At 32.8% G+C, this 61,927-nt stretch overlaps 5 protein-coding genes across 5 annotated transcripts; 2 read left to right on the top strand and 3 right to left on the bottom strand.

Moving 5' to 3' along the window:
• Positions 1-11,936: 11,936 nt before the first annotated feature.
• Positions 11,937-12,464, top strand: HELRODRAFT_127849 (hypothetical protein; the record flags this gene model as incomplete). The annotated part of the gene is made up of 3 exons (XM_009014384.1): positions 11,937-12,044; positions 12,255-12,339; positions 12,412-12,464. Coding segments are annotated over 3 exons (246 nt in total), but the record flags the coding sequence as incomplete, so codon positions are not given.
• Positions 12,465-12,606: 142 nt separating this feature from the next.
• On the bottom strand, positions 12,607-17,508 carry HELRODRAFT_97629 (hypothetical protein). Its single transcript, XM_009014383.1, has 9 exons — positions 16,915-17,508; positions 16,431-16,590; positions 16,145-16,257; positions 15,560-15,697; positions 14,716-14,920; positions 14,323-14,467; positions 13,777-13,891; positions 12,773-13,596; positions 12,607-12,745 (listed from the first exon to the last, which is right to left on the bottom strand). The coding sequence occupies exons 1-8, from the start codon at positions 17,095-17,097 to the stop codon at positions 13,441-13,443; spliced, it is 1,215 nt and encodes a 404-aa protein (XP_009012631.1). The 5' UTR covers positions 17,098-17,508; the 3' UTR covers positions 12,607-12,745; positions 12,773-13,440.
• A 3,942-nt stretch (positions 17,509-21,450) lies between these two features.
• Positions 21,451-26,447, top strand: HELRODRAFT_109730 (hypothetical protein). The gene is made up of 13 exons (XM_009014382.1): positions 21,451-21,592; positions 21,679-21,836; positions 22,041-22,179; positions 22,409-22,566; positions 23,117-23,253; positions 23,372-23,500; positions 23,709-23,842; positions 24,163-24,280; positions 24,600-24,712; positions 24,875-24,926; positions 25,064-25,296; positions 25,470-25,570; positions 25,671-26,447. The coding sequence occupies exons 1-13, from the start codon at positions 21,551-21,553 to the stop codon at positions 26,026-26,028; spliced, it is 1,872 nt and encodes a 623-aa protein (XP_009012630.1). The 5' UTR covers positions 21,451-21,550; the 3' UTR covers positions 26,029-26,447.
• Positions 26,448-31,316: 4,869 nt separating this feature from the next.
• HELRODRAFT_168534 (hypothetical protein) lies at positions 31,317-34,104 on the bottom strand (the record flags this gene model as incomplete). Its single annotated transcript, XM_009014381.1, has 4 exons — positions 31,317-32,380; positions 32,457-33,321; positions 33,476-33,656; positions 33,968-34,104. 4 exons carry the CDS (start codon positions 34,102-34,104, stop codon positions 31,317-31,319), a joined length of 2,247 nt encoding a protein of 748 aa, XP_009012629.1.
• A 270-nt stretch (positions 34,105-34,374) lies between these two features.
• Positions 34,375-59,307, bottom strand: HELRODRAFT_73530 (hypothetical protein; the record flags this gene model as incomplete). Its single annotated transcript, XM_009014380.1, has 36 exons — positions 34,375-34,487; positions 34,646-34,750; positions 34,920-35,025; positions 35,362-35,458; positions 35,979-36,106; positions 36,721-36,874; positions 37,495-37,586; positions 37,829-37,894; positions 38,149-38,268; positions 38,563-38,652; positions 39,059-39,165; positions 39,371-39,539; positions 39,671-39,872; positions 40,215-40,364; positions 40,668-40,828; positions 41,126-41,228; positions 41,866-41,972; positions 42,323-42,512; positions 43,021-43,096; positions 43,373-43,489; positions 43,873-44,050; positions 44,216-44,316; positions 44,836-44,956; positions 45,427-45,499; positions 45,624-45,755; positions 47,515-47,627; positions 47,950-48,062; positions 48,473-48,600; positions 49,431-49,518; positions 50,476-50,577; positions 51,285-51,347; positions 52,586-52,701; positions 55,430-55,533; positions 55,784-55,862; positions 56,217-56,358; positions 59,157-59,307. Coding segments are annotated over 36 exons (4,257 nt in total), but the record flags the coding sequence as incomplete, so codon positions are not given.
• Positions 59,308-61,927: the final 2,620 nt, after the last annotated feature.

The following is a 61,927-nucleotide window of genomic DNA, read 5'->3' as shown; positions in this document are numbered from 1 at the left end:
CGCCATTGATGAGTTTACCAACGGTTTCTGAAAATCATTGTTTTTGGAGATCTTAAGAATCTACCCGCCACTGTTATTGGTGTTTTTTTGCACAGATCCATTAGATATTTCGGAGCCGAACCTTGCATACATCGTTTCATCATCACCAAAACTTTGAAAACGATTCTGCTTTCAATTGGCAGCCAATGTAATTCACGAAAAATTGGGGTCACATGGTCATATTTTTTTCCTTGTACTATAAGCTTCGCTGCCCTGTTTTGTATTGATTTTATCCCATATATTGTTGACTTCGGACATCCGCTCAGCAAACTGTTGCAATAATCAACCCGACTGACCACAAACGCATGGATCAGAGATTTTGTTGTATCCAGATCAAGAGAGGCTCTTATGCGGCCAAGCTGTCGAAGCTGAAATGAACAGTCCCTAACGAGATTATTCACATGCTGATGCATATTCAGTGTACTGTCCAACCAGAAACCCAAATTTTTCACCACACCAGTGAACGGCACCATCACAGACCCAAATCTTATGCTCTTTACATCAGTTTTCGAGAGCTGTTGTTTAGTTCCAATCAACATTACTTGTGTTTTTTCCTCATTTAATTTTAGTCTGTACGAACCCAACCAATTTTTTAGGCACATTATTTTCTCTGAGACAAGTTCAACCATTTCCCCCACCGACCCAACCCCAGCGCTGCTGCTGATCTGTATGTCATCTGCATATGCGTACACGCGCAGATCATTATGTTTCAACAATTTCGCTACTCCTGAAGTGTACAGGAGAAAAAGGAGTGGGCCTAACACTGAGCCCTGAGGAACCCCGTTCTTTATTTCCATGACTGTTGACGCTTGTAACCCGTAGACCACTTCATACGTAGTAGCTATGTTTGTATCTTTTGTACCAACAGTTTTGGGTTAAAATGATTCACGACAATTATTATTGATGTATAAAGATCATTTAACACCATGCCTGTTTTGTTAACATTTCAATTATTTTTGAAAGTTTTTTTAATAAATTCCATATTGAAATTTATTCCGTTTTTGAGTAAAAAATTGAAATAAAAATTTGTCACAGTGTGTTTGTGTGTGTGGAGCCTTATAATTTTAGAAATAAATGCGCAAACGTTATATTACACTCAAATAGCATTTCAGGAAATTTTCTAATTTGAAGTTTCGGTTCGATATCACAAAAGTAGATAGCCGGCGATAATGGTAAATTGTAATTTATGAAAATTTCATTTGAACATCAAAAATTTTAAATGAAAACTTTATTTACTTGGCGTTGGGCGACGAACTTCTGATCCGGCATCTCCACAAAGGAGAGGAATGGGATCTCCGCAATGGAGAGGAATGGGATCTCCGCAATGGAGAGGAATAGGATCTCCACAATGGAGGAAGCGTCCACAAGATCAACCAAATGAATCATATCGTGTTGCACGGCAGAGTACTTTAAATATGAACGCGAGCACCAGGTGACACTAATTGGAAAAATTTTAATATAAATCGATCGTTGTCATTAAATGCAATTTGACTTTAAAATACCGATATTTTCGTCATTTTTGCTAATTGTTCTACATCATCCTCAAATTGTTGGTACACCCAGTGGATACATGTTCTTCAATCCTGAGGTCACTTAGAACATGAGAACATTCATCGTAGGTGAAAATAACTGAAATCTTCCAACATACATGGTGTACGTGCACATATTTAACGCAAACACATACAACACACTACACTGAATAAAAATAAAATAGCATTTGCATGTATGCATGTATGTATGTATGTATGTATGTATGTATGTATGTATGTATGAATGTATGTATGTATGTATGTATGTATGCATGTATGAATGAATGCATGTATGTATGAATGAATGAATGCATGTATGTATGTATGTATATATGTATGTATCTATTTATAATACAAGTAGATGTATCTATGTACTTGTACGTGTTTGAATGAACAGTCAGATACAGAATTAATATGATACAAAGTATGATACGATGAATTTATTATGATGATGAGGATTAAACATTAGCGAGGATAACGTGATGAAATCTAACGAAAATATAAACCAAAACGAAAATATTAATAATAATAATAACAGTCATTACCACCATCATCATCACCGCCATCATCCTCATTTTTTAATATTTTAAATAATATCTTTATCGTCGTCATCGTTAACATCGTCATTATTGTTCATATTGCTCTTATTATTATTTCTATTATATTTACAATATTATTATTATCATTATTATTATTATTATTATTATTATCATCATCATCATTATTATTATTATTGTTGTTGTTATTATTATTATTATTGCTGATGTTATTGTTATTATTGTTACTATTTACTGCGTTTATTGGAAATTGTGAAGAAAAAATTGAGTGATTTCGTCTGCCATATGCTGCTTGGGCGAGCAAATCTTGTACTCGCTATTAGCAAGAAGAAAATGAACAAACAACAGCAACAACAACAACAGCAGCAGCAGAAGCAACAACAACAACAACAATATTAATGCTAATAACATCAATATTAACACCAACAAGAAATACGCGAGCGTCATTTCAAATTTACGTAACTAAAGAGCCAGCGTGGATGGTGATAAACATTGATGTATACTACTCAATTATTTGTAAACAATGCGTGCTTCAGCCCAGTTGTATGTTTGCATGTTTGTATGTGTGTACGCTTAATTGTTTGCATGTTAGTATATTTGTAAGTTTGTATGCTTAGTTGTTTGTATGCATGACCGTTTGTATGTTTATCTGCTAGTTTGTTTGAGTTCTTGTTTGTTTGTAAACTATGTGTTTACAATGTGTTTGATATATAAATAGTAGACATGCATGCATTTACAAATGCGTGTGCCTTTATATAAATATATTTTTCTGAATGTGTCTGTATGTATGCCTGTATGTTAGCCTGCGTACATTAGTTTCCTATGTAAATTTTAGTCTGTATGCCGTTATAAAATTTTATAATACAGTAAACGTTAAACTGGATGAATATGCAATTGTTATCACTTTAGTTTAGGATAAATGGCTATGAGAAGAGGCGTATTTGTGTATGTTTGTATTAGTGTATATATTTGTATGAGTGTGTATGTTTGTATGAGTGTGTATGTTTGTATGAATGTGTATGTTTGTATGAGTTAAGCGTGTATATATGTATGTGTGTGTATCTGTTAATTGTATTTATACAAAATTGTATACGTGGGTTAAGTATTTTATTTAAATAACTATACTCTTACATGTTAAATATACACTTACGTATAAATGTACGTACACACATGTGTATAACAAGCACATGAGTGAATATTTAACCATTGCATCTGAATTTTAGTTCATGTACATTCAACCAACAACCTTGCTTACGTAAAAAGTAGCTAATTTTAGTTTATGGTTTTTTGCATAATTGTTCAGTGAATGCTTTCTGATGTTAACTGCTGTCTACAGGTTGTACTCTATTAGGTACAGCGTGCTAAAATAATTCTAGCAGATTTAATTATTATAGAAAATGTATAAAAGAGAAATGCATTTAGAGAAAAATATTTTAAATTGGTTACTTAGTATAGTTATTTATATTCATCTGAGGAAAATATGTAATATGTGCCTACCTATTTGTAACGTGCCTGTGAAGTGCCATTCATACCTTCGCAAAAAAATTGTTTACAAAAAGAGGTGATAATTTTTTAATATTTCCAACAAACTGCAAAAATGTATATTTGAAAAATGGGGAAGAGAAATGATAGAGAGAGAAGAGAGAGAGAGAGAGAGAGAGAGAGAAGACTCGATGAAGAGAAAAAAAAATGAAAGATGAGAAGATTGACAGAAAGCAAAAAAATGAAAGAGAAAAGGATTGATAGAGATAAAGAAGAAAGTGTTCACTGGACTCATTCAATGCAACTTCAGCGCAACAACATCCAGGCAGACATAGGCTGATGATAATATAATAAGGCCAAATTGAGGTGATTTCATGCGTCTGAATCATCTATATTCAATATCATATGATGCTAAACGTCGACAGTATATATATATATATATATATATATATATATATATATATATATATATATATGTGTGTGTGTGTGTGTGTGTGTGAGCGTGTGTGAGTGTGTGTGGGTTCTGTGTTTGGTACATGCGAGAATCTGTACAATGTTTTGTTCGTTCCGTTAGTAGTTACCGATAGTGTTTAAGCATGTTTAAATACATAATTTTTATTATGAAACGTACAGCAATATTTTTTAAATCATTATCTTTGTACTGGCAAATATTTAGAAACATTGATAAGAATACAAGTTAGCAATAAAGTTGTGTACCGATGTTGTTGTTGTTTGAAGTTGTTATGCAAATTTATGGTTTTTCTGACAGGCATACATAGATAGGCATACATACATACATACATACATACATATATACATACATATATGCACACACACATACATACATACGTACATACAAAAATATTGTTATTATTAGATTTAAAATATTAGACATGTATATGCACATAAACATACATGCATCATTAGTGAAAACTTATTTGTACATAAGCATACACACACCACTCAAACACACACACATGAAGCAAACTCCGTGAGGTTGTGTACTGCGTAAATCAAGCACTTTACATTGTTAGACTGCTGTTTGGGACGGGATGGAAAAGCAATTACACCCGATATAACGAACGAAACACTTGTCTGCATTTCTGCATGTGAGAGCCTACCATGCCTCGATTATTATTTTTAATCTCTATCGGTCCGGCAAATAAAAAATTAAAAATAACTAAACTTTGTGAGCTAATTACAATCGCCTGTCATGTGCGTGCATATTACTATTAAAAACTTTTAAATTGTTATAAAAAAAACTGTTATATTACAGACTAGATCAAGTTAAAAAGTTGCAATTCACAAATTGTAACAACAACTGACAAATAGATCTTTAAAAAATTTTTGGGTTCAGAAATTTGCGAGAAAGTTTGCAGCGTGCAAGAAACATCGTTGGGCTTAATTAAACGCTGTCCGAGACGATAAAAAGGTGAAAATAAATTGCGCACCTTCCACGTTAGCAGGATTCTTTTTCTATTCCTGATTTTTTGGCTTTTACTTTTCATTGAAATTTGAATCCAGCCATACGATGATAAGAAATTAATTTTAAAATATCCAAACAAACAAGTTTAATTCCAGCAGCTTTTGGCTGTAAATAATTTTTTAGCAGAAAAATAATGTTTCTATTCAATTTATTAATATGAAAAATTGTAAAAATCAGAAAGCACGAACTAACAGTTTAATTGAAATTTATTTTTAGCATCCTCATCAAGGCGTCTGAACACGTCAAACACGTCAATGAAGTGGATTCAGTTCCCTACGTTACAAAATTTAACGTAATTTTTCATTATTTAGGAACAAAAATTAAATTTATTGTACGATCGCTATTAAAATCACATATTTTTTTATTGTTAATAATAAATTTATTCAGAAGTTATTGATGATTAATTATTTTTAAAATTTTTAAAAAACTAGTAAAAAGGTTCTAACACATTATAATAAATCATTTAGCTTAAGAAGCATATGCTTAGTTGAAAAGACGTTTAATATTATGAATAATAATAATAAATAAACATTGAACATTTAACCTCCTAACGATAATGTTACTAAACTAACGATGCAGCAAACTCTTCGCTCTTCTAGCTTAAGAAAAATTTACAGTTTACAATTACAATAGCAGAATAACATGGAAATGATTGATGCTAAAATTTTGCATTACCTTCTGCGCTTGTTCTCTATTCGCTCTTATCTCCATAATTGAACAATTTTTATGTTTTTGTAGTCCGTCTATAGACCAGTATGTTGCTGTTTCAATGTTCTTTTTTTGAATAGATCTACACATGTTGAAATTTTAAGTTTTTATAAACTATAGATAGTATATTGTTGTTGATGTCGTGTGTTGTTGTGGTTATCATTTTTATGAGCGAGTCTACAGGAAGATAAATTTTCAAGTCCAATTCCAATTCAGTATTTTGTTCTCCCATTATCTACAAAAAATTTCATTTTATAAAAGTGTTAGCTACGAGTTCTGTTACAATTCTTTAAAAGTCTCAACGAGATACACGCAGTCTCTACCATAGACTAACAACATCAGTGCAATATTTCCGTACCTTTTGATCAAACATTGAAATAAATTTAACTATTTCCTCAACAAAGACTAGACATAGGCGCGTGTACATTTTATATTGCATCGTATCGGCAAATCTAATTAACAGACAACCGAGAGTTAAATCGATGGCTGAAGATAATATTAATAGCAGTATTCATTCAGTAGTGATGTGTTCAGTATTCAGTTGCGTCGTGCTTTTTGAAATCTATTTAAATGATGCATATGTATCCCAAACAATATATCTATCTAACACATACCCTGATAGACTGATACACACTTATACAATCATAGGCTCGCACACACACATAGCGTAGCTTCGTAAATATTTTATCTAAATAATAATAATAATATTTCTTGTTCTTTTTAAATCTAAATATATAAATATTTATTTTTATAAGCACAGATCCTACTACACTTTACATCTACCCTGTAAAACATTATATATATATATATATTGGTGTGTGTGCGTGTGTGTGTGTAATTGGATTTGAGATAACTCGACTAGTAGAGGTGAGTTTTGTAAACAAATCACAAACCAATAACGCTGTTAGAAGTCCTGTCGAGCTAAAAAGCTGTGACATGAAGTATTGTAGGTTCCTTAGTAGATAGTAGGTGAGTATGCCGCGATGTAGTAATAATCACATTCAGTCATTAGAAAATGAGAAGAATCAAAAAAAAATTTCTAAAAGTTTTTTCCATTTTTAAATCAGACATCTGTTGAAGATGATGATGACTTTAAAATGAATTCGGCATTTTTTTGAGCAGCGTCGGAAAGCATGTAAATCATTTTGGATGCAATTAAATACAGATTGAAATGTCATCAGGTTAATTACATTTATAACGTAAATATGCATAACTAAAGCGATGAAAAATGTCAACGCCATCAAGCACCACAAGGGATGGCTACCCGTTATTGCATGGGTGAAAAAATCAAAAAGATAATAAGCATGAAATGATTACGTAATAACTTACGTTAACGTAAACAACTTTGCCCACTACTCATTATACACACGCACGCACACGATGCGTAGACAGCGCGGAACGTACACTGCAGCACATCCAAGTATAACGAATGTTTTGCTTTTCTATCGCATGTATACCTTAGACAAATATTCCGTATTATTAATCAGGAGTTGGGTATTTTCCAAGTGCCACATGCCTGCTACGTTTAACTTTTCTTTATTATCTAAATAGAGACCAGAGAATGTGATATGAAGCGCGTTCGTAAAAACAAATAAAAAAAAATGTCTCACCTACCTATGCACTGCAGGCTGCACACACACACACACACAGATCGGATGAATCATTTTATCTATGAATATAATTTGAGATAGCAGGTACTCGCTTCTAATGTGTACGTTCGTCTGCCTGCATCTGCACGCTCATGTAGACAGGCAACTATTTAAAATGAACAAATGTTCAGTCGGTTCTGCCTTTATTAGCAGCTTAATGGTTTGAAATTAATGATTTTAGCAATTAAGTTCATCACTTTTATCCATGTCGTCTGCATCTGCGGTGCTGTGATGAAAATTAAACACAGAGTGCACATTTTTTATATTAAAATGTACGATGACGAAATGAAGACCAGTTGTATTTCTTATCAATACTATATTCAACTACTAATGTAGTTTTTTCCACATATGCATCCAGTGGCGGATTCAGGAGAGACGGGACGGTAGAGCTATGGCTCACCCCCGTTGTGAGCATTGTTGTTATTAAAAGTCAGTAAAAATCAGTTTTTAGACAGGAATATTTATCATTTTTAGTTTTTAGTTAAATGATTGATTGATTGTTTGGTCAGTTGATTTGATTCAACGGTTGATTAATTGATTTATTTGTTGATTGACTGGTTAATTGATAGTACAGTATCAAACAGTATCTTATTGAACAAAGTAGTATCATAAAGTGTTATTCAAAAATTTTAAAAATTCTCAATTTGATTTCATTGCAATATTGACGATGATGATTGTAACTGTCTAATTAAAAAAAATCAAGTAAAACTTATAAAATAGGATAGGCAAATGACGTCATGTTAACATTTGGCATTACGTAGGTGGTGGGGTGGGTGCCGATTGGCTAATGAATTGGGCTCTTGAGTCTTCTAATTTTAGGTAAACTAGGGCTTAACTTTAATGAATAGGTAAGTTGAGGGTATGATAGCCGATAGACTCTGAATTTCAAAGTCCGTTGTCAGAGGTAAGCCTTGGTGGCCAGTGGTGTACCGGCAATGGTTTACTATCCGGACGGCAATGGTTTACTATCTGCACGGTATTTACTATGCGGCACGGCGATAGTTTACTATCCGCACCGGCTTCCGGACGGCAAATGGTTTACTATCGGGTGCCCTGGCTGTCGGTGAGCCTCTGTGCAAAAAGGAAGAATGAAGGGGAACTTTCGACTATCGTATCATTAACAATTTAATAGGTAATTGAATAGTTAGATAGGATTATTTTTATTAAGCATTTTGAGACGCAAGAATCGCTAAGCTTTCTGATGAGAATTTTCTCTTTCTCCATTCTACGGGCTGTGTTTCAACAACAATCTCGAGGAGGACTGGCACCAGTTTTGGAGGACAACGTAGGAACCGGAAGACATTCAACATTCTGCCTTAGTCGAATGAACGACGGTATGTTTTTTTTACATTTTACTCTATTTATTTGACATTATTTGACATTATCTTCATTTTTTAATTTTTTGCCTCTAAGTTTCTAACATTCAATTACCCTTATAAAAAAAATTTTGTCTACAGGGTTGTGGTGGGAGTCAGCACGTTTCAGATGGATGTCTCATGATGATTTACGTATGATGATTGTGGTTTAGGAAGAATCATCTCTTTGGCTGTTCGACTGACACTGCAGTTCGGATGACATCTTGTGTGCCGACCAGATGGTGGTGGTCGGTGCAATGGATTACATTAACGACGATTTTTGAAGTAAGGTTTAGTTTCTTTTTTTTTTTTTTTTTTTTCATGCATTCATTTGTTTATTTTATCCCTCAATCTTTCAAATCATTCTTGAATTAATTGATTCGTTAATTCTTTCATTGAATCATTGATTGATTAATTCATTCAATCATTCATTCAACCAATCATTCAATCATTCATTTAATCATTCATTAGTTCGTTCCTTTGTTCCTTGATTTACCAATTTGCTAATAAAAAAAAACTTGTCTACAGAATGATGAGGGGTGGGCTGTGGTGGGCGTCAGCACGTTTTCAGATGGTGGACTTACGATGATCGTTCCGATGACAATTCGAAGAAAACAACAATAATAAATATTGACGGAAATTTTTTGCCGTCGTACCATGAAAGTTCTCAAATTTGAACAAAGGATTGGAATGTTTTGGAGTGATTGGAGTGAATTGTTATCCCAATAAGGTAAGTTGCCTATTTCTTTTTTCCAATGGCTTGGTTTTTATTTTAGAAAATTAATTTTTTTTCAGATTTAGTGTTTTTCAGTATCCGGTCAAATTCACGATGCGTGTCAGATGATGGTCGGTATGATGGAGGTTGTCCGTATTGAAGAAGTTTTTGGAGAGTACAAACGCGCACAATTACGCACACACACATCAATACAACACACACAACATCCATTTTTCGGTGTTGTCGTTGTTATGTTTCTCTTCAACTTGCTATTTTCTTTACCGGACTTTAATTTTATTCGTAGGTAAGTTAGGGATTGAGATGAGTTAGACAATCGTAGGTAGGCTAGTGCTTAACATTAGTTGGAAGTTTCTAACAAAAAAAGTTTAAAAAAAATTTAATTATTCAAAAAATGCAAATTAAAAACGTTAAAATATGTAAAATACAATACCTGAAACATGTAAAAGTCCTAAAACTTAGAAATACAAAATTGTAAGCAGGTGAGATAAATTAATCATTAGAGGTAAGCTAGAGCCCTGGGAGTAATTTAATTGTAAGTAGGTGACTGACTACTATTCTTACGACTTTTCAGTATTTTTTTGTTACGTGTTTGTTTTTGCTTCACACCACACCAACAAAACATACTAAATTTTTTTTTCTCCGTCGCCTCCATAGTTCATAATTCAATATACGTTCATTTGGTTCACTCACTGGTTCATTCATTTAGTTCATTCAATTTGATTTATTGGTTAATTGATTGATTAATTGATTAGTCGATTGGTTGGTTGATTAGTTGATTGAATGAATGATTTATTGAACGGTTGGTTGGTTGCTTGTTTAATAAATGTTTGGATAGATGGGTGGTTATTAAACATTCGAATTTATTGGTTGTATGTTTGGTTGATTTGATCACGTCTCTACTCACAAGCATACATATATACATGTTTATGTAAATGTGTGTGCACATGTGTGTTATACAAAATGTATGTGTAAAGTGTATCTATCTTCGATACTTAACACAAGTGTTATTATAAACATATATACACATACACATATACGATACACACATACCTATATACAAATTAACATACAAATGTACGTATATATAGATTATATATTTTTGTACTAAATGAATTGCTTCTTCGAGTTCCTCATCGTCGTTCGCATTTTGTGCTTGTTGTTTTAGCCGATGTTATTTCAATTATTAAATTAGAAATTTTTTAAATTGAAAGACGCTTCTCAGAAGATTATCTGCTGTCTGATTATAATTATATTGTAAATAGATTGCCTTTCAGTGTTGCTACCTTCTAATTTTAAACATGAGATAAAGACGGACGATTTGGGTTGTCTTTTCGCGGGTGCGGTGCGGATATGGTGCGGATGCGGATAATGAGCAATGCAGATGCATGCGGTTGCTGACGTAAACTCTGCGGAGGTGGGTGGTTGCAGTTTAGAAAAATCTTCTCTGCTTGGGGCTCAACTAGATAAGTTCATGCTATGACTGATCTAAGGAGGACGGGGGCAAGTCAAGGTTCAACGTTGTGAGCAATATTTTTGTTAAAATTCAGTAACATTTAGTTTTTGGAGTAGTAATCAAATACTGGTTATTGGACTCCGACACCCAGATTCTTGTAAATTATCTATTAGTATTATAAGTCTAAGATCTATATTTATTAAATTGTTTAAACTAAAATTAACTTTTAACTACATTTATTCACTTTTAGTTATTATTTCCCGCTAAAAATTAATTTCCATCCTAAAAAAAACATTGACTTTTCTATAAAAAGTGATAAGTTTTTAGACAAACGGCAAGACAATAGCATTAGATGAATTGCAATAGAACTAACTAAAGAACAAAACAGTTTTTTTTAACCAAAACTAGGTTAGAGTTAATTTAATGTCTTTTTTAGCCTAGACTCTCTAAATGTCTTAACTAAACTTGCTAAAGCTAACTGCTAGACTTCTTGGACTTATAAGTCGTATAGATAGCTGATAGATAGATAGAGGCTTGCTAACTGGCTCAACAACTTATTTATATCTGTATGTTTTAGTAGACTTGTTGCACATTTGCTAATGGCACCAGAATAAATTATTTGTTATTATAAAATTATGCTAATTTTATATTTACATTTATGTTTTATAATATAATTTTTAGTATTTTATTCAATATTCTGTTTTATATAAATTAATTATATAATGAATGCATAAATTAATTAATAGAACAATGGAGGCAGATGAGAACAATGAAATTATTCCAGCTGAAAATTTCACACCACCAGAAAGTGGAGAACTTTTGAGTAATGAAAAAACTGTTAAAGAATTTAATATTCCATCTGATGATGATGATGAACTGGAGTTAGTTTCAGAAGATCAACCTAACCAAGAAACAATAGATTTGAAAAATCTGCCAAAGGCAGATAAAATCGTTCGACTGCCACTGACTAGGATAAAGACGATCATAAAGACAGATTCTGATGTCAACTTGGTCAGCCATGATGCTGTCCTGTTAATTACCAAAGCAACTGTTTGTTCATTAAAATTCTCTTTTATTCATATATATAACTATAATAAGTATATTAGAATTGTTTATACTTGCATGTGCTACTAGTATAATTGAAAAAGTGAAATAAGGATCTGGTATGGCTTGTTTTATATTAATGTTATAGACATTCTATATTTTTCGATATAAGCATTTAGTATTTTCAAAATTTTTTTACTTAATATTCATTTTCAGGAGCTTTTCATAGAAAGTCTGGCTGAACAGGCATATGAAAACACAGCTCAAGCCAAAAGAAAAACAGTGTATAAAAGAGACATAGGTAAATTCTTTTAATCTTTATGTTTATGTTAATCCATTTGATTTTAATTTGACTCAAATGATGCTATTCCAGACTTGGCCATCGAAAATATCGAATCTCTGGCTTTTTTAGAAGGAGTATTTGATTAGCTGATAATTTTTATTTTTTTCTTAAAGTATGTAAATTCAAAATTTTCAGTATTTTTTTATTTTTGAAAAGACAAAAATCCAAATAGCTGGTTAAATAATAATTATTTGCACACAACTCAAGCTGACTGTTTTGTAGTCAACATTTTATTAAAACATGCTAAATAATTAGTTATAAATAATAAAATGGATAAAATATTTTACCTATTTATTTTAAATGAATAATTTTGAGTTTATGGGATGAATATAATTAGCAAACAATGAAAAATTTAATAATAAAAAAGATCTTAATTTTTTCATAAATTTAGCAATATACTTTTTAAACAAAAACCTTTGTATGTACAGTGATAGATGGATGAATTTAACATAGCTTACATCCCTAAACGGCCACACATAGGCAACATACTGGAATAATTTACATTAAAATGCATTTTCATTTCAATTCATAACCAATATTTTTATACAGTTTTAATTACTAATACAATTAATTTTACCAAGATTGTGGTGGATTTATAAACCGCCTAGAACAATAATCTCAAGAGTTCAAATTGTGTTTTGGAACCGGATAAATTTGTATATAACATTATTGTGTTTATTTAAATCAACGATTGTAAAACAATTATTTATAAATGAAAGATACCATCAGCAATTTAAACACAATTCACTTAGCCTTTAAATGATGTATTTTAATATTTTTAAAAAATTAAAACGAACATTGCACCTGAATTCAGAAATCCGAATCAACTTAGTCTTTAAAGTCATATAACAAATCAGTTTTACTTGTTTGCGCAAATATACGTTCTAGCATCTCGAACATTTAACAAAATTCGTGAAGTGCTGAGTTTTTTTTCAAAAAACACTCAACTGGTCGTACTTTAAATACAGTTTATATATACAATACATTCTTCTATAATTAGACATTACACTAGCAGTCGAAGTAATGACAGTAAACAACGTCACCACAAACACGAATCCACTATAAGACTTGACTAGCAGCACTCTGGCTCTGGTATATGACGGCTCCAACAAAATTCATGGCAGCAGCAATCGTGAAGACCGGGAACCACCTGCCGTGACTCTGAACGACGAGGTGAGCCGTCAGTGGACCACACATAATTCCTGGGATGGTCGCCTGTCAAGTGAATTGGTCCAGTGAATGCGATGTCTACTCTTAATTTGTGATTTGTTTTAAACATAGAAATTTAGCTACAATAAATTGATAATGACTAAATTAAAATTAAAAACCAAATTACAAAAGACCAAATTAAAATTGTTCTAGAATCGGCAATTTTCAATAACGGCTTAAACTGACGATAATGTTGGAAACTGCAAACGTGATTCCCGCGTGGTTGGGTGCAATATCAACGTGGTTGCTCAGGTGACCCGACGAGTTACACGCACTCAAGCCCATTGACAATGATACGAAGCTGCATGGAAAAAAAACTTTCATAACAAACCAACCAACAAACAATTTAATTCTAGACATTGGTCTTTTGAAAGTGTGATATTTGTAAAGAAATCGGCCACGGCTGTTACAAATCATGCCTAATTTTTGTCAATGTAGAAAAATGTACTGAGGTAAGAAAATTATTTTAAACATTTAGTATAAGAAAATGTAAAAAATATGTCTTAGAGAAATGAACATATAGGTTATCCTAATTTTCTAACATTAAATTTGCATAATTCATGAAGACACCTGTACTTACACAAGCCTGTGTGAATTCATTTGGTCTTACCATTGTATAAAACTGATGAATAAATAATTATCATTTTATTACCAGCCGACTTGAACTACAGTGAGATGAATAACGTTAAAAATTATCAGTTTATAGACAAATCAAAACAACTTGAGACCTACATAACAGCTAGAACGAGATTGTTGACAGCACTGAAGAAGATGATGAAGACCCCAGGCCCGATGAGGCCGAGCACGGTCATCAACCTCCGTACCGACAACACCGTCCACTTCCTTAATATTAAGGCATCCGCAAAGTGACCTGCCACTAACAAATACCATGAAATATATTTAGATTGCATTATATACAGATGCAGTCAACACGTTTGAAATATTTATGCAAAAGAATAGATTTATGTATAGAATGAAAAATTCTTTGGCATAGTGCCATCAGAAAAATTGTTGCGTAATGATAAAAAATGGATGTGCATATTCATGGTTGAGTTTATTTAAATTTCGGTTATTAAATGAAAACAAATTAACTACAAAAACCAAAGAGTTGGGAGAAGGACTCACCGACACCGATGACAGAATTCATGAAGTATGGCAGTGCAGTGAACATGATCTCGTGCTTCTTGGCACTGAGACTCGTGGCCAGGTATGTGGGCAGCCACTGCATAATGATGTAGTTGGACCAGTTCATACTGAAGTGGGCAATGTAGATGGACCAGAGTGGCCAGTGGCAGATGAATTCTATCCAACGGGGACTGCTGTTTGGCAGCTTTCCATTTGATAAATTGTAGAAATTAAAATTTCTTTCTGAAAAATTATAACAAATATGTTGGAAACTTTTTGTAAAATTTTGCACGAAAATCGAGCAAAAAATGATGGGATATTTTACTAAATTATAAATCAAATGCAGATGTTCAATTTAAAGAAATGAAGATTGAAATATATATATCTGCATCAACATTGAACGAAAAAGACCACTACTATTAATGGAGCACATTTTTTGTTACTAACATTTTTTATAACTATAATAATTTGAATTAGCATAGCATATGCAAATCAGAAAGAAAATTATATTTTTGCCCTCAATTGATTCAGGTAGAGAGAAACATATGCAAAAACAACTAAATCAAGAAGCATCGCATAGGAGAATGGGCAATTTTGATTAGAATTTGCATATGCACAGGAGCCTGTGAATGAGGTATTTTTCTAATAAACAAAAATATTTTAGTGTTCTAAACCATCAACTCAGTGTCACAGATTTCTATTTCTATTTATTACATAGATGCATCTTATATATTAAAAATATTCAATGACATTTTGCATTTTGAAAACCATTTATTACATTGATTTTAATATTAAAAACTAGTTAAAAAATTGACAAACTGTGGATTAAATATGAGTAAAGAACCTTGGGTGGTTGGATGAACTCCTCTTCATAGAGGGGGCCCCTAGCTTCCCTGTACATGACCAACCAGAAGAAACACCAAATGAATCCCATCGACCCAAATGAATAAAACATCCATGGCCAATACAGGTGTGGACATATCTGTACCAAAAAGAGTATGTATATTAGTATATATGAGCATATATAAATGCATATGTAAGAGCATGTACAAAACATTTGAATCTATACAAAATTATTTAAAAAATTTCATGAAAAAATGCTTTGGTTTTAATAAACAATGTTAAAGTAACTCAAAAGTTTACAAAAATGTTTTGACTCTGCTTATTGTATGAAAAAATGTTTAGGTTTAATTTAAGTTATTTAGTCAAAGGCAAATGATTGTATAGTTAACATATCATATAATAGAATTAAACAGCATCTCTTAAAAAATAAAATAAATATTTTTTATGAGTAAACAGCAGAAACAATGAAATGTTTTTAATTGGAATTTCATTGATTTTACGAGCAAAATATCAGAATAACCAGAAACAAAGGAGCAACAAAGGGTAAGTAACCATAACCAAACATTGAAATGTGGCACAAACTGACCAGTGTAGCCATTGTCTGACCAATGGACCCGAGTGCTAGCAGGTAACCAAACCCTTTGGATCGTTCTTCTACGGGCAGCACATGGGCAAATATGTGAAAGATCGTTGGTAGCCCTGGCAAAAAATATTATCATTGAAATAAATTAACACTTTTTAGTTTACCTTAGTAATTATTAAATTCCAAATGTTTGAACAACACATAAATTTTAAAAAGTACATAGACTAGTATGAAACATTTGAAACATTATCATAATCGATAGAATATTGTTTGCTGGTAGGACACCAACCTAATCCTTCCCCAATCCCCAAGAGAACTCGAGTGAATACCAAAAAGTAAAACATGTGACTTATGAATGGTGTTATGAAAGTGCATAGGGACCAAATAAAAACTGCCAGACTCAACACCTTCTTGCCACTGTACTTTCTTGGGGCACTGCCTCCTACTAACTTTTATAAGAAAAACCAATTCATGTTATAATTCAGACAAATTCAATTCAATTTTAAAAAAGATTTTATTTGTCTGAAACAGAAGCAGGAGATCCAAAATAAGGTGATAATGTAGTATAATAGAATAAAATTTTTTAATTTAAATAACATGAAATGAACAAGATTTTCTTTATGAGTTTATATGACAAATTATTATTGAATTTATTGATTAGCAACCATTAAGTAGAATTAAATAAAAGTGTATTTATTATTAACAGTTACAGAAAAATAATATGGAATTGAAATAGGAACATAATTAAAATTAAAAATTAGTAAGAAGTTAACCATGCTACTCATGTATCCAATGGAGAATGCACTGTGTATCCAGCCTTGGTCATGTAGGTCCCAACTGAATTCAGAACTCATCTGTATGATGGCGATTGGCATTATCACCCTGTCAGCCGAGTTTATGAAATTCGCCACCGAACAGAGGGCTATTGTGCTCAAAGATTTGGTGAACTTTGACATCTTACCCTTCTTTTTTTAAATCTAAAACTAATAATAATCCAATCTGATGGATTTGCCTTTTTAGTGCTTCAATTTCTAATCAAAATCCGTAAAGTAAACATAAAAAAGAAAAAAACAAAACTTTAATTTTAGTTTAAAACTTTTATTGTTAAACTTTTAGTTAATAATTTAATTTTAAATCTTATTAAAAAAAATTGTAAAACAACCAAAGCCTGTTTCTCAAAAAACAAAACTCAGATTTTTGAACCAACTCATACTTTCACAACTAATACGTAATTTAAGATCTGCCATATCGGACTACCTAACTCACATTTATATTTTAATATTTTAAATTTCAAACGTTCACAAACGATCGGCCATATCGCCTGTCTTCATTCAAACCGTGCAGTGCAACGCAACCAACCAGCACGCCATATTGAAAATCTTCAAAACAAATGTTTGCAAATTCGATCGATATATCGTGTGGGAAGGGACAATTATATTCAATGGTCTTTTTGGGTAAACATTTCTATTACCCCATATATGTATATAGAATATAACCCATTGATACCTGAAACATAAATAGTTTTATGTTTATTTTAATTAGTTTCGCTTATCAAACACAGCAAAAAAATGTTTACTATAAAACAATAAAAACATCAACGAATCATAATAACAATAAAGCCAGTAAGAACAAACTATAGGTGATTTTTATACATGAAGGATTGAATGAATGTTTGAGCGAAAAAGTGTTTGATAAATTATTTACTTGATTAATTAAAAATTTATGAAAATACTACGCACTAGAATTTGTTTGATATTTTGATAATTTATTATATTCAATCAACCAATTTTGTCAGAGCTTCTCTTACATTGTAGCTACTTCATTCATTTTGAAAAGGAAAGCATGATATATTAGAAACATTTTTTAGTCGAACACATTGGAATAACGAAAACATCTATAATATATTGTATGTGGGATAGTACGGTACCTAAGATAGTCTGCCACGTTAATGAAGATCCTAAAAGAACTTATGCAAAGTAGTATTGTTTTATTGTATGTAATTCTTTTATACCTACATGCGCTGCCTTCCATACGGTTGGAGAAAATAAATGAAACACATGTTAAGAATTTTGTAGTTTAAGCACCAATCTCCTCAGGCAAATCCACCTAAAGTTTGTTAAATATAGGTATGCATACAGATTATAAAATGAATATTTTATTGAAAATCTCTGGGAATGATGATGTAATGAATTAAAATCTTGTTATGGAGGTAGATTTAGCTTAATTGGTTGGTGACTAATTGTGAAGATAAGAATCGGGCGTGAGAAAGAAGCAGTCAATGAATAACTGATGACGAGCATGAAATGAAAGCTTTGACAGTTGCGATTATGTTTGATAAACTTTGTGTTTTTATGCACGTTTTTAAAATCAGAAAAGTCTTAACTTTTTCAACCAAACCAATATGAACTTTTCAACGTCCTACTGTTGTAAATTCCCCAAACACTTGACGTTCAGTTGCGTCATTCAGCATGTTTATTTTATTTACGTCATTAAAAATATTTTTTTCTACTATGTCTGCTGTCTCGACAAATGCCAATCAAGCCAATTAGTCGTAACGTGACTGGTTTCGTTTGAAATATACCAAAACCTGAAAAATGTTCGGTACAAAATTGCCAACAAAACGTTCTTTTATAAAATCAAATTTAAATGACATATTTTAAAAATGAAAACGGTTTTTTATATATAAATATATATATATATATATATATATATATGTGTGTAATTGTATATGTATTTTATGTTGTAAAATAATTATATATCAGAAACAAATTTTATTAAATTTTTTTTAAATTAAAACATTTAATTGGATGCTTTTATTTTGAAATTTCATGATGAGGAGAGTGTAGAATCTGACTTATTCATAACATACAAAACTCGTAAGTTTGATTAACACTTCATTTATTTAAGTTGTATCGTTGCAAACATATTCCTATACAAAATACGATGACATATCAAAAGCATGAATCAATGTGGCATTGTAATACAACAATTGAACGTTCTCACAGGATGAATGTACCTACCTTCTTTAACAAATACCTTAGTGACATACAGTTAAAAGATTTAATTCTATTTAATTCCTCAATTTATAAAAGTCTTTTAATATAATGCAATATAATATAATATAACATAGTTTTGTATGATTGAAAGATTTCAGTTTTGCGAAATTTCAAACTTATTTATTTTTATTACTTTATATTGATTTATTGAATTGAACAATTTTTGCGTCCAAAGAACTAACTACCTTGCATGGCTGTTGCGTTTTTCCAATACAACTAATCATGTTTCCTCTACTAATCATACTATTTTTCTATTGTTCAAACAGTTAACTAAACATTAGCGATAAAATTTCAATATGTGCTAGACAAGATATTGTCAGTTAAAATTTGGGTTTAGCCAATAGTTATTTTAGTAATCACATACAATAATTAATAAAACTCATAAAAATGTCTATTAACCATAAGAGCTAGAGGCAAACTTTCCTTATTTTTAAATTGTAACCAGACGTATAATATATCTAAGTTTCAACAAAATGACACAACTTCCTGTAGGTAACCTAACCTAAAAATGGAACCAGACACTCGCATATAACTCACAACATACAATTAGTAATAAAATTAATCGCGCTCAAAAACAACTGAACATAAAATATGCCTCTGACATCCGACTGAAAGCATTAAAACTGTATGAGGCTTTCTCGGTTTGACTAGACACTGAAGACAGATATTACCGTGAATATTTATTTATTTATTGACAAAACTGACCACAGGGCCATAATAACCACTTATCTAGACAGAAATAATAAAAATAACCAAGTTGTATAAAATGTACGCCGAAACAGAAAAAAAAGAAAATTAGAAAAATCATAGTTGACATTGATAACACATCCTCGTGAAATAGTACAATAAAAAAACGAATATTATACATACACACATATACAGTATAGTCCATACATATATATGTTATAGCAAGTATATATATACACAAACAAATATATACATATATATATATTAACTATAGTCTTTCACTATCAATATATATAACTATATTGTTATATTATATTATAATAATATCATTATATCCATGGTAATTAGTGATACAAAAATAAAAATGTCAAAGAAACATGCACATTCTAGAGTATAAATTTTCAAAAAAACGTAAACTCAATTCACTCTATCATGTACAATCTTAAATAAATATGCTAACGAATACTCTAAAATTTAATTTAATGAGAATAATAATTTAGTTTTTAAAAATTTAAAGTCAGAAAGAATTAGTCACGCGAATATTGAAAGAATAAACAGAGTAGAGTGCCAGTCAACTAACTATGCCAACATCGTGACGTACCTGGCTGGCGAGCTCTATCGCGCCTAACTTGATAATAAGATACAAAAATAATTAAGGTATGTTGTACAACGAATGCATTGTATGAATATGCTGGGTTGAACATTTTTATTACTCATTTATTTATCTTATAAAATTTTACTTGTCATGACTCATCTCATGTTGAGGTAGAAAAAGTTGACAGCAACCTACTGTCCAGAAAACCCGACAAAGCTAGGACAATTTTTATTTTTCAGACCAGACTCCTTCCTTTGGCTAATCCTCTGAGTTGATTCTAAATAGACATTCATGTAAAAATGAGCAACATCAAAACAATGTTCAACAATGTTCAATGTTTAACCCCCGTAAAACTGATGTCTAGTGTATAGCATACATATTAGATGTACGCATTATTTCAAGTATATTGTAAAAAAATGTTTCAGACGACGTTATGAATCATCTACAATTTGATTATATTTAACTTATTTGACATTTCACAAACTAGTTAATGATTGCAATGATTGCGCATATAATGTAAAACAATCATATATATGCAGAGCAAACACGCGACTTATTTGCCTACTTCTAGCAAACGTTTTATTACTCACTTACTGCTATAATTAAAACAAAATCACCATATTTAATATTATTAACCCAATCGCAATAGACAACAGATCACGTACAAGTTCAACCTTCTGAAGAAAAAAACTAAAATAACGTAAATAAAACCACGTACAAGCAGCCAACAAAAACACAAAACAGCAAAAAAAGCATAACAACAAAAAGGTTAGAATATGCCAGGGAATGTTGAATAATTGAATAATAGTTCGACTACTGATTAGATATGCATCATGAACACCAGCGCGTGTTAAAGCTGGCGGCTGTTTTCAGATACGGGCACGTAAACAATAAACAGCTGACAGGAAAGTGAATGAGAGAAAAGGCTGCGAGTATTTATTCATTATTGCTCTGGATAGATACGTTTGTTCGTTTTTGATCGTTTCTCTCAGAGAATGTAGAGATTTTTCTGCAATTTATTGGAGATAATCTGTTTTAAGTTGATTCTCCGCTACAAAAAATTAATTCACCATGAACTCTTTACTAAAGATTTCATGTGTTATTCTAATTTTGGTATGCTCTTGATTTTATTAATAATTGCTAAAATTAACTTATATTTAACCATCCTATTACAATAACAGAAAATTTATTACAAATAGGTAGCAGCAGCAGTCGAAAAGTTGGAAGCCGGTGGAAACCTTGAATGGACCATCCTGAAGTACGTGAATCCAGGCGGAAAGATCAGCAATGGACAGATCTGTGAGTGGTACGGCCCGTGCGACCATGTCTTCACGTTTGGATTGGATGACGTTAACGGGTGATTGAGCATTTTAAACAACATTCAATTCTATGTTGGTACGGGCTAGTTTTTCAATTCACAGATTGCATTTGGTCTTACGAGTTTTTTCTCGAACGTTGCTTTGAATGTAGAGAGTTTTTCAATGTTTATTTGTTTCAGTTGTGTTTTATAACACAAATATTTTGCATTTTAATGAAAATTTATATAAAAAAATTAACGTAGCGATGACAACCCACTAACCACTCCGTTGTTGACGAAGAAGACTTCAGCATTCAACAATGAAGACACGAACACATTCACAAGTGGTGCTGACAACCACGGCGTCTTCAATCCAATCATCTACCCCTTCACTTTTTGGAAGGTCAGATAATAAGCTTCATTATTTAACATTATTATATGGTGTTAATATTAGATGTTGTTTTAATTAAAAAAAGCATAGATACATTTTATTCCTTTGTTTCATAAATAGAGTCAACTTCTTGATCTATCTACTTATATGTTAAACTTATTTCAAAATATGGTCTATTATTGGCAAACTTAGCAGCGACTAAACCAAATGAATATTTATAAATATTTTCCGAACTATTCAGGGAGGCATACGGTTAAAAGTGTCAGTGGTTGATGACGATAGTGTATTTGGTTTTAGCCCCGACTACGTGGATGGCCTTGTGTATAAACTGGTTGCAAAACCAAGTGCCAGTTATTTGTCGGCGGTATCTGTCAGTACTGTCATGGGAATTAGGACCAAGTAAACTCCTACTTTACATTTTTATGCTCTTTTGCTAGTCTCATAAAGTGTTTTAAATGTTTTCTTCTCTCTTGTGCCTTATCCTTTCAGGACACTGGTGACCATCGACTTCCACAAAACCCGATCTTCAACACTTTGTAGCAGTTGAAATGTGGTGGTATTCATCAAGTGACACAAGGACTTCACGAATGTAATTCGTTGTTGACCGCAATCTCTTCTCCCTGCAATCTTTCCAGTAGTTGTTAGATTTCCATTCCTTCCTTCCGCATGATGTGGCCAAAAACTTTAACTGCCTCCGTCGGATTATTTGTAATAATTTCCTCTTTTCATAACCGGACTGTTTTAATACATCCTCATTGGAGGTATGAGAGGACCAACTAATTTCCATAATATTATTCTCACAAATCACATCTCAGCAGCATTAATCCTCTTTTCCATTTTAAAAGTATAATTAACTAATAAGAATTTTTCAAAAGTCATCTGGAATTTGATTTGCTTATATAACCTGAAACGTTGAATTGAGACCCAATTGAATTATATTTTTTGGCAGACTATACTTCACATACCGCGTGTACTGCGATGCCAATTATTACGGAGATGATTGTGCCAAGAATTGCGTAGGTCATGATGATAGCCTAAATGGCCATTACAGTTGCGACTCGTTTGGAAACAAAGTTTGTCTAAAGGGTTAGTGTTGTAGTAACAGAAATTTCATTTTTTTAAAAATATGATCTTGCACAAAAATGTTAAACAAATTCATTAGTGATAGATTTGTAAAATATGAAATATTGAAATGCTTTTTTAGGCTGGGAGAACGAAGGCAACAACTGCAAGGACCGACAGAACGATTGCGAGACGAACAACTGTCAGAACGGAGCTCTCTGCATTGACGGCATTCGTTCCTACACATGCCAGTGCAAGCCTGGATACACAGGTCTGTCCGTGGTTCAAAATGTTTTGTCATGCCATTTAATATCTGATGATTTTGTTAGTTTATAAAATAATTTTTACATTACAATTGTTAATCATGATGGGATGGGAATAAAATTTTTGAAAACAATTTAATTGAGAGCATATTTAAAAAAAAACTTATTTTATTTGTCATAAACAATTAACTAGATGAATATATATGTATTACAAAGACAAATACTGCGACACGAACATAAATGAGTGTTTGTCGGGTCCATGTCAGAACGGAGGTGCGTGCATTGATGGAGTCAATGACTACACGTGCATGTGCCAACAGCCATACGTTGGGAAGAACTGCGCAAAAACTGTTAGTTATCATTGACTTGGTGTTTTTGCTGTCTAACTTTTTGTATGATGTTGTTGTTGATGTTGTAAAGAAAATTGTAAAAATAAATTTAGCCATTTAAATAGTAGAACAATAAACCAGCACAATAAATGTTGTGATGAAATAGGTGAAAGTACAAATGGATTTAAATGGTCGAACAACATTTTTTTAAATTATTATTTGAATGAAAAGTTCATTATTTACATAATCTTTAAAAAACAAGCACTTGAATCAGATTATTAGTTTAAAAAAAAACAGTTGCATGTGTAATAAAACTTATAATTTTTTGACTTGTTGAAAAGGCCTGCACCGTTTCCAGCCCTTGCAAGAACGGTGGATCATGTTATGGCGATTCAAAATGCTTGTGTCCCAGTAACTTCGTTGGAGATTTCTGCGAAATTCCTCTCTGCAACAAGACAGGTTATTCAATTTATGTGGTGATCTTGCTTGTTTTTTTATTTTTTATACCATTTTATTTTTCAAAAATAAAACATCTATGGAAAAAAGAACCCATTATGGCAGCAATTTCTTTTTTAAACGACTCAAAAATCCCATCATGGAAGAAAAGTGAAATGGTGAACAACATTTAAGACCGATATTAAATTAGAATTTTAAAATAACAGTCTATTAAACCAAATTTGAAAAAGATTAGTTAGATAGAAACTCATTTATGTTCGTGTTTTTAATTTTTAGTAATTTGATATATTTTTAAATTATTGAAATTGCTGGTGCCACGTAGGTTGCTTGAACGGTGGAAAGTGTTCGTTGGATGGAAGTTGCATGTGTCCTCCAGGTGTTAGGGGTTTCACGTGTGACGTTGTGCTGTGCGATTTCACCGGTGGCTTCTGCTTGGTTAGCAGCTTTGGAAAATAATTACCATAATGTTTCGGTTTCTGTTTCTTTTGTTGAATTATTCTAGTTTTCACCAAGTAATATTTTTTTAATTATCAAAATCAAGAGACTCTGACACAGAAAATATTTGCTTAATATTCAATTATTCAACACAATTTGCAGAATGGAGGAATTTGTACGAATGGCAGATGCGAATGTCCTAATGAATTCGCAGGTAGGATTTTATATTCCTAATAAAGCATTTGAAGGTAGTGAAAACGATACACGTGTAGATTTATTAAAACATATTTCAATAGTTAAAGATTTTGAAGATCCGTTTGTCAATTCAAAAATGTTTCTTCAATAATTCAGGCGCAACGTGCGGCGAGAACATCGTATGCAAGTACACGAGATGTCAGAACGAGGGCCAATGCAGGTCGGTGGTTACCAACACGTCGACATCCTACGAACCAAAATGTTTCTGTCCCAGTGGCTTTTCTGGAGCTTACTGCGAAATTGTTCCACAACTGGATGTTGTTAAATACAACAACACGTTGAGTTATGTGTCTGTGCCGGATGAACTGAACAAGAGACCTTTCACGCCAGTAAGCTGCTTCAAAATGTTTGCACGGATTTAAAAAATATAATTTAATAATAATTTAATAAACTTAGAATTGGTAAATTTTTTAATCATAAAAAATTTTTTTTTGAAGTTCACAAATTATTTAAAATATTAGGATCCTAATTATAAATTTTGACTTTCTAATTCGTTCACAAGTTGGAAATCCTCTTCATCTTCTTCATCGTTATGACGTTCGTTCTGTTCATCATCTGCATTGTTCTCAGCGTTCTTCTCTGCAAAGCTCGCAAAAGCCTGAGGTGAACTATAATAAAACTATATTTCTTCAATTGTTAAAACTATTTTTTCAGCTGTTTACGTAACGCTAAATGAAAAAACCTTTCAATTTATAATTTCAAGCAGGAACAACAAGAAAAAGGTTCTGAAAAGCGTGACATCAGTCACGTCTGACTGTTCGTCAACGTCTGATGTTTTCTCAGAGCCAGGTAGAAGTACCGTCAACAGCAGCACCACCAGCAGCCACAACGACACCTTCAAAACTTCAGAAAACTTTTCCATATCCAACACGGTAACTTCTTCAGTTCTACCAAACATTTATTCGTCTACGTTGGAAGATAGAGCCCAAGTTAACAAAATATTCGACGATTGCACCTACTCCCGACTTAATGATGAAGAAATCGGCTTTGGCGAATGTTTAAAAAAAGGAGTGGTAGAAAATGAAGTTAACAGTGATAGCGCTCAAATCTTGGACGCTTAGGGTTTCGGAAAGAAATTAACGGAAATTGTCGTGATGTTCGAACATTTACAGTTTTTTACTGATGTTAACATTTTTCAACAAAAATGTTTCATATACTTAAGAACTTTTTGTTACTATTAATATAAGTTACTATATATTTTTTGTTCTTGTTCGTTTAGTATACTAATATAGTTTATTAAAAATGCTTCAAATTAAGAGATACAATTGACCAGTGAATTGTGTTTTTGTAAGGTTTTTATACATCTTGAAGTTCTGTAAATTTACTAATCTTATTGCTCATACATACATGATAGTAAATCTATCTGCTTTTATTGTTAATGTCAGAATTTTCTAATTTGAAAATTTTTGAGACATTATTGTCGCAAACCAAATCAAACTTCTATTTTTGAAAGTTAAAATATAAATATTCATGTTATGCACATAGTTCTGGCTTGAATAATTGTTTTTTTATTAATAAATTAATTTGTCATTATTTAACTTACATCAGATTCATCACCATCGCCGTCATCAGCATGTATCACATCATAGCATTGAGTCATTTATTCAATGCTTAGCGACTTGAAACCGTTGTAAAGACCGAGCGCAAAATACTTCACGATTATCGGAGTGATGAAGAATATTCCAAATCCTAACTTATTTTACTGCCAAGTATAACGTATAAACTAAAATATACTATTGAAGCTTGGGCTAGAACATTGGTGCGGGTTTCTTGTAATAAAATTCATCGAATCGTAACAAAGAAAAAACATCACAAATTATTGGATTTGTATTTATTAATAAAATACCACAATAAAGTTATAATATAATAAGTACAATGAGATAGGATGAGTGGAGAAAATGACTTAAACTCTTTATGAAATGAGAATAGAAAAATTGGAGACATCATATAAAATGACGATAACAATTGAAGTTAATTGTACAATTATTTCGTTTCAGAATCTTAACACGAAATAAAAAATAGTAAAAAAGTGCAAAGACATCAGTTTAGTGACACTTAATATGACGGTTACCTACTTACATCTTTCAGTTGGAAAAAACACTCTTAGACATTATTCAATATATATATTATTTTCATTAAACACGTTAAAAAGTATAATCAAATTAATCAAATGAAAGTTCAATATAGAATATAGAACACATTGCATATCGTCATCATTTGTATTATAATTTAATTATACTCTCAAATAGAAGCCATGTCAAAATTTAACTTAAGTATTACAATACAATTTATGTATTACAATACAATTTGAGTATTAAAATACAATTATTTAACGCAAAATACAAAAAAAAACAGCAGATATATTGAGAAATAATTCCAATCAAAATTTTAGAATTTCAGTCGTCAGTCGCAAAATTTCTTTACTGTGTTGACATCAATATAACATAAGTTATCTCACATTTTTGATAATTATTTTCAAACCTAATTCAAATAGCATGTATTATATTATTACATAATATAACTTTTAATTATATTATATACATGAATGCACACATATGTAATTACTTAACAGTATAATGTACGATAGACATGTATGGGTATAAAAGATTGATGAAAAAAATTTACAAGTCGCGAAATATCACGAAATATAATATCAACATGCAGATTTGATAAAATGGTTTCACATTAACTTTATAACCGCGTACCTAGGTCGTGACAACAGGTAAATGCACATTTATTAAATGACTCATAAACGCATACAAACAATTAAACAAACAAGCTGAAATCGTATGCTCAGACATTTGTATGCAATTGTAAATACACACACATATATTTATAATATATACACACACATATATATATAATAGAAATGTAAGCTGTTTAAAGTGCAACTATAACGTCAAAGAGGAAGTTATGCAACGAAAAACATCAACACATATACAGTACACACAAACAAAATCTGCACACAAATTTTTCACATACTATGAAATTATTTTCATTAAAAGTTTAAAACTATTGAGCTTTTCAACAATTAATAATTGTTATATATAAAAAAATAAGTGTTTTTACGATGTAAATTAAAATTTGCAACTTAGGTCATATCAGCTCAAAGAGAAACGTTAGCTAGATTGCTAATTAAATAACTGAACTTATTTTTCAACAAATTTTGCCATCAATATTTTGAGTGACTTATAAAATTTTGAAAACTTGATTGTAGTAACTTGTTTAATAAGAAGTTGATAAGGAAAAGTAGTGTGGTACATACCACTCTTTTTTGCAAAGAAAAGATGAGTTTTGTTTCAGAAAGCGGAACTTATGAGAACACAAATGCATACAATTTAAAACCCAGAATGACTGCAACGATTTGGCATCATTAATTTGGTAGAACAAATCAATCAAGAAAGATTTTAAAAGAACACGGTTGATTTATTAAGCTGACAAGTACCTAACCTAACCTTATTCCTCCTTCACCATTTGGACCAGTTGCTTGCTCGCTTCCTCTCTTACAGGAGGACACTTGTAGAGTGTTCGTCCGGAAAAGAGAGAGAAGGCTGCCTAAGAATTATTTTGTTTATGACCTGGAACCTTACTTTTAAAATTTGTCCTTTATCAGTTATTTAGTACTGATCTTCGAACAAATAAATATCTTAAATACGATAGTTAATAAAATACAATAAAACATTTTGAGTATAGGACCATCTCGAGGAATATATATTACAAAAATAAAACGCGCATCTAGTTACGAGGATTTTTATCTTAAAGTTACACAAAATAACCTGATCACATAACTTTTACGCACACGCACAGACATCTTACGCAAACAAGAAAGCAACACAGAACTGCATTCAGAGGAAGTGAGCAGGTAGGTACGTATTCATTATTCGATACATAGGTACGTACTTCTATATTCACTCGAGTAGATATTCCGTAAATTTCAGAAATTAGTCAGCCTAAGAAGTCACGGAACACCTAGAAACAATTATAAAAGCCGAAGAGGCAGTATAGACAAAAATAAATATAGGTGGAGTAAGAATGATTTAAAACAACAGTCAGTTTGACAGACATTGGCATTTTAAAATTGTTTTTGTATTTCAAGACAGAAATTTTTTTTTAAATTGTTTTTGAAAACACCGACAATAAATTTTTAACTTTAAATAACAAAAATAATGAGTAAAAGTGAGAAAATACGTACAGGAAATAATGGTCTTAAGAGCCGTATGATTCAAAATATTTAATGATAGGAAGAGCAAAAATAGTGTACAAAAATGAAGAATGTACCAACACATGCATTCATGCTCATGCACGCATATGTTAATCAAAATTGATATTAATATTAAATATTGAAATGTTAAAAACAACATTAAAAACCATGTTATATAATAAAACATTTTTATATTTAGAGAACAACTTTTATAATATAGCTCATGAGATATTTTACAAAAAGCACCAAATATTCCTTGACCATTTAACAAACGAATAAACATATAAGCAAACAAACGAACGAAAGAATTAATGAACGAACAAACAGTCAAACAAACAATGGCACACACAACACTACGTACATCATGAAAGAGAACTCCATACGATTCTTGCATTTAGTGTACATAATGAATTATTTTGAAACAACACACACACCCATCCATACATACAAACAAACACATAAAAACACACATGTGGGTGCATTTGGAATATTTACATCACGTACTGAGTTATGCGCGTGTGTTGGTTGTATGCGGCTTGGCGGGGAATGCAAGTACAGTTAACTCTCAAGATGAATGAAAAATAATGCAGTTTCATTTTGAAACTTTAAAAATTAAAAATTTTAATCAAATTCACATATTTATATCTTATGTATTCATTTTTTTTTATTTGACAACATATTGCACAGCTCATGCCAATACTAGCAGGCAAATTGCAAAAACTACGGTCCTGAAATTTGAAAAACAACGAGAAAAAAATATGGAACGACAAATATGCACGAAACACAACGGTGGAATGAATGAATGCAGAGAAAATTGTATTCTTAAAAAGTTTAAAATATTTTAATCATCATAAAAAACCTAAAAAGGCTTTTAATTTGCAAGTACACGTTACGAAATTCATCTTGAAATTGATAAATTCTTAACAAAATTTTTTATCGCAAACAAAGAATAAAAAGTGAGTGAGTGACATTTGAAATGAAAACAGCATAGCGTACAACGTCAATGAAGAAACGAAAACAAAGATTATGAAGCCCGTAATTTTAAATTTAAAACGTAAAAAAACATCGTACCAAAAATAGCTCAAATTCATGGTAAGAAAATTATCATAATAATTTCATTATTCTCTAACAAATTATTAATGTTTATAATAAAAATAGTGAAATGTTAAGAGCGATGCTCAGAAATATATTGCAAAATAAGATGATATTTTAAGTTAATTTTAAGTTAAGCATCATGTTACAGAAATTATTTGACACTGCTGGCGAAAATATTTTATCAAAAACAATTTTTTTTACTTAATTATCTATTTTTATTTTTAGTAAAAAAAATGCCCTAATTATGACGAAGACAAAAGTGTTAATGCTGCAGTTAGATCATCATAACAAGTGATTCTTTGTTGCCAAAATGCTTTTGTATTTTTTTATATTGTTTGATTTGCTTTCTCCGAATTAAAAATGTCATATCTTGTTTTTTCAACGAAAAAATAAAATTTCTTTGAAATCAATATCTAATACACGCTGTTTCGGGCGTGGCAATGAAATTATTTGAAGAATAAATATACGAAAAAGTTGAAAAACGGAGAAAATTTGTACGATTTCCAAAGGAAAATTTTAATCACATATGATGTGGTATATTTTACTAATTTGACTTCCTCTCCCGCCAACAGATATAAAAATGAGTACATCCTTACATATGAACATTTACAAACACACACACACACACGCATACACACCCAGGCACACACACACACACACACACACACACACACATATATATATATATATATATATATATATATATATATATGTGCTTATTTTTTATTACGTCAATTTAATTAATAACTTATCCTATCGAATCGACATTTCAAAACGATCAACTACTGTTTCCACTCTGACACCAGAAACACCAAATTCCACGTGGAACGGCATTGATGAAGTATAATTATACAGATGCAATCAATAAATAACAAAGATGTAAAAATATAAAAAATTTATAAAGCAAAACAAATTAAAAAAAACTTAATCAACAAGAAATTAAAATACCATTAACGACAACAACATTTCATGATTTCATCATACCGGATGTAAAGCTAAGTAGGATAGGGAGGGCAAAAACTATGGAAGGAAGGAAAGAGGGAAGTGCGATCGTTAGCACCAGTCACCATCGCCATCGTCGGAATCGCTCTCAACATTCTCGCCAGTCTTAATCTCAACTGGCTTACGTGACTCAAGCTGTCCTTGCCCTAAAAACGGCCGTGTTTTAACTTCTTTGAAACTGCGAGGAAGGCTGTGCGTTTGATGAGCAGTGTCGTACTTAAGTCGTTGCTGAAGTTGTGAGCGTTGTAAATGTTGCTGCTGCTGGTGATTGAAATGTTCCGGCGTCAGTCGCCTGGGAATCATTCCGCGTGGCGGTCGCATACCTTCGCCAAACACTGGCGGACGAATTTGTCGCTGCGGAGGAAAATTTAAAGAAGACCGTGGTATTCGTTGAGGGAAAGGTCCGCGCATCGGAATTCGAGAACTTCTGATTATGTAGGGAGGTTGAGAACGTGGTTGAAAGGGAAGTTGTGGCGGCGGAGGTGGCAGACGATGTTGTTGTTGTTGTTGCAGTTGACTGCTGCTTGAGCACCGCGAAATATCATCTATATCTGGTGAATGTTTTTGAAAGTCACTGGCGGGAGATATTCGTTGTTGCTGCTGCTTGTTATGTAGAAGTTGCTGGTCCTGGTGCTCCGATCTGGAGTGTGACAACGTTATCGATTTGATGCTGCTATGGGACGGAGAAGGGTCTAACAAAGGAAAATTCAAGCTATCGCGACGACATGGCTCGGGTGGCGGGTCTGGTCTTTGCTGGAATCGTGAATGCATGTCCATGTCATCTGGCTGTAGAGCAGTTGGCGAAGTCAAAACGTGAGGCATTCGATCCTCGTAAGTTTTTGATGTTCGGCGTGATTCTAAGTTTAACCTGATTGGCTTTCTTGGAGCTTGTGGAGTTCTGCGAAAGTCTTCAGCAAATACAACGTTGGGACTGGGAGACCTGGATCGACCTGTCAGATCACTAGAACCAAACGTTTCTGGATGTTTTTTGCTAAGTTTGCCCAAACTTCCTACTGAGTCTTGACGAAATTGGATGTTTGAAGTTGTCGTTGTCGATGTCGTCGAAGGTGGAGGCGTTGGTGAGTCTCTTTGTTGGCATGGAATCAGTTGGCGCTCTAGTTTGTTATAAACAATTCATAGCATTAATTAAACGATGACACAAAGTTTTAAAAAAAATTAATTTTTTCTAACCGTCTTGACTTTTTTGCTTGATGAATATGGTTGGTGATATTTTCTGCTTCAACTGCTGCAACTGTTCCTGTTGTCTTAAATGTAAATGTTGCTGTTTTTGTTGCTGCTGCTGTTGTTGGTTGTAAATATTCGGAAGTGGAGAGCTTTCGGTGCTGGTAAGATTCAAATGCCGATGTGACTGTTGAGAGACGTTGCTGGCGCTGGGAGAGTGGCTGAGATTTAACGGCGACGATTGTTTATGTTCGCTGGTTGGACTGAAAGGATGAAATTTCTTCAAAAAATCTACTCTCTCCTTTGAGTGCTCTTGCGGTAGTTGTTGTCGTTGATTTGGTTTGGTTAATAGAAGATCGAATGAGCGGTTGGCAATTTGTTGATTTTGAAATGACGGGTCATTTTTGTCGTTGTCTAATGTGGAGTAGTGTTGTTGATTTTGTTGATGTTCAGGGTTCGTAATTAAATTGTTAAACGCGCTGCTCACAGATTTATTAATAGACGATATTATCGTGCTTATCGATTTTGTGAAACCAGCTGAGCTGATGACGTTGGTTACTTTAACAGTTTCAAAGCCGTTGTTTTGATCGTAGGTTGTGGTTTTGAGACTTTTGATGCTGTTTTGCGAAGGACAAGGACGTATTTTTGAGTTGTAGATCAACGAGTTGTTGTCGTGCTGCAGCGTTTGTAATTGTTGGTTGAAGTTGAATGTCCTAGATGATTGTTCATCTGAAGACATTCTCGTTGGAGAGGTGGCAAATCTTGGATCGTTTGAGTTTATTTGTTTGTTCTGCTTTTCAAGAATGCTGTTTTCAATGTTCAAGTTGAACAAGGAAGAATTGGAAAGTTCGGTTAAAGATTTCTTGGCGGATTGCTGTTATAACAAATTTTGCTATCATAAATTTATTTTTTACGTAGAAAAAAACCTCATTTTGTAATAGTATTGAAAAAAAAAATGTTTAGCACTTTAAACCGACCAGATACAAAAAAACAATGAACAGTATTTGTAACATTAGAATCGATCTCACTTGACAGGCTAATAAACATAACAACGATTTTATGACATTAAATGGATTAACCCCTTCTTTGGTTTCAGGTTTGACGTCAAATGCATTGTCATCGCTGGTTGTGGTCACGAGGGCGTCAGTGGATGAGGTGGCTGTCGCAGCTGTAGGCGTGGCGGCTGACGTCGACTCCAGTGCTTGTTTGCTGAAATTGATGATGATGAGAATTATTTAAATGTAAGTATTTTATGTAAATGTCTTCTTATGTAAATAGTTTTTTAATTCACGTTTGATAGTAATTTTAAGTGTTGACGCAATCGAATATAAACCTATTTGAAAAAACTGCAAGTTGAAATTTTAAACGCCAAAATGTTTAAAAATTCCAGCACGCATTTTATTTAATGATTGTTAAAGAATTGAATTATTTTCTAACTTATCAAAAAAAAATAAAATGTAAAGTTAGAAAGAACGAGCTGTACGTACCTGGTAGTTTGTACTGGTGGATGGTTGGGGTACCTGATGACGAATGGTGCTCGGATGGGCTCGTGATGTTTCGAGGAGCCAGAATGATGAGGATGCTGCTGGCTTTCGTTGATGTGACTGGCCAAGTCAAATATTTCTTTCGACTGAAGGACGTCTGAGGCCGAGGTCATGGCACACGTTCCTATCAACTTCTTAAACAGGGTGGGTTTCTGCAGATCATTTAATCGATAATGTAAAAAAAACTGCTCTCACTAAAAAATGTTCATCTATTTTATTTATAGTAAAATGTTACAATTTAAGAGTTACACAGTTACATAAACTTAGTTCATTCATAACTCAATTATTCTAATTTCAAATTGAAAATGCTGCCGAATTGGTATTAAAACCTTTCAAATTTCCAAGTTAATTATACAAAATTTGTTAATAATGTTTAAAATTCATCAGGAACACTGAACCATTTTTATGGTTTTGTTGGCCTTGTAAGCTCTCCAGTTTTCGGCAATCAAGAGTCCGGCGTAGATCTTACCAACGGTCAACTTTTCAAACGTCAACTCTGCGAAAAACAAACGCACATAAATTAGATAGGGACGCATACAGTTAACAATACAAAATCGAATAGAAACCGGATTGAAATAACTATCCGTCACATTTTTATCAAAAGAAAAATATGGAATGAAAAAAAATGAAAAAGGTTAAAAATAGAGAAAAAACCTTCGTTAGGAGGCACCATGAGCAGATGCATCTTCTTCGATTGAATGGGCCAGAGTGTCTTGATGGTTTCTCTCAGTGCTTCGTCCTGTTTGTTCATCTCCGATGCTGCGTTACAGTGAGTGAGTGAGTGAGTGCGTTAGTGTTTGTTGTACTTTGCCGATGTTGTACGATGTAGTTTGATATCAAACGAGGGATACAAATTTATAATACGTACGTATCATTATTAAAAATATCACTGAATAATTTATTCTCTGATACAATCCAATCAACAGACCTGGACCCATCCTAATGCTTAGAGATTCTCTAATCAGTGCAAAGAATGTCGTCGTGAAGTGAACCGTTCCGTTGTCTGCTACCGGCATGTTCATTCGGATGAGTTTCTGAATTGTGTGCGTGTGTTTGTGAACACGTGTGTAAACATGTGTTGGTGTGTGTGTGAACATGTGTGTGTGTGTTGTGTATGTGTGTGAGAACGTGTGTTAGTGTGTGTGTGTTGGTGTGTGTGTGAACGTGTATATATATATATATATGAAAAGTGAAAAGTGGACTGTCGCCGGCGAGTAAACATGTTTGCGATTTCAAGTAGAACAAAAGCCTGTTTCAAATTAACCAGTTAGTACATTTTGAAAAAAGATTTTGAGTCGTTATAATTACGCTTATTATTAATTTTTATTTGCAGTTTCCAAAAAAAAAAATTGAACTCAAACGTCAGGAACCCTGTAAGCCAGTCTGTAAGGACACTTTTTTCCAAATCCCACCGGAGGTTCCATGTTCCTTAGCATGTCGTACATGTCCGTGTACAAGATCCGGCCACTGAAGATGATGGTGATGATGAGGATGGTGGTGAGGATGGTGGTGGTGGTGATGATGGTGATGATGATGATGGTGGTGGTGGTGAGGATGGTGATGATGATGATGGTGGTGGTGAGGATGATGATGATGGTGGTGATGATGATGGTGGTGGTGATGATGATGGTAGTGGTGATGATGGTGGTGGTGGTGAGGATGATAATGATGATGATGGTGATGGTTAGGGTTAGGTACTCATGTACAATGGTGGGGAAAAAGATGATGACGGAGATGATGAAAATGATGACAATTATAATGATGATAGTTTCGACAATACAATGAAAAAATTGTAAATATGAATCATTTTAGCAATGGTGCTATTTATGATGACGTTTCAGCTGGTTATTAGGAAAAATAAAATTAAAAATGACTCTGATTATCTTAATAACAAAAAGCCCAAAACACAAACGCTGAAAAACAAACGCTATACAGAGAAAAAAACTACAAAAAAGACGAAACGAAACAAAACAAAAGCAGAACGAACGTTGCAGTTGGGTCATAATTAGCCCAGACCCTGATGAACTCGTCCAGGTGGTGTGGGCCAAGAATTGAAGAGTCACGTGTCAGGTAATCAAAGTTGTCCATGATGACCGCCACAAACAGGTTCAACATCTGCCATCATGTGGGTCGGGTCGTCAGAAATTTGCTCAGTTAATAATAATAATAATAATGAGAACTCTTTTATTTCTTCAAAAGCCAAAATATAAATGAAAACTACTATTAAATATAAAATGATCAATTATTATAATAGTTAAAAGATTAAAATAATGGATAATTTAACATCATTGCTCGTCATTATTATGAATGTGTACAAAGGTGATGAAATAATATAAAAACTAGAGTCAAGCTTTATTTCTGTCACAATATATTGCGGATGTAGATGCTATCGCAAAATTGATTAAGCTAGATCTAAATTCGTCAAGACGGTTTATTTTAGTTTGATTATAATAATAATAATAACAATAATAATAAAATAATAAAAGTAGTAGTAGTAAAGATAATAATGATATTGTTAAAATAATAACATTCCTTTGCTATTAGTATTGTTGTTTTTTTATTGATGATATTATAGTTGTGTATAAGGGCTGAGTGAAGGTACATTTTTCAAAGTTGAAAACCTAATTTAACTTTCGCAAAAGTTTTACTTAAATATTTGTTTTTGAGAAGTTCACTTCACTCCCGGTCAAACAATCGATGACAATGATTAGAAGTAAAATGAAATTAACCAGAAACGAGCAGAAAAATATGAACGAGACGAAGTAGGGAATGGCGATGTTGAGGCCGCAGTTTTTCGTGTCCTTCTGGGTTGACATCGGGTCGCATTCCCTGCCGGCCATGCAGTGCAACATTATCTGCTGCCAACTTTCACCCGTTGCACACCTTTTCGGGGTACGATGATTGATTGACTGACTGAATGAATGAATGAGTGAATGAAAAAAAATGAATTAGTGGATAGATAAATGAATGTTTCATCGAGAGATAGCTTTTATTATTACAAATTATGTTTATAGAAAACTAGAAACATCATTTGTATTTTCGGTTACGGTGGCCAGACTCGATGAATTCCAATAGGAATTCTATTATGGTCAGTCCGCTTCTTATCATTAAATTTTATTTAATTTTATGGAGCAAATAAAATTTCGTTTCGTTTCGTTTCGAATGAATGGATAAATGAATGAATGAGTGGATGAATGTGTAAATAAATGAGTAAGTGAGTGAGGGAGGGAGGGAGTAAGTGAGTGAGTGAGTGAATGAGTGAGTGAGCGAGTGAGTGAGTGAGTAAGTGAGTGAATGAGTGAATTTTTTTTGTGTTTTAGTCCTACAAATATATTAAAATATTAATTAAAAATGATAGCTCAATCATTTTTGATCGTATTAGCCTGCGTTTGATTGAAATTATTTCAGTTACTATTTATTGTCAGTAACAGTTTTCATAATTTCATCGAGAGATAGTTTTTATTTTTACTGAGAATAATAAATATTATAAAACTTGTGCTTACCGGAAGAGGAGCATGACAGCATCGGCGAACGAACGGAAGTTGTTGTGCCTGTTTATTTCCGTTCCTGGTTTCAGCTTTATGTTACCAAAGATCTTAAAGGTTTTAATTTTGTAAATTTAATTAAATTTATTTCATTCCGTGTTGTAGATATTTATAGATAATAAAACGATTAATTGAGAAATTAACTCAAGTTTGAAGATGGCAACAAAGTTAAAAGTAGAATTAAACGAACGAACAAAAAACAAACAGACAGACAAACAAACGAACAAACAGACAAGCAAATAAACTAGTGAGTGAACAAGCAAACAGCAAACATACAAACAAACGAACGAACTTGCATTCCGATGATTGCATAGATAAAGAACAGCATGGCAATCAAGAGGATAACATAAGGAAGTGCCTGCGAAGAAATTGCATTTAATGGTCAAGCAACGCGTTTCAATCTTTCTTTTGTATTTCAATTTTTATTTATCAAAATTTATAACAACCAAAGGCACCACATCGCCATTATCATCATCACCATCATCATCATCATCATCATCATCACCACCACTGGAATAGTGGTGGTGATGATCACATCCCATCTATCATCACATCCCATCTTATGACATCACATCACAGCCTCTTCATTATTATCACCCAATATCATGATACCTTGAAGGACTGAATGAATGTCCAAAGTAGTATCCTGATAGTGTATCCTTGCCGTAGCAACTTGATCAGCCTGGCCGCTCTGAACAGCCTCAAAAAGCCGAAACTGAATGTCCCAGTGGTCTGATCGTTCAACTTATCATTTTGTAATTATACTCATTTACTTGTTTATTTATTCATTCACTTATTTGCTGGCTCACTCAATCGCTAACTCACTCGCTCACTCACTAATTCATTCACTCACACACCCTTTCACTCATTCAATTTTCGATTTAATGATCGATTGTTTCATTCATTTAGTGATTAATTATTCAATCAATTCATTTAATTACTCGATCATTTATTCCTTCGCATATATTTCGCATCATCATTTGAGAATGTAAAAAAATGAACGACCGAGATACTCACAGTGCTAACTTTCTGAATGGTCTCCGTCCAGAGGACATCAGTGATGCTACCGACGACAGTGACCATGTCGAAGATGTTCCAATAGTCCTTCATGTAGTTCTTTGGCCGTTTCGGTGGGAGTTGTTTTATCAAAAAAGTTCAAATTTATTCTATTTATATTGAAAATATTATTTGTAATTAGTTATTATTTCTATGTATATATTACGCCATTATGTTATCTAACAAAGTCTCCAATGGTATATAATTACTAATTATCAGCTGGTTTGTTACAATTACAATGCAATAAGTATCTTATCAATGCTGCTTATTTTGTTGAAAATCGAATGAAATTATATCGCTATAATAATATGGTATATATCGTAATTTTAACACGACACAGAGGGCATAACTCTTTAAATTGTGCTAGGAGGTGAGAATATGTTGCAGCATGTTATATATAGCATGACTGGCTATAGAGACAAAGAAATAAAATAACGAACGTCGCCACAACATGGAGCTTACTGACCCGAATGCCAAAAGCGATAATCTTGAATATGATTTCGACAGTGAAGACGGCAGTGAAAGCCATGTTCAGTTTGGAGAGTGTCGTCGCATACTTATCGAACTGGTCCACTTTCACTTTTGGAGTGTACTGAAATTCATTTTCGATGTCGTACGTTAGAACTTTTTAAGAAATGGTTCAGTAAATAGGAAATAAATAATTGAATCATTAAAACTTAATTAACCAATTATTTAGTCAACCAACCGACCAATCAACCAGACAACCGATCAACCAGACAACCGATCAAGCGACCAACCGACCGACCGACCGACCGACCGACCTTCATCATAAGTAGGATTGTGTTGCAGGCAATGATGACCATGATGATGTACTCAAACATGGGCGAAACGACAACTCTCCAAACCTTGAACTTGAAGGAGTTTTGGTTTTTCGGCATGTACCGACAGACCGGTCTGGCGTTAATGACAAAGTCAATGCACTGTTTCTGTTGATTATTCAGATAAAACAAAATAATATGTGGTAAAATGGTATTAAATTATAAATGGTGATAATTAAGAAAGAGATCTCATTGATGATAGCAAAGATGAAACAACATGAATAATAAATATAACCAACTTGATTTTTGTCCAGCTCCTGGTCGATCAATTCATTTTCCCCTTGTTCCTGGAACGTGATGATGATGAGGGCGACGAAGATGTTGATGAAGAAGAATGGAAAGACGATGAAGTAGACGATGTAGAAGACAGACATTTGCATGCGGTGACCTGGCTGCGGTCCGAGGTTCTCTTCCGTTGATTCAATGGAATGTCGAAGAACCCTGCAAAATATGTGGTTTGAATTTCAAATGATCAAAGTTTTTTTGTTTTATTTCATGAATTACCATAATAATCAGATCATTTGATAAATGACTTTTAGTAAGTTATACGTTGCATAATACATTGTTTAAAGTTAGTTTGATTTTACATTTTTGCTAAGAAACTAAAAAACATTCCGCAGACAACCCTGAGAACGAAAATGTCAAAGCAAAATACAAACTTATTACACAAAATAGAGTATAATTTTTTTGTAATCCTAAATGAATTAAAAAAAACAATAAAAAATGTTCAAATTCTCAACGTGAAAATAAAAACATTTGGTAGATGCGAGCAACTTCACTAACGCTGGCCAACCCTCCCCAGTCTGAACGGCAAACAAGGTGAGCATGGCATCAGCCACATTATCGTAATGGAACTCCCTCCTACCCCACTTCCTTTCTTCGACTTTTGGCACGTACCTGTTGTTGTCCAGCTGGTACTCGAAGTACTCACCTCTGACATGTGCATGATTAGTTTGGATGTTCACATTTTCGTATTTGAAATCATTTTTATGACGTTAATTGTAACATTGGAATGATTATTTCTAATTTAAGGCTTATGAATATAGTTTTTTAAGCAAACACTCAAACAGCAAAAATATTTATATTATGAAATGTTTTTTAAATTCGATGAGGGGTAACAATAACTAGGGAGATATCAGTTGAAAATAGTTTGCATATCTGACAAGAAAACAACGACAGGATGAAATGACAGGACCGCCGAGACAACATACAGCAACGAGACAACAACATACGAACTTGCATTCGGCTTTCGTGTTCTTGGAGTCATCATTGCAGAAGAAAAATTTCCCTTTGAATAGTTGCACTGCCATGACGGCAAAGATGAACTGGAAGAGCATGTAGACGATCATGATGTTGAAGACGTTTTTCAGTGAGTTCACCACGCAGTCAAATACCGCCTACACGTTTTATAATTTCGTTGTAGTTACGTTGTTTTTTTTACATCTTGTTGTTGTAATTATTTTGTTGTAGCTAAATAATAATTGTTTCTGATTTTAATCATTTTAGATAAATGCAAATTATTCGAGTTATTTGTTGAAATTTAAAAAGAGTTTCCTTCTACTTTCAAAACATTTTCAAGTATTTGTCACAAAAAAAGTAACGAGGGTAAAATAAAACAACCTACCAGCAATAATTATAATTCTAAACATCAGGATAGAGACACACACGCACCCATCAAACAAACTGCATCTCACCTTAAGCTTGGGCACTCGGTTAATTGTCTTCAAAGGCCGCAAGACACGCAGAACTCGCAACGATTTGATGGTGTTTAAGTTTTTACCTGCCCCTGGACTGTCTCTGATTATTTAAATTAATTTTTTTAAATGATTTTTAGGATCCCGTTTATATATTGTCTATGTATATACAATTTTGTTTTGATTTTTCTTGATAGAATCGCCTTTTTCTGCATATCAACGTAGCGGTAAAACGCAAAGAATGCTTTTTAACAATACGAAACTCAAAATTGGCAATTTTCAATGAAAAGCTCGTATAGAAATTGATTTGAAAGTATTAAAAGGATGAATGCAGGACAGGTAATTATGTTTGGTGAGCTACTACATTGTTACATTGAAACAATGATCGCATTGATAATGTCTTATTAAAAGCAATGGAGGTTTTAAATAAATTTTCGTATTGCCAACCATGCAACAACAATTAATTTGATAGTAAACAAACGAAAGCTAAACACATTTCAAAAACACTCTACAAACTAAAAGTAAACATTAAACATAAAATAAACACAAATTAAACATAAAGTAAACATAAAACAAACATGAAATAAACATGATATAAACATTAACCTACAAAATAAGCACCAAACAAAGCAACACATCATCATTTTATATTTTATAAAAAAAAAATCAAACCAACAATTGAAAAATCCCAAAAACTAAATAGTTGAAAAGCAGCACAGCAAAACCGGCAAAAGACTAACGTGAAGGCGAAAGCAACCAGAGCGCAAATGACAACAGTTGCATCGAGGAGGTTCCAAAGGTCCCTGCAGTACGAGCCGGGGTGAAACACGACACCTAAATTTATCACCTAACAGCAGCAATTTTGTGGTGTTCAATTTCGCAAACAAAAACTAACTTAAATTTTTTTCTCAGGATTATAGTTCTATTGTTTGACTCTGTTTTGAAATTCAAACAAAAACAGTGAAACCGACAATACAAGTTTGGAGTCTAGGTTAATATTTATTATAGTTCAGTTTCATAAATACACGTTAAATGAAATACCATAAAATACTACGTCTAATACAGCAATACGATAGCCAATATGATACCCAAAACAACAGAACGATGCGTCGTAGCTAAACGTATAAATACACTAAATGCAAAGAAATACAGACTTTTAAAATCATCTCAACAGTGAAGACAGAAAGAAATACAGACTTTTAAAATCATCTCAACAGTGAAGACACCAGTGAACACGTAATCGAACATATTCAGTATCTTGTTCCTCTCCGAGTTTTCAAGCACTGGATCTTCAGCAGCCAGGGCGATGCTGCTTGCGCAAATGACGATCATGATGAAGAGGTCGAAGTAACGTAGGCTGACAACGAAGTGACAGAATCGCCGAATGCTGTCAGTGAAGTTGTCGTTGTTGTTAAACGAGTTGTTTGGTTGGAGGGTTGATTGGTTGGATGGTTGGTTGGTTGGTTGGTTGGTTGGTTGGTTGGTTGGATGGTTGGTTGGATAGTTGGTTGGATGGTTGGTTGGATGGTTGGTTGGTTGGATGGTTGATTGGTTGGATGGTTGGTTGGATGGTTGATTGGTTGAATGGTTGGTTGGTGATTTAGATAGTTACACAATTGGCTGATTGTTTAAATATGTAACTAGTTGTTAGTAGTAACTGATAAAATTGTTAAATGCGTTATCATTGATTGTTGTTATATCTGATGCGTTTCTGACTGACTGAAATTAACCACATTACTATAATCCTAATTTTAACACAATGCATTTTGTTTAACTGGAATTACTGAAAAATGCGACAAGTTATTTTTCTTATAAATAATAAATAAATAAATAAATGAATGAATAAATAAATATATAAATGAATAAATTTTATATCCAATAAAAATTTTTTTTACGGGTTTGTTGCTCCAAAGATGAACATTGAACTGTAGGGCAACATTGGCTTGGGACCGCTGTCGTCTTGTTCGTCATCTTCATGAATATTAATTTATGTTAATAAGAAAGTTAATATGGTAATTTTTTTAAATGGTTTAAACAATTTTGATTTAATAAATTAATTTTCTAACAAACAACAAAAATCATGATTTAATTTGAAGAAAAAATTTTTTTCGTCATTTTTTTTATACTTAGTATTCATAATCATTCAAAACTTAGTTACGGCTATTGTTATTATAACAATTTTAATTTTTAAGCTATAAATTTTCATCAATATTAAGAAAAAGATGGAAAAAGAAATAAAAAAACAACCATTAGGAAGATTATCTTTCTCAGGATCGGACGTATCAGGATTGTTGGAGTTGGTGTTGTTGATTTTCGGATCGTTAAAGGATATCCTGTTGAAAAGTGGAGAAGATGAAATAATATCTTCCATTCATCAGAGTGTTTGTTTGAATTAAACAAACATGCGAATGTTAATATACGTGAGTGTGTGTGTGTAGTGCATGTATATATATATATATATATATATATATATATATGTGTGTGTGTGTGTGTGTGTGTGTGTTTAAACATCGAGAATCAATTGAAAGTAAATTCAATGTGTGTGTGTGTGTGTGTGTGGTGTGTGTGTGTGTGTGTGTGTACAAGGCAAGCAAATGTACATGTATGATTGAAATTGAACTTTGATGACTAACACATTGAACGTGTGTGTGTGTGTGTGTGTGTGTTTAAACATCGAGAATCAATTGAAAGTAAATTCAATGTGCGTGTGTGTGTGTGTGTGTGTGTGTGTGTGTGTGTGTGTGTACAAGGCAAGCAAATGTACATGTATGATTGAAATTGAACTTTGATGACTAACACATTGAACGTGTTTGTTTTGAAATCTTGGTTGCTACCGAATGGAGGGGGGCAAAAGTTGATCATCGTGGGATCGAGTGTCAACTGAAGTGACGTCATACCTTCTTTCGATAACTCTTCCTGTCGTTTCTGTATGCATGAATGGTGATGACGTAATTAAATTTTGTGTAAATTTTTGTTTTTACTAGGATGAATTAATAATTATTTACTGATAATAATTATTAAATTTTTGTAGATTTTTGTAAATTTTATCAGTTTTAAAGTTTTTCCTCTCTCCCGTCATCACAATCTCACCTGCTCGTCTTTCATCTCTTGCTCCTCTTCTGCAGCTGTCAGTTCTTGGGCATTAGCCAAATTGTCAACGGCGATGGCCAGGAAGACATTCAGTAAGGTGTCTGTCGGAACGACATCATGCCACATCATACCACATCCTACCACACCATACCACACCACGCCACATCCTACCATATCATACTACATTCAACCACATTTTACTACGTCTTGCCACATCTTACCACATTATGCCACATCCTACCACATCATGCCACATCGTACCACATCATACTACCTCTTGCCACATCTTACCACATCATGCCACATCCTACCACATCATACTACCTCTTGCCATATCATGCCACTTCCTACTATATCATATCACACGCTGACAACAACACTGATGATAAAAAATACAGCTAAAACAACAACATTACAAACAGGTTAAAAGGTAACATCCGGGTTAACAACCACAAAATTGCACACAAGAAAAACTAAAGTAACATGATCATTTGCTAATGTAACAATAACTCTAGCAGCAACCTCACAAAATATAACAACATCAAATTAATAACTTTAAAAATGAAACTTCATACTACGAAAAAATCTAAAACAAGTAGTACAGACAGAGACAAACGTACAATTGCCAAAGAGTACCAGTACGATGAAGTAGACTGAGTAGAGCATGCCGTAGTTGTCAACACCACCTTGAGAGACGATTGCGTTGAACATCACCTCGTTCCAGTCCTCTCCAGTCAATATCTGACGCATCGGTTGGTCGGTTTTAATGTTTGCATAAGTTTAATGCTTTGTTTCCTTTACATTCAAGTTTTTTGGCTTGGGTTTGAATTTTTTTTGGATACATTTTTCTTACGGCACATGCATATTCATTCATTGCACTATTTTATATTATATAATTAGATATTTACATTTACATATTTTTTTGTCAATTGAAAAACGTTGTTCTTGTGAAGCCAGTTTTAAAAAATTTCCAACCACTGAAACGCTTGAACGACAAATACAAACTACACAACAAATAGCAATAAAACATTATGTCGCCTGACTAGAACGAGTCAGTTTTCCAAATTATCCGATTAGATGCTACGGTACTGTCAGCAGGTACTTTGAATTTTTGGGTTTCTATTAGTCTCTATTGAATTTATCGCTCTTCTTGAATAAGTGAAAAAAATTTTTTACAAAAAAAAATATTGAAAATGGATGCCAAGTGGAACCTGAAAAACTGTCAGGAGTGCAACGGTGAACGTGTCGAAGTGGCTCGTCGGACGTCCAGTGTTGAAGTTCCATCTGCCGATTTAAAAAAATTGTCGTTGTCATCATCATCATCGTCGTCATCATCATCATCGCCATCATCATCCCCATCACCGTCATCATCATCATCACCATCACCGTCATCGTCATCATAACTTACTCTCCGCCAAAGAGCTGCATACCAAGGAGTGCGAAGATGAGGATGAAGAGGAAGAGAAGGAAGAGGAGGGAGACGATGGAACGCATGCTGCTCAACAATGATATCACCAGGTTTCTTAGCGAGGCCCAGTATCTGGTAAGATAATAAAGGTGATGATGGTGATGAAGATGATGATGGTGATGAAGATGATGATGTTGATGAAAATGATGATGAAGATGGTGATGAAGATGATGGTGATGAAGATGATGGTGATGAAGATGATGTTGATGAAGATGATGATGAAGATGATGATGAAGAAGATGGTGAAGAAGATGGTGGTGATGAAGATGATGGTGATGAAGATGATGGTGATGAAGATGATGATGAAGATGATGATGAAGAAGATGGTGAAGAAGATGGTGGTGATGAAGATGATGGTGATGAAGATGATGGTGATGAAGATGATGATGAAGATGATGATGAAGAAGATGGTGAAGAAGATGGTGGTGATGAAGATGATGGTGATGAAGATGATGGTGATGAAGATGATGATGAAGATGATGATGAAGAAGATGGTGAAGAAGATGGTGGTGATGAAGATGATGGTGATGAAGATGATGGTGATGAAGATGATGATGAAGATGATGATGAAGAAGATGGTGAAGAAGATGGTGGTGATGAAGATGATGGTGATGAAGATGATGGTGATGAAGATGATGATGAAGATGATGATAAAGAAGATGGTGAAGAAGATGGTGGTGATGAAGATGATGGTGATGAAGATGATGAAAATGATGATAGTAGTGAAGTAACAATTAAAATGATGATCATAAAATGTGCTGATAAATAAGATATAGGGGCACATAAAAAATTATTCTAGTACCAAATAATGAGAACTATAAATGAGTACAATTTTAAATTAACTTTTAATTTACATTACAATTAAATAACAATTTTAAATTGAAAACCTAGCGAATTTTAACAGCCATCAAAACACCTGTGACAGCAATAACGATACCAACACTAACGCCAAAAGCAGCAACTTCTGGCCATACATCAATTACATTGGTTTCATGTGAAATTTAAATTGAATGCACAGTTGCATGAAATCGCATTACGTTGCCTCTTAGAATAGCATAGCGCGTTCAGGTGTTTTTATAAAAGGATTTCACTACTTTCGAGTTCTCAGTTTGATCACGCACGCATTCACACGCATACACACACTCATACACACACACACACACGCATACACACACGCATACACACACGCATACACACACGCATAAACACACGCATACACACACGCGCGCATACACACACGCATACACACACGAATACAGACAACTTAATATCAGCGTAATATATCATCAATGACCAACTACCTTTTTTTAACCTTTAAAACCCAACTGAGTTTTAATAGTCTGGCGTGACACAGCTGATGTTCGAACTCTGTCACCTCAAAATGGTTATTGAATAATTGAAAGTAGTTTCTAACATAAAATGCCTGCCTGCAATACCGGATAACTAAGAACCACCAGACACAAAGACACATAAATATACACACGCACACACACACACACACACACATAAACACACACAGCCACATTAATTAACTAGCCCCCACACACAAACATACACACAAACACACGCACACAAAATTTGAGTTTTGTTTTTGCTTCAAAATCTGACTGAAAGTTCATTTATCGGTGTTTTCCAAGTTATTTACTTTCCTCTGCCAGTTGATGCTATGCGTGCAACGTTAACCTCTGCCCTGTTAATACTTTTCATTATTGTGTGAGAATTTTCGTGCATGTGCCTTTTTTGTATTTTAATAACAAGTATTTTTACATTTCACGCTACCGCCACTAACAAAGAGAATAGTTTGAAGATATTCAGGAAGTTAGTTATCTACCTGGTGACTTTAAAGATCCTCAACAATCTCATGGCCCTCAAAACACTGATGCCAAACGAACTCTTTGGGTTGTAGACGGCCCAAATGACTTCACCCAAGCTACCTGCAATGACCTGCGTAGAGAATTTAAACATTTCATCAATAACACGGTTGAAAGAACGTAATTTACTGATAAAACTACAATTCACTGATGAAATTATGTAAAAAATATTGTTATCCTTTATCGATGTTTTGGTTTGAATTTATATTAATCAACTTTTCATAAATCACATAACTTAACTTTGCAAGTACAATTTAAACATTTTACAAAGACATAAAAGAAATCCTCAGTAGAAAAACAAATAATAACTGCAAAAACTGTCATGGAAAAATAACGTTCACACAAATAATACATCGTTACTAGAAACCAAAATACCAAAACATGGCCATACGAACCGCACAGTCGAAGATGTTGAACGAGGACTGAAAATAAAGGTGTGCTCCAACGCCGTACATTTTGAAGAACATCTCGAAAATAAAAAGACCCAGGAAGACATACTCTGATATACCTGTGAGATTTTGTTTCATGGATGGCTAGATGAATAAATCGTTGGATGGATGGATGATCGAATAGATGGATGGATGGATGGTTAAATGATTGGTTAGATATATGGCTAAATAGGTGGTTAGATACATTAATGAAGAGATGGAAGAAACGAATCAAAAAAAATTTTTGCCAAAGAAAAAAATTCTGTTTGCATCATTAAAAAGATCGGTGATTCATTTTGTTTAGTACTTAAATTTTTATTCATTGCATTGAACCTAAACTTTTCTTCAATGAATAAAATGCAAACAAAAAGAGAATTTTTTACCCTCAATAATTGAAAAAATGTTGAATAATAAATATTTGAATAAAAATTTATTTTTTCTTTATATGTTCAAATAAAATATTTTTACAGTCAAGAGAAGATGCACTCACCTATGAATTCAGTGAGAAACTCTGGTTGATTGTGGTGCTCCATAGCTACGAAAACAGTGTTGAGGAAGACGAGCACGATGATGAGCCAGTAAAATACCTGACTCTTCACAATCCGTCTTATTTTAAACCTTTTTTTTAATTAAATGAGATACAATTGAATCAAACGAAGCTGAATTAGTGAATTGTAACTCAGTATTACAATCTATGCGATGCTATTGTTAATAGTTTTCATTGGTTTTCAAGGTAGCTCAAAAAGTAGAAGTACGAAATTTTCATTTGGCGGGCAACTATTGCACAGTACCCTGGTTCAAAACACTCTAAAGCATTATAACTTTCAAAAATTTAGATTTATGACACGTTGATTTATGCGCGTTCACATGTGTGCCTGGTTTGTTGATGCTGCTGGTCCGTGCGACCCTGAAGAATGAATCAATATAAAAGCTATCAAGAGCAGTGAAGATAGAACTTTCGTCGTCATATACTGGAAACCTTTTCAAACTTGCTAATAAAAACCGCTTCGCAGTACAGTGTAATTTTTTTTCAAAAGGTTTTCTTTGAATATGAAATTTTATCAAGGCGATCAATAATTTTTATAGTCAGAATGAATGTAAAAATGTTTGCAATAAATAACACGTCTGTGAATCCTGACTGCAACAGGCATAAATAAAAGCGATAGAAATAAATGAAATGCATAATCAGAAATATATAAAAAGATATGAAAAGTAATCTTTAATCAAAATTTAAATTTCAATCTTATCACTTTAAAAATATTTTAATTATCAACAAACCAAAAAATTTCTAGTGAATAATTACAATATAACAGGATAACGAAAAAGTTGGACAACAAAATTAAAATCTCAATTAACCGATAATTATATTAACATAAAAGTTAATTTGTCAAGTGAACTACTTTTGCTCATTAAAATTTCCCATAAAAAATCTTTTAACTCTAACTAACTGGAATCGTTTTTCAGCTCTGAAGAAAGCGTCACACCTCTTGAAGAATTTTCTTCGCGTTGTTTTCATCTGCTGTCTCGATGATGGTCCTGAATGTTAGATGGATTTTAATTATAGAAAGATGATAATCATGCCAGTATTTTAAACGTTCATGGCGTTGAAGAATTTACCAATTATTCAATTAATGACTAGAAAATATTACTGAGATGCAAAAATATTCAAATAAAAATAATTTGAAAAAAAATGTTTTCTCGAATTAAGACTAAATTATTGCAAAAAAAATTAAACCGGTCGTACATTTTTTCAGAAATTAATGAAACCATTCCCGAAATTTCTGTTTGGGAAACTTTTTCCAATGCAAACAATACAAAAACATACAGAGAAAAATAGTTTGAATAATATATCAATTCATCTCCGACCACTGGAAGTTGAAGCATGCACTGAACGTGGCAAAGTAGGCAGGCGTCATTTAACATTAGAGCACATACAACTCAACCGCACATTCAATTTATCTAGCAGCACTAATAAGAATATTCATTAATCAACCACCATGAGCCAACCATCCCATACAAAATCAACTGCTATTTAAAGCAACAAAAATTGCAAGCTGTAATACTTTATGTATCAGCAAGCAATGAGAAGGATACCATACAACAATATCTTTATCCAAAAACCTAAAAAAATTTCCACAGACTAAAAATAGAATACGACAAAAGAATTTTATCATGAAAATTATTTCGCTAATTAAATAATGTTTGACATTCAACCATCCATCAATCAATGTGGTGTTACCGTCTATTTGGTTAATCCATAAATTAATTAACTAATTAATTAATTGACTAACCTGTCAATTAAATAAATTGACAGATTATTAATTATTAAAAAAACAGTTATCCAACCAACTTTCTAATCAACCAACCGACTAAACAATCAACCAAACATTCAGTCAACCAACTAACCAATTACTTAATCAACCAACTAACTAACCATTTAATCAACTGTTTAACCAACTATTTAACCAACCAACAACAAACCGACCGACCAACCAAATAATTCTTCATTTTCTTCGCCATCATCGACCTCCTTGTTCTCCTTGTTCATGCTCGTCTTTATCTGCTTCATTTTTCTTGTGGCTACTCGTCTTCGAGCTGAGGTTTGAGGATGTGAAATTGAGAAAACATTTTTTTGAATGAATGGATGAACGAAGGGATAAATGAATGAATGAATGAATGAACGAACGAACGAACGAACGAACGAATGAATGAATGAATAAACAAATGAATAAAAGAAAGTACGAAAAAAATAATAGATTAATAAGAAGAAAAAGTATGTGAAAAATGAACGATAAGTGGATTTATCAAATTGATTGATGGGCTTGTTAAGAAGATTTATTTTGTTTGTTAATACGTGTGTAATTTGACGTGGCAAGTTTTGAATGACAAAAGGAAACAAAACCAAAGTGTCATACGCGAGATGATATCACGCAACTAATAATAAATAATAATTTTTTGAGTTAATTACAAAAAGTTATCTCATGAAGTTAGAATAAAATTTAAAATTTTTTTCTGAATTGTGAATTATTAATTTTTTTCAATTCAAAAATTAGAAAAAGTTGCCTTCAATTATTTTCCGTTTTTCTTCATCTGTTGTTTTCTCCTCGTTTAATATGACCTCCTCTGTAGAATGGCAGAAGAATTAATCATTGTTAAGTACATTCATTATTAAACATTATTTCATTATACATGTACAACAGCATTTTGTGCCGTTCAGGTAATTGAGTACAGATTTTCATTAAGTATTGAATTTTAATTTTTTAATTTTTGTTTGAAGCCGCCGTCATCATAGTACGTTCTACATATCAGAATGCTCATATGAAAATTATGTAATGTTAATTGCATATATATATAAACTGCTGCCACTATGCTCATGTTAAAGATGTCTTATGGTCATGCGATGAAAATGATACAGTTATTATAGTAATGCAAAGGTAATATAAAAATTTTTTATCATCATCATCATCATCGTCATCATCGCCATCATCATCATCATCCCCTTCTTCTTCATCATCCTCACCCTCCCATCATCATCATCATCATCATCATCATCATCATCATCATCATCATCATCATCATCATCATCATCATCATCATCATCATCATCATCATCATCATCAACTACAGCGTATTGCTGGGCAAATATCACACAATTAGCATCCGCTTAATTTCATGAAGTGCAAATAAATTGTGCAAGTGGCGTCATGGGTCTATTTATAGAAGCGATTGGTCACGTGCTGGTTACGTCATCAAGCAGCCGCTTCGTTGATTGGTCGGCTGGTTGACAGGTTTGAGCAAACAAATATCCCATTGCTCGGCAGACACTATAAGTGCTGGTGAGGACCGGAGTGGCAAGAGTGATGATGACGACGACGACGATGATGATGGTGATGGTGACGTCGACGATGATGACGATGGCAGTGATGACGAATAAGCGTCAGATAATGAATGGCGTGGTAATTGAAATATAATGATAACTGAAAATGATAATGATATGATGATGATTGTTTAAAATGATAATGATATAACGATAATTGAAAAATGCTGCCAACGATAACTGAAAATCGTAAAAAATTTCACGACGACTCGAATTTGAAATGAGGGAAAGTGTTAAAAATGAACAATTTGTGAGAAGTTATTTAGGAGCATGGTGAAGTTGTCAGAGGTTGACCAGTCATCATTAACAAGGTGAGTGTAACAAGAGTTGTGATGACGACCGATAAAAGCAAGCCGTTGGCGATGATGGCAGTGGGTGAAAAGAGTAGAAAAAAATGTAATAAAGAAGTTTCTGAGGAATGATGGAATGAAATGAAAATCACGCAGAGGTAAGGAATGCTGAAAGGAAATGATGAAATGATGAAAGATAAGACTGACAATGGCGATGATGATATTTTGAAACGTAAACAATGGGGATGACGACGATGATTAAAAATATAAATTAAAAGATGGCGATGATAAGAAAAGCTAGATGCAGAGAGTGACATTTGAGCATTGTTATAAACGCTTTTTATTGTATATATTTTAAATAAAATTAAATTGAACAAATGCCCAAATAAAAAATTTAAAACGAAATAATAAACAAAATAGAAAAAGTTTGACTGACCAGCCTTACAGATCCACTCAAGATATCCATTCAGTTCCCGTTCGATCTGTTGTTGTTTCCGTAGTTTCAAGAAAGCCCTCCTACTTTCTACTCGTTCTCTCTCTTTTGCAAATTCACTTAGATGTTTTGAATATATTTAATGAGTATATGTTGGAAAAACAATTTAATTGATTAAGAATAAATTAAAAAATTTGCTGCCAAAATGGCAAGACGGGATGTGTAAGACGGGAAAATTCATTGTCAAAATGTCTGAATTTATTTTAAACTATTTATTTTAACAATTTTTAAAGTTCAGGAATGAAATTTTTTTAAAATTTTAAATAAAAAAATTTTTGAAGTCGCCTGCTTTATTGCAAAACACTTTTCGTTCAAATTTTTTTTTCAATTTTATATTCACTGTAAGCAATTAAATAAAATAGAAATGAAGAAAATAAAATGCACGATCCCACGAAGGCACAGGCACTGAAACATTGAAGAACAGCGACACACAACAGCACACAGGCACAAACACGAACGGACTCAAATACAAACAAAACATATTTGCTCAGAGAATTTCACATACAGACGAAAAATTCTAACGACATATTGCTAAAAAAAGTACAAACATCACAGGATCGAACGTCCTACATGCTTAATTTTTTACAAGACAACGAAACTTTTTGACTGAACATCGTTCTCATGCACACACACACACACACACACACACACACACACACACACACACACACACACACACACACACACACGCACACACACCACACACACACACACACACACACACACACACACACACACGCACACACACGCACACACACCACACACACACACACACACAACAAACACACGGAATGCAACCGTACAAAATAGATAAAACAAATAGCTATAGAGAGGCAGTCAAGTAGACAAGCAAAGAAGGAAGGAGAGAAAGGAACGGATGCATATTGCATATTGTGTTGCTGGACTGGTGGATTTAACGCGTAATGAGTAAATAATCGTTAGTGAGCGCTTCGTTGCACCATTAGATTAGACTCGCGTGTACGCCTGCCTGGTGTGTCATCACGTATGCCGTTGCGTATGCACCACAGTTTATTGCTCTGTATTTAGGCATATTTCTTTGTACGTGAGTGTTTTTGGGTCCAGATAGATGAATATGTAAGGCATAAGTGCTGTATGATACTTATACACCTTCCTTATTTGGTTCGCTAATACTTAACTTCATATATACCTACTTATGTCTGATGACGCATTTATATGCGTGTGCCTACAATAGCATGTGTGCAAAGGCAGTTATATACTTCTATAAAATATCGTGTCTGTGTGTCGTATGCATGTTTGTATTATGCATGTTACGCGTGTTTTAATGTTAGACAAACTTTGAATGTTTGAATGAAAATGTACACATTCACAATTAGTACATGTTTGTTCCTGATCTCTTGTAATTGTATACAGGATTGTACGTTTGTACAGATTGAACGTTTTGCATCTATTTGCATGCCACTACACACATACATGTTTGTACACGTTGCATGCAGTTACGCTGCTTGCGTGTGTTTGCATGTGTTGTGTGTAATTTTGTGTCCATGGACTTGAACATTTTTTTTCAATTGTTTGTACATGTTCATTTTGTTTGTATATGTTTGTAAATGTTTGTACATGTTCATTTTTTTTGTACATGTTTACACTTGTTTGTATTTACTTGGGTGCTTGAAGCCTATGAAAAATTGTTTACTAGAGATAATTGCGTGAAAGAAAGAACAAGTGAACGAAAAAACAATTAACTAATTCGATTTCTGACGTTGTTGTTTTTTTGTATTGTTATATTCTATGTTGATGTCATTGCTCATTGCATTGTTATATTCTATGTTGACGTCATTGTTCTTTGCATTGTTGTATTCTATGTTGATGTTATTGCTCTTTGCATTGTTGTATTTTATTTTAATGTATTTGTTCTTTATGAACTCGTTCATTATTGCAATGAGTGCATGTGCGTGCTAATCAATAACTTCATCTATTCATTTTCAACGAACAATGAATTACTGAAAAATTCTACCGGTAAGAGAGTCCAGTTTGTTGCTCATTCTACATTGTTATTTAAATTCTCATCTAAAATTTTTAATGAATTTAAAAATCTTCCAACGAGATTCCATTCCAAGCAGCGACTTCAGGCAGACGCCATGTAGGAAATGATGGGAATGTAAACAAATTAGGCGCAATAGAACATCTGATGGAGAGTGAAAAAAACAAACAGCTCATAAAATATGATGCAAATATGCAAACACATTTTTTAAAAAAATGAAACAAATAGAAATATCGAACGCTGAAAAAGTACCAGAAATATAAAAGACAATACCTCAAGAACATTACACCAACATACAACCAAAAAAGGCAAACAAATTTTTAACGATAGGTCCAAAACAAATACGGACCTGAACAAACGTACGCTTTGTGTATTTAACTATGATTATCGTATATTACGTTATTTACACGCACGTGTGCATGTGTGTGCGTATGCGTATACATATCAACTAATACAGATGTTCACATCAGCAAGTCTCCCTTTTAAAAACTAACTCTCTTATTCAACGTTTAAGACTACTGACACATTTGAAGTGGAGTTTCATACCCGTTTTGCTAGGTTGCGGTCAATTTTAGTAGTGAGAATTTTTGAAATAAAAAAGCATACACAGGCGTAGAAAACTAAAATATATAGCAATCGATGTAGAACAATGTAAAATAGTTCAGAATTATAATATTGTTTAAATTGTTTACAGAACTGATTTATCAGACTTGCAGGTGAAGATATAATATAAGTTGACAACCATGAACACGAATGGATGAACTGACCCACTAAGGACACCTAGCACGAGATTGAGCATGAAGAATGAACCGATGATGATCAGCGTAACGAAATACAGCCAAGGAAAGTGGCTGCCTAATGCATCATTGGTCTGTGTGTATGAGTGTGTGTGTGTATGAGTGTGTGTGTGTGTGTGTGTGTGTGTGTGTGTCTGTATGAGTGTGTGTGAGTGTTCCATTCTGTACATCATTGTGTGCGCTATGAACTTTTATGCGTGTCACACAACCATCGATCTATCATTTGATAAAATTAATGATTAATTAATTTATTCATTCATTCATTCGCTCGCTCGCTCACTCACTCACTCACTCACTCACTCATTCACTCACTCATTCACTCACATAATAGAGAACAGTAGTCCATCCTTCCATCGTTATACACTGGAAGACTGTCAACATGGCGTATCCGATGTTGTCGAAGCTGAAGGTTTCAATTTTTATTTCAATTTTTTTGCGGGTTTTTTTTCAAAATTTTGTTTGAAATAAATAGAAATAAATAAAAAAGTTATTTTTTTTTATACAAAAAATAAATATAATTCATAAATTATTTCAACTTTTATTTATTACAAATTAGCAAATTCGATAGTTTTAACTTAAAAGCAATCTTATTCACACATCTACCAGCGCACACACAGATCCACACACAAAATCACGCGTCACACACACACACACACATACACGGACAAACACACACACACACAACACGTCACACACACACATACACGAACAAACAAACAACCACCCAAACAACCAACCAATCGACCAACAAACGAACCTGATAATTCCATGCTTAGGCCCCTCCCAATAAGGTTTGCAGGTGGAGGTTGCTTCGGGGCAGATGAACCCCTGACCCAGAAGGGAGCTTGGTACATCTTGGCATGGAGTTATTTCTTCCTCTCCTACCAAGTCTATCTCGTCTGGTTAGTTGGATTGACGAAACATAATTATATCATTACATTTTTATTTTATTCTATTAGAATTATTATACGATTAATAAAAATATATATTATCATATTTAAATACTATTTATATATTACTTATTTCGATTTCGTTGGCTTAGTGAAATAAATTTACTAATAAAACTATTTTATGTGTTAAAAGAAAAAATTATTTTATTCGTAAATTATTAAATGTTTGTCGCAAGTTTATTCTATGAGTTTAAAATATTTTATCGAAAGGATTTGTGAAAAATCTTCCGATAAATTTGTCGTGTTGGATTTTTTTCATGCGATTGATAAGAATTTATTTATGAAGCGGCCGAAAGAATGAACGCCGATGGGAGGCTTGCAATGGACGACGGGATTGCATTTTAACATTCGAAATCTATTCCAAGAAAAGTTCTCTAAAATTCTGAATATTCAACATTCAAAACATGGAATTATAAATCTTCAATTGACTGTTCTGAATTTAACTCGGCAAAAATTTGAAATAAATGTTTGAGTAAATTAACTTGTACAGAAGGAGCGCAACTGAATAGATCTTACCTAAACATCACAAACGAACATCGTAGTCTATTGAACCTGCTGCATCCATCCATCATGGTTCTCCCGACACGAACGATGTTCGTTTGATATGACATTAATATTGCAAGGCATTCTTCTCAGCGCAAATAGAAAATTCTATTAAATTAGATTTAAACCGCCGCACTATGGCTGCTTGGTTGGTTCATTCAGAGATGTTAGCTGCGGTGTACTTTGTAGAGATCGTGCAAATGTGTGTGTGCGTGTGCGAGTTTGTGTGTGCTTGTGTGTATAAATGTATGTGTATGCGTTTGTGTGTGTATGTGTGTGTGAACGCGTACACGTATGTGCATAGTTTCGTGTAGAGAACGTAGAACATTACATTTCTATAAGTAATGTTATATACCAGTTGTACATTTTTTTATTATTATTTGTCTATTTGCCAAACAAGCGGGAGACCGTATGGAGCTATAACTAGCACAACAAGTACTGTCGTACATTTACCTATTTTCATTACAAAATTAGTCTTTTCTGTCTCAAAAAATTGCTAAAATCTAATTTATGGTAAAATTTTTTCATTTTCCAACAATAAAAAATACCAAAACTTGGTATTGGAACAAAAGGCGGACGTATTAAAGTAGCTAGTAGAAAGTAATAACTGCTTGGTAGCGGGTTATTGAAGGAGCTGCTCCGATCTACGGACACATGAACGAACAATAAAACGCTGTAAGTACCTGGCAGCCTTTATAGCCCACTCAACATGAAATAGGCAATTCTCTTTATTAACACATACCCACAAAAGTTTAATTTCATCTGGCAACTATTTTCTCATATATCCAGGCGTTATTAAAAAAATCGAAATATTAGTTTCTTAATTGGTTCTATTAAAATTTAATTGAATATTATCTATAGTTTTAATGCTGTATTTAAATTTTTTTTTTTGGCAAAACATTCAAACTTGGCCTGGTACTCAATGTCTTGTCATTATATTTATAGATAGCGACATCATTTTAACCACCATAGTTATCACCGTTATTCTTAACATTCGTTAGATTAATATTAACGTCATCATCATCACTATTGACATCATCTTCATCATCGTCGTCGTCTTTAACATCATCATTTCATCCTGATAATCGTTGTCTTCTTCTCCGTTAACATCATCATTATCACCATCACCATCATCATAGAAAAGTTATTTTTACATTATATCATCCAAGAACATATATTTTTTGTGTTATTTATTTAATTTCAAATATTTTTTCATTAAAAAGAACATAAAAGTTAGAGTAAAATGAACATCTCTGAAAATGACAAGCGCACACAAATTATTTGAACGGTAGGTAGCAGCGCTCAGCCGATTCAACTTTACCCTTCAAATGACCCACTGCTTCATTTTTTTCAAACAAAAAATAAAACATGGAAAATGTAAATAGAAAAAACTGAGAAGGGAAAACTGAAAAAAAATGAAAAAAAAGATGAAAAAAATAATAAAACTTCAACGAAAATAAAACTGAGAAAAAAACAGAAACTCAACAGAAAAATACAATCAATAAAACGAAAAAAGATGAAGAAAAGAAGATAAGAGAAACAGAGTCAGAGAGAGAGAGAAGCTGAAAAAAAAGTGAGAGAGAGAAAGAGAGAATGAAATGAAAAGAATAGAAAGATAAAAAAGAACAAAATTAAAAATTTAAATCAATATTTCCGAGGCACTAATGACATTATGCCACATTTGAACGTGAAGATCATAAATAATCACATTCTAATGGTTAGTAGGTTATTTTCATTATTATCACCATTATTTTTTCATCATGTTCATACCATTTTTACATTCCTTATCATCATATTATCGTCATCATCGTTGTCATCACAATCAACATCTACCCGGTCATCGTCCTCGTGTTGTTCAACAACAACAACATCGACAACAACACGACAACGACAACAACCTGATATTTCATACTAATAAAATAAAAACAAACAACGAAAGATATGCCACAAATAAAATCCGCGACATTTAATGCAGAGAACATGTATGTAACAACTGGGGATAAAGAATAAAATATAACTCAGTAGTTAATCACGATAACAAGCAAACAAACAAATATCATTGTAAAAAAGAAGCAACATAAGAAGGCCAAAATAAAAATAACCACTAAAAATTAAATACACACAAACGCATATAACCACACACACACACACACCACACACACACACAAACACACACACATAATAGACATACACAGCAAACAAACCGGTTGTAATGAGCCGACACGTGTTATGGAAGGAACCGGATAGGTACTCGAGTCCAATGATGGCGAATATGACGATGGCGAAGAGGACTAACAAGGCAATTTGTAGCAAGGGGGCCATGGCTTTTAGAATGGACTTTAAGACTACTTGTAAGCCTAGATGGGTGGTGCGGGAAAAAAAAACAACAACAACCACAACGACCACAACAACCACAACGACCACAACGACCACTGCAATAATCGCAACCACAACAACTACAGCAACCACAACAACCACAACAATCACAAAAATAACAACATTCCCAACAATCACAGCAATAACAATATCATTGTCATTACCAAGAACAGCAACAGCAACAACAACAACAACATCATTTTCATTATCAGCATAAATGGTTACTGCAACAACAAAACTTGCAAACAAAATTTGTTGCGAATTTACGAATTCTAAACAAAGGACAAAGACAAAATTATTTTTAGAAATTAATAACTAGATTTCTTATTGGACAATTAATTAACACGAAATACATATACAAATTATTTAATATAGCCATTATGAATGATGGCTCATAATAATAATAATATAACAATTATGAATGAATAATACAAATACGAAACTGGTCATAGTAAAAATATAATTAACAATAATTAACAACAAAGCAACACACATGAAAGGCATAAAAACAGATTACATAAAGAAATAAAACTTAATAAATTAAATAAAGTTTTTAAAATTTCCAGTACATTTTAATAATTTGTTCTATTTTAAAATTTATTTTCAAAGATTTTTTTAAAAGATAAAAATAAATTATTCCATAAATATTTAAAAATATGAATAAGTAAACGTTTATACCTAAACTTTAGCTTTCGAAAATTAAAAAAAAATTGAAATATTTTATGGTGTAAAAGGATTGTAATAATTCAGAAGGGCAGTAAAACTGCGCTTAAATTACTTCAAAATTTTGAAAACGTGAAAAATTGATAGTTAACTCATTGAAATTACCATCCCAAATACTTAGCACTATATGAAATTAATTAGAAGCTGAAAATTTGAAATGTTAGATATAGTGGAGAGAAGATGTTAGTTGAATGAAAGTCAGTTGCCACATATTAAATGTTTAACAACCCAATTTAATCATAAGCATGCAGCGTTATAAAAGTATCAAATAGCAAATTCTAAAAAATTTAAAAATGTTGAAGCATATACAAATTTTATTTGTTACAAAGCTAAAAATAGTAACATAGTCATTTTAGGCGTGAAAGATTTTATAATATACATGCAGTCACACACATATCACACGGTGCAATCAATATGTGAATGTAACACAACAGAGGATATGTCTGAGAGTCACTCAGTTTCGATGTAATTCTGCACGTGAATGTTTTATGACACTTATAAAAAAAATGTTGATGCCAATTTTGGAGAAATCGAATTGAAATGCAAGGACCTAACAAACAAAAAAAACCAAAAAATAGCAACAAGCATAAGCATATTAATGAAAAACAAACAAAAAATGAAAAAAACGGAAGAAAAGCAAGCAGGCAGGCAATCGATGCAAGCGACCAGCGAGTAAAAGAAGCATTAAAAAATTTAAAAACGTGCCGACATTTCTAAAGAGTACATGAAACGAGACAAAAAATAATAACATAACTCCAAAATAGATAAATTTGGCAAGTCATATGTGCTGTAATAACATGCAAGAGGTCCGCGAATGTTGTCTCAAAATGTTATCATGTAATTGAATTATTATGAATAAAGGAGATTTTTTTTCGTTACGAAGTTTCTGTTCAGGATCTTTCATATGGGACATTCTATATTTATATATTCTATACATTAAGACATGTATAATATTAATTTTATGAACATTGGGATTTAAGGACTTTTTCAATCTATTCAAAATAATAATAAATTTAATAATTGTAATATAATCAAATCAAATTAAATCACTTTTATTCAATCAAACAAAACAAAAAGCATGAATGATTCGGAGACCAAAAACAGAAAATTAATTCTTGTGGGCTCGGCCACCGTGCAGCTCAAAATAGCTTCTCAATGGTAAAATAAAATTGTCAATAGGAGAAAATGTATCAATGTTAATGAAATATGTACACACTTATATACATATATTTACATATACATTATTATCCTTTAAAAACAGAACTTTTCGTAATTAAAAAATTTTTCAGTTTATTTTTAAAAAGATGCAAAGTGTTACAATCTTTAATTTCTTGTGGAATCGTCTCCCATATTCCTGGGCCGGTGTGTTTCAAACTCATGCAGAGTACTTTAATTCTGGCTGGTGGAGCATAGAAAAGTGGCGTGTGGCGTGTAGTTCTTGCTTGAATGGAAGTTCCAAAAGTGAAAAAGTCTCTAAAAAAATGCCGGCAATTGCTGACGTAGAAATCTAAAAATGAATGTTGCAACGTGGTAGATGAACAAGTTTTTGATGTTGAGTATTTTCATCTCGAGATAATATTCACTTGTGTCACAATGAGGATGAAGATTTTTAAATATTCTGATGAATCGGTTTTGGCATTTTGTTAACTGTTTCAGATGAATGTCAGGACTGTTTCCCTAAATTACGTTGCAGTAGATGAGGTGAGGAAAGATTAACGAATAATACAGGTCAATTAGAGTAGGTTTATTTAATTTATTTTTAATTTTGCTTATAACTCCTAGGGTTTTGCATATTCTTTTAGACATAGTATCTATGTGAATATCCCAAGGAAGGTTGTCCTTGATTGTTACTCCAAGGAATTTTGTGCTGGTTGAG

The sequence above is a fragment of the Helobdella robusta genome, assembly GCF_000326865.2.
Source record: "Helobdella robusta unplaced genomic scaffold HELROscaffold_13, whole genome shotgun sequence".
Taxonomy (NCBI): Eukaryota; Metazoa; Annelida; class Clitellata; order Rhynchobdellida; family Glossiphoniidae; genus Helobdella; species Helobdella robusta.
The sequence above is the reverse complement of the archived record's forward strand: the minus strand, read 5'-3'. Positions and strand labels throughout refer to the sequence as shown.

Coding starts and splice junctions, on each gene's coding strand:
- HELRODRAFT_97629 (XM_009014383.1), bottom strand. CDS start 17,097: ATGTCAAAGTTCACCAAATCTTTGAGCACAATAGCCCTCTGTTCGGTG. Junction 16,258..16,430: donor GGGGATTGGGGAAGGATTAG/GTTGGTGTCCTA, acceptor ATTTTTTGCCAG/GGCTACCAACGATCTTTCAC. Junction 14,468..14,715: donor GAATTCTGTCATCGGTGTCG/GTGAGTCCTTCT, acceptor GGTATTTGTTAG/TGGCAGGTCACTTTGCGGAT.
- HELRODRAFT_109730 (XM_009014382.1), top strand. CDS start 21,551: ATGAACTCTTTACTAAAGATTTCATGTGTTATTCTAATTTTG. Junction 21,837..22,040: donor GGATTGGATGACGTTAACGG/GTGATTGAGCAT, acceptor AAATTAACGTAG/CGATGACAACCCACTAACCA. Junction 24,927..25,063: donor ATGTCCTAATGAATTCGCAG/GTAGGATTTTAT, acceptor TCAATAATTCAG/GCGCAACGTGCGGCGAGAAC.